The 61,851-nt window shown below is 48.6% G+C and overlaps 1 long non-coding RNA gene and 1 pseudogene across 1 annotated transcript; both read right to left on the bottom strand.

Annotated features, from left to right (window-relative positions):
• Positions 1-11,916: 11,916 nt before the first annotated feature.
• On the bottom strand, positions 11,917-13,662 carry LOC142574419 (uncharacterized). The gene is made up of 2 exons (XR_012826528.1): positions 12,888-13,662; positions 11,917-12,507 (listed from the first exon to the last, which is right to left on the bottom strand). It is a non-coding gene; the product is annotated as an uncharacterized LOC142574419 (long non-coding RNA).
• A 47,649-nt stretch (positions 13,663-61,311) lies between these two features.
• The window catches only part of LOC142575016 (uncharacterized), a 798-nt pseudogene continuing 258 nt past the window's right edge, over positions 61,312-61,851 (bottom strand).

Here is a 61,851-nt window from a genome sequence, read left to right as displayed (position 1 = left end):
TCTTAATGCACCACAAAAGTTCTATAGGAAATCCACGAAACATAACGCTGATTATACGGAAGCCCGCGGCCGCAGTGGTGCACAAATAATAAGAAAAAAAACAATGAAGAAAACCCACCGGAAGCCTTACGGGAGCCGTTATCTCGGCCAGACATTTCATCCGGAATGCCGGCAAGCTGTCTGGTAAGGTGCCTAGCAAAATCGTCTATTCATAGCCAGTCGAGCAGGTAGCAAGTCGTCTTCGAGATAAGGCTGATACAAAGCGCGCTCGTTTCCAAGTACCGAGGTGAAGCAACAGTCTCAGAGGGTGCTTCTTTTTATTAATTTTTTTCTTAGTTGTGCGTCATGGCATACGTCATGGCGCGAGTTTCCAATCTTTATGGTCGATACGCCACGTGGTGGCAAAAGAGGAAACTGAACATATGTTCACAATTCCTGGGTTCGGCAAGTTTGACAGCGCATATCTTGAAACCAGTGCCATCCTCAGAATTCGTTCCAAGGCGATATGCCTTGCATACTCACTATCTACAATTCGTAGATCGAAATATGTGCAGTAAAGTAGTTGATAAAAAGTTAAGTAGCGTAATTGTTAATGATTCAATTAAGCATTTTCAGTTTTCGTGAGATTAATGGGTCGCCTCATGGAGTATTTTAGTACGAGGGTTAGGATTGTGCTACTTGTCGTAGACAATATTTAAAAAGTTCGTTCAGTTATTAAAATGCCATGTAGAATGACACCGCACACGCATTGCTGCTACGATTGCTGAAATCTGCCATGTTCTGTCAAAGCTGCTCCAGGATGAACAGCGCCGCGCAATCTCTGAGGCCACGGCGAAGACGAGTTGTGGTCGGCGCTAGGTGGCGGTCGCTACTACGTGTTTTTGAAGCGTGCGTCTAATTGTCGTACAAAAATCCCTCACGTGACCTGATCCTAGATGCCTAGGGACAGCATTGTTTAGGGATTTTTGAGAAGGCGCGATGCTGGCGCCGAGCGACGCCGTGGCGTGTTCGCCCTCGGCCTGATCGTTCTCTGTGTAGTGGTTATGAGTTGAAGGGGAAGAGAGAAGTGCAGTGCCGTAACTGCCTCTCAAAGGAGGGCACCTCAACAGCGCTGCACAGGGTAGGGGAAGTGGGGAGAAAAAGATTAGAGAGAATGAAAGAGAGCGGCAAAAAAAAAAAAAAAAGAGAGAAGAGGGTTGAAAAAGAAGAAGCAATGCGGGGCTTACAGCCGCGCTCTCAGTTGAGTTTCGACAAAAAAGTCGAGAAGGGCAGCAAACGCTCTCTTGGCGATGGAGGCGTGGGCTGCAGGGAATAAGAGTTCTGTCTCCGTGTTGCAGGGTAGACCTACTCGACGATAGGATGCACAAAGCGCGGTGCGCTCAACGTCGTACGATGGGCATCGGAGCAGGAGATGTGCGAGAGTCCCCTCCTCGCCGCATTCCGCACATGCGGGGCTGCCGGTTCCGCGCAGTCTGTGCGAGCGGGCGGCGGTGTTGTAGCAGCCGACGCGGAGACGGAGAAGAAAGGCGCGGTCCCAGCGGGAGAGGCCGGCGCGGGGGAGGAGGCGAGGGGGTGTCCCCGCCGCAACACGTGCGTCAGGGTGATGCGCGCGGAGGGTGCGCATGATAGTAGTCCGGGCCACGTCGCGCGTTGTTCAACCTTGCTCATGTAATTGTAGTGCGTTGCTTGTGTGTTGGTTGTAGGTTCTGTGTTACTTGGCGGAAAGACGTGAGTAGTGGTGGTGCGGCAGTGCGGCTTTGGCCTCGGTGAACTCTGGCAGTACAGAATCTGCGTTGTGTGACCCGTGCTTTCTAGAGAACCCGGCGGTGGTGACGATTGAAATATCGAAGTGGCCTAGCGCCTCGGCAGCGAAGTTCAGCGAACCACGATGTTAGCCACCCTAACGATGTGGCGTCGCCGTGTCCGACTTTGCTTAACGGACATCGAGGAATGTGCTGCTCGCTGCAAGTCATGTAAATGCAACTGCGTCGACAGCCCACTGTTCAGCGCTGAATGTGTGTTTGGTGTGCTGTGCTTGAAACGAGTGGTGCAGCCGTGCAGTGGGGGTGGCTGAGGAGCAGAGTGGCTTAAGGGCTCCGTTTGCGCGTTCACAGACATGTGCTTCCGTCTTGGTCTCATTAGCGGCTGTCGCGGGACTGTGGTGTGCTAGCTCCTTGCCTAGTATAAGGTTTACGACGCTAACACACATCATGTTCACGTTTTTCCGCACTATATGTCATTTGCATGACGGCCGAGTTGAAAACGAGACATATGTCTGTGTTATTTGCATTTGTGTGTTGTAAATTACTTTCTATTGTGGAAGTTCTGGGAGTCTTATTACACAAGGAGTGCGAACGTAAACATAAACACATGTGTGTCTGAAATTTTGAATTACCCATAACACCCTTTACGACTGATAAGTGGGCTACACGGCCTGTGTGAATCAGCTACCGTATGTTGCGACGCTCTTTCGTGTGGTAGAATGATGCATAGTGCGCTTTTATTTCTGTACTGTTGTAAAAACCATTTATTTATTCACTCAATACAAATGTACGGCTTCTTCGCCGCAGTACATTTTAGTTACGCGGTGAAGCATACTAAAAGTGGGAGGGGGCCGCTATCAGCCAGCATAGTATGTCCACTTAGGCGACCTGAGAGGCGGAGGGTTCGCGAGTGTAGGATTAAAGAACTCTTGCCCCTTTTCACTTTTAGTATGCTTCACCGCAGTACATTGCTTAGGCCTCACCGCGATATATTAGTGTATTGCGAGAAAGAATCCTAAAAAGCCTAATTATGCAAAGTTTCTTTTGTAGCTTGCTACACCGCAATACAGGGGTGTAAATAAGCATCGTGCAGTAAAGCATACTAAGAGTGGAAAGGGCACATAGGTTTGCTCATTATCTTCAATTGTGATATAATTTGCAAGTGCATCTGTGCTCGTGGTAAGCTTCATTGACAATTCTTTGTACATTACAAATTCATATTGCAGGGAAGCTTACTAAAGCACATTCGCCATTATGGTACGTGTTATTCACCTTCAATGCAGGAGCACAATGCGGATTCTTGCCCCTGCTTTTGGCTGGACTGCACATGCTCTTTGAGAATTGATTCATTGTACATAAGTGCACTGGTACTTTACTCTAAACTGGAGTGCTCAAGTTAATATGGAAGCACAATTTTTATTAAAGGGACAAGATGTTGCCGAGATGGTTGCAGCACAGCTTTCTTTTTTTCTTCCTGGCACCTTTTCTACTTGAAGCTTCCATTGCAGTGTTTCAAACCTCTTTGAACCAGCACATAGTGTATATAAAAATTGGACACTGATTGGGAACATCATCTAAGTTCATGCCTATCTATAGTAAAAAGATGTAGCACGACCAGACAAAATAAAAGAAGTGGGTGGGCTGTAGCAATACTAAGTGTTAAATGGTGCTTTATCCTTTCCCTTGAGTTTTCTGTTTTTGTGCTTTTTATGGATCCTCCGCAGTAACCATGCGAGTGGAGAACTTGAGCTTGTTGGTTTCAAGTCTCGTGGTTGTTACTAACAGAACAGTGTGATAAACGAACAAGGGCTTGGAGGCCCCCGCAGGGGCGTCTGCGTCAGCAGGCGTTTGATGTGTTGCGACACCACGTTCTCGAGCACACGAGGGTTGGACCCTCCCGCGTGTAGCCGTGCGCAGCTTAGCCGTGTCTGGGGAAAGGGGGATCCTGGGGGTTGAGCTGACGCTGGGTGTTTGGACCTTTAAGGCCCCCGGCGGAGGCAACACACCCCTTTGGCCTCTGCTTCACATAGACGGCACCTCCAGACTGACCCACCTGGAGGAAATCGGCAATCGCCTTTTCCTGTCCTTTTCTCCGATCTTCGTCTTTCTCTGTCGCCTTTTTATCTTTCCTGTTTTCTCTTCACTTCTTATTATTTCCTTATTTCCTGGCGGCAAGGGTTAACCTTGTGTAATATATCCAGTCTTGGGTATATATATTAGGTTATAGTGGGATTGTACCGCTGGCGTACGCAGAATAGAATGTTTCTAATCCTGTGACGTCCCCAGGTTGGGCTCCGAGGTGGGCGGCGGGCATTCCTGCCGAATACAGTAATTCTATATATGGCTTCAAATTTCCCCCCACTCCTTGATCGCTCCCTGAAGAGGGGGCGCACCGACGAAACTTTCAGCTTTCTCTTGAAACCGAAAGAAATTTTCCCCAAATACCATGTAATACATAGCCAGCATGAAACCAAGACAGTTCGCACAATATCCCCATTTGTGGTCGCAAAATGTCTGACTGAAGTAATCGGCTCTGGTTACAAAGTAACTAAGATGGGAAGCGGCGACCTTCTTCTCGAAGTGCGTGACAAGCTCCAATACAGCAAACTGACCAAACTTGTTGCGTTCGGTGACATTCCAGTCTCTGTGGGCCCCCACCGGTCAATGAACACTGTACGTGGCGTCATTTCTGATGACGACCTCCTTGAACTTAGTGAGAGCGAACTGTTGGAAGGATGGCAAGAACAAAACGTGGTAAAGGTGCAACGAATTAAGCTAAGGCGTGACGACAAGGAAATTCCAACAAAGCATCTAATAATAACATTTGGAACAAGTGAACTACCTGATTCATTAGAGACGGGATATTGCAAACTACGCGTACGACCGTACATTCTCAATCCGCGCCGATGCTTCAAGTGTCAGCGTTTTGGGCATGGGTCTCAGAGCTGCCGAGGGCGTGCTACTTGTGCAAAATGTGCATCTAAAGACCACACATCGGACACCTGTTCTTCCACAACCCACTGCGCTAACTGTGACGGAGACCACCCCGCCTATTCACGATCGTGCCCGTCATGGAAGAAAGAAAAACAAATAATCGAACTGAAGGTCAAACTAAACATTTCTTTTCCAGAAGCGCGCAAGCGTTTTTCTGTACACAACCAATCGAATCCGTCCTACAGTGATGTGACGCGCCGGGGGGCAGTGCCACATCCTCTGGCGGCCGCGCAAGTCACACGGAGTGTGACGCCGGTTACGCCATCAGCCCCCCTGGCGGGAGCAGCCACTGCTGTTCCGCCCCCTACCACGAAGGGCCAGCAGACCTCCGAGCCTGTCGGTCCCAGGGCCACTGCTCGTGCAGATAGGCCCGAAAAACTCCCGAGAGTGCCCGCTGAGCGGGCTTCATCCAGCGCCTCTGACGAGGCGATGGATGTAACAAAAACTTCTCCGGCGTCTCAGACGCCGAAGGAACGGCGTTGCTCCCTGGAGCGCGCCCACAAAAAAGAAATACCCCGCATCAAGGGGCCTGGAAAGGTCCCTTGAGCCAACCTAATATCTCTTGACACACACCATAAAACACTTCCAATATGGACACACAGATAATGCATTGGAATGTGAGAGGTTTAATACACAATCTTGATGATATTAAGGAACTCCTTCGCAAGTTTAACCCAAGGGTGCTGTGTGTGCAAGAGACACACCTCAAACCTTCACATACCAACTTTCTGATACAATATGCCATTTACCGCAAAGATCGCAGTGACGCTCTCGCCTCGTCAGGCGGTGTTGCTGTTATAGTTGATAAGGGTATCGCCTGCCAGCATTTACATCTGCAAACACCCCTTGAGGCAGTGGCGATCAGAGTCGTGCTATTTGATAAGGTAGTAACCGTTAGCTCTTTGTATATCCCTCCATGCCACCAACTTTCTACAACAGAATTCCAGAGTTTTATCGAAGAACTCCCCGAACCTTACATTGTAGTAGGTGATTTAAACGCACACAACACCCTCTGGGGAGATTCTCGTTGTGATGCAAGAGGGCGTTTATTAGAAAAGTTCCAATGCATGCATATTGAACAAGAAAGAACCTACATTCTACAGCGTGGCAAATAAAACATTCTCATCTATTGACTTAAGCATAACATCAAGTACACTAGTGCCATATCTGGAGTGGAACGTGATCAAAAATCCATATGGTAGTGACCATTTCCCAATTCTCTTAAAATTAACACAAGGCGATAAGTGTTCCCCACATCTGCCACGTTGGAAGGTCGAATGTGCTGACTGGAAACGATACAGAGAGCTGACGCATTTGACCTGGGATGACATCTGTACCCTCTCAATCGATAATAGAGTATCATATTTGACGGCATTTATAACTGATGCTGCATCAGTATGTATCCCTCAAACGAATGGATCACCCTCTAAACGGCGTATTCCTTGGTGGAATGAGCAGTGTAAGGAAGCCCGCAAAAATCAAAATAAGGCTTGGGGTCGCCTTCGCGACTGCCCAACTACCGAGAACTTGATCAGCTTTAAGAAAATAAAATCAGAAGGTAGAAGAACGCGCCGCCTTGCCAAAAGGGAAAGCTGGCAAAAATACATCTCTAGTATTAATTCTTATACAGACGAGAGAAAAGCCTGGAACAGGGTAAACAAAATAAAAGGCCGCGAAACTCATCCTCTACCATTGGTAAATACACAAGGAGACACACTCATTGACCAAGCCGACTCTCTAGGGGTACATTTTGAAAGGATTTCTAGCTCATCCCACTATTCAGACACATTTTAACGCGATAGCGTTAAGGAGCTCGTGTCACAGAAAAGCCGGTGTCGTCGGCGTCGGTGTCGGTGTCGGCGTCGGCGTCCGCGGCGTTGGCCGTGAGCGATAAATCACGGCAGGCACTTCATAAATAAAAAGCAACTTCCAAGATGGGCTGGGTGGGAATCGAACCAGGGTCTCCGGAGTGTGAGACGGAGACGTTACCACTGAGCCACGAGTTCCATGCTTCAAAGCTGTACAAAAGCGCCTCTAGTGAACGCGGTGTTGCCTTAGAAACGAGCTGTTTCCAAGGCTCAGGCGTGCGTCGCTTGCTCAGGCGCACATTTCGTTGTCGCGCCGAACGCTGCGTTGCTCGACGCTCACCGCGTCCGATACGGGGCGCGTAGTCGCTGCGCCGTAGCCCATTGTCTTACACCCCTTGGCGGGTCGACGGGAACGCTGTCGCGTTCCACTCTTGAAGGCGAAGCTTAAGCGTCCTCCAATTTTTTGAGATACCGGCAACAAGCGGAACGACTGCCTCTGGGTCGGAAAGGAAATAGCAACCAACCTTACAACCGCCCATTTAGCATGGCGGAATTTCAGGCTGCGCTGAATGGCTGTAACAAGTCTGCTCCAGGAAGTGACAGAATATTGTATATAATGATCAAACACCTACACCCTGAAACCCACAAAACACTACTGTCACTCTTCAACTCTGTGTTCTCCGCTGGTTACATTCCATCCGCCTTGAAGGAAGCAATAATTGTTCCAATACTAAAAGACGGCAAGGACCCAACTTCAGTCAACAGCTATAGGCCTATAGCGTTGACAAGTTGCCTATGTAAACTCCTTGAAAAAATGGTTAACCGGCGTCTCCTTCACTTTCTTGAAAGTAACAAACTATTAGATCCCCTACAGTGTGGTTTCAGGGAAGGTAGATCCACAACTGATCACCTTGTCCGCATCGAGACGAATATTCGCGATGCTTTTGTGCACAAGCAGTTCTTTTTGTCAGTATTTATTGACATGGAGAAGGCTTACGACACGACGTGGCGGTTCGGAATTCTCCGTGATCTGGCCGAAATGGGAGTCCGAGGTAATTTGCTGAATGTCATTCAAAGTTACCTGTCTAACCGCACGTTCCGCGTCAGAGTTGGTAATGTGCTATCTCGTCTATTTACACAGGAAACAGGTGTACCACAAGGTGGCGTGCTTAGCTGCACTCTATTCGCTATAAAAATGAACTCACTCTACACTATCATACCACGTACAATGTTTTATTCTGTGTATGTAGATGACGTACAAATAGGTTTTAAATCATGCAGTCTTTCCATCTGTGAGCGACATGTACAGCTTGGGCTAAACAAATTGTCAATGTGGGCTGACGAGAATGGGTTTAAATTAAACCCGCAAAAAACTACGTGTGTTCTCTTCTCGAACAAGAGAGGTATATTTCCTGAACCCGCTATTTACCTTAATGGACAACAGCTCCCAGTGAGCCATGAACATAAATTTTTGGGCCTCATATTAGACACTAAATTAACATTTATCCCCCACCTGAAATATCTGAAGGCGAAGTGCATGAAGACAATGAATCTTCTGAAGCTCTTGTCCCGTACATCCTGGGGAAGTGACAGAAGATGCCTTTTGAGCATATATAAAAGTTTGATACGGTCACGCCTTGACTATGGCGCTATAGTGTATAACTCTGCTACGCCTAGTGCCTTGAAGATGTTAGATTCGATTCACCACTTGGGTATCCGTATTGCTACAGGTGCCTTCAGGACTAGTCCTGTAGAGAGCCTGTACGTTGAATCCAACGAATGGTCTCTTCATCTACAAAGGGTATATTTATCTTTTTCGTACGCCTTGAAAGTTAAATCAGATATTCAGCATCCATGTCAATTTGCAATTAGCGACTTGTCCACTGCCAGGCTATTCCGTAACCGCCCAGCCATCAGGCCTCCTCTATCCCTCCGAGTGGAAGCACTGTCAGAAGAAACAGGCGTCCCTTTTCTAGAAAATATCCCAATGGCTCCTACTCGGTTCCCACCGCCTTGGGAGTGGCAAACTATCCAATGTGACATATCTTTCTTAGAAATATCGAAACGAGCGCCTGAGGCTCACATACAATCACATTTCCTTGAACTACAAGAGAAGTATTCCTGTGCTGAATTTTACACGGATGCTTCGAAATCTGCTGATGGTGTTGCTTACGCAGCTCTTGGACCATCATTTTCAATATCTGGTACACTAAACCCATACACAAGCATCTTTACAGCGGAAGCATACGCTATACTCTCGGCTATTAAACACATCAGGCTCACAAACATCGCTAAGGCTGTTCTCTTCACAGACTCATTAAGTGTCGTGAAAGCACTAATTAGTTTACAAAAACATAAGAATTCCGTTTTGAATGAGCTGTATAACTTATTGTGCACCCTATATATGTGCAATCAAGTGATTGTCATATGCTGGATACCCGGTCACAAAGGTATAAAAGGGAACGAAGTAGCTGACGAAAGCGCTACATCAGTAACCTTTAGCGACAGAGATAGAAATATTCCCATCCCTACCACAGACCTAAAGCCTTTTCTACGCCGTAAATTAAGGAATTATTGGCAAGACAAGTGGGATACACAAGTAATGAATAAGCTTTACATAATAAAACCAAAACTGGGGAACTGGATAAGTGGGAAAACAGCACGTTACAAGGAAGTACTTCTTTGCCGTTTAAGGATAGGCCACACATACGGTACCCACTCTCATCTCTTGACTGGGGGCGATCCTCCAACTTGTGTTAAGTGCGGCAATAGTCTCACAGTCCTCCATGTTCTTATTCAGTGCTCTGCAATAGAAACAGACAGGAAAAGTTTTTCCCTGCTGCATATCGCGAGAATTTACCCCTTCACCCTGCATTTTTTCTCAGCGATGAACCGCTTTTTAATCTGCAAACAGTCTTAGAGTTTTTAGCCGAAACGGACACCCTGAAAATCATCTGGCCAGGCAACTTTTAGCACACGAGTAACAGCCCTGCATTCAAGGGCTCTCTTGAAACTCTCTCGTCAGTGTTAAGTTTTATTGCATCATGTTTTAACGAAAGTCCATTGCCATAGCCCATATCACACCCTAGTCATCGTCATTATTTTAGCATCTATGTATTCTACTCCACCTACAGCGGAAGTGTTTAGGCCCTTTTACCGCCATATCTCATCTACCATGATGAGTTCATTGTGCACGTCACCCACAACACATCGTCAACATTACCACCTGTCATGGCGCTCTTTGGCCAAACCTGGCCCTTGCGCCACTAAACACCACACATCATCACTCTAGTGCGTATATTTTAAGGCCCCTTTACAGCCACGTCGCACCAACTTTATAGTAATCATAAGTACATTGCAAACCCATTAGCACAGACATGGCGCTCTTTGGCCATATCTGGCCTTGCGCCAAAAAAAACCCATACATAATCATCATCGTCAACATTACCACATGTCATGGCGCTCTTTGGTCAAACCTGGCCCTTGCGCCATAAAACACCACACATCATCAAGGGCTTGGAGGCATCAGTTCACCTTGCTTGCCTCATGGTGCTGCTTCATAAGCACGGTGAGCATCCAGGCCAACTAGGACGGGAGGTTTGTTGCAATTGCTTCTGAACTTTATTGCCACCAAACCAACAGTGCTCTCAATGACAGCTTTTGGACAGTAGAATGCTTGCACCCAGCAAAGTCTTAAGAAGGAAGCATTCAAGATGTGCAAAATGGGCTTTTGAAGCTGGCAGCATTACTGAAGGGGCTTTGCCCATCTGCCCTCTTTATGGATACACAAAGATGATTTCCTCATTAAGAGGGATTGTTTCAGAGGTCGTTACATGGCAACAGTGTTGGGTGTTTAGTAGCTTGTCTTTGCCCACTGTTAATTTAATAACCTGTTCCTTCTCCAGTGCCCCTGTGAAGTGCCTGCTTTTTGGACACAGTGTGCTTTCCATGCATGCATGCATTTTTGGCTTGTAAAGACGTCTATTACCCCTTGCCTCAAGCTGGTCCTTGCTGATGCCACCCAAGAAGGCATTGGGGAGTATGGCAATGTACACTTACAAAACACTGTTGATACCAGTGAAACCAAATTAATGGAGCTGCTGTTCTTTTTTTGTCCACTCCATCCTTGTTAGTTACAATGAGCAATGTCCGAACAGAAGACATATGTAGTTGGTTGTGCATAGCCTGCGCACTAAGACTTGTTGGCATGTTATGACCTTAGCACAGTGTTTATATGTAAAAACCTTCTGATGTGTTGATGACTTCCTTCTCTTTATCATACTTTGCCTGATGGAGCCAGCAAGTGGGTCAACCAGATGTTCAACAGGCTTCCCACTAGTTTTCCCAGAGTCTCCTTTACCAGGGTGCTGCTCATAGATATGTTTTCTTGACCTTGCACTGCACTTCAACCATGGCCACACCTGCTAAACCTATAGCATGCAATCAAAAAAGTGCTATACATCATGTTGCTCCAAACTCGTGACGTGCTACAAGGCCTTGAGGAACACCCTCATTTATTTACGCCCTCATCATACTGTACGAAGCTTCGCATGATAAGTGCGAGAATTAACATCTGCTGGTTTTTCAGTGTTATTCCTGTCCAGCTTGCTGAAAGCTATCCTGAGTGTTTCAAAAGCAAACGACCGCTGCTGGACAAGAAGTGCTTAAAACAAGGGTCGCTATAACGACGTGTCACACGAGATGAAGGCCACTGAGTGTACAGGTGGTTTACTTTATATCCAACAAGCTTGGTTCTTCCTTTGCTAGTGAGTAAACTCAACTTGCCCCGAATACATGGCCTGTGACAAACTATGTGCCAGATGCTGTGTCCCCTGCAAAGCTTAAGATGTGTATGAGATCCTGACACCCTGCAGCGGCTTCTACACTGGGCAAACAGGCTACTATAAAAACGACTGCCTTTACTAATATGCTAATAACATGAAAATGGGCAGAAATTTGGCTATTCATTGGACCCAACTGCAGGTGCAAGCCACTCTTCCACCAGATGTGTGTTGTTCACAGAAACTGGAGCTATGCAAATGCAGGTAAAAACAATGAAGTTTGAAAGTAGTAGAGTTGAACTATATTCTGCACAAGCACTGCTACCTACAGCGCTGGTACCTTATAGCCACAATTCATGGCTGCACCACCATACAACGGCACTATTCTTGAATTATTAACTTCTATTATATTTATGGTGGCCATATATTGCTATTACATATCATCCGCATTGTGTGCAATATGGTTAAATGTCAATTATGATAGCCATTCCTAATCTGAAATGCAACAAAAGAGCAAATATGGGCAACAAATTGCAATTCAAAGAGACAAAAGACAACCAGTGCACAGAATAAGTGAGACTTCCTTTTATTAAAAAAGAAATGTCACATGTATCATGCCACTAGCAGTGGGTAGCAATCTTTCAAGCTTGGGTGACACAGGCAAAACTTAGCAAAATGCTACAATCGCGCTGTAAAATGGCCTTGGACATAAAAAACCGACATCATATTGTACAGAATGAAAGGGCAAGACTCCATCCAAGCACCACATACTTGACATGGTGTAAAAAATGTTGACATGCCCTACCCATAAAGAAAAAGCAACAAACACAGAAAACACGCCTTAAAATGCAATGTGCAGAGTCTGAAACCAAGAAGGGTTTTGCTGTCTCAATTATTAAAATTGTCAAACTGTCTCGTCACTTAATGAACCTGCACAGCTGAAAAGGAAGGAAGGAAAGCCCAATAGCAGGGCTGCAGAAAATGTCACCGAGCAAGTATACTTTGCTTACCAACGATACCTGTGGTTTAGTTGCGGTCTGTGTATAAACTAATTGTGTATAAACTTTTCTTGTTTAGAATGGTTTAGCGGATAGGAAAAAAATGACCATAAGAGCACCAGGTGTATGCATAGTCTACGCACAAAAAGCCACTGCTTTCTTACTTTTTTTTGACGTAGTAGTTCTGCGGAAACCCGCAAGGTGGAGAGAAGTAATGAATAAAGGGAAAATCAGACATCCACCAGTTCGTAGCGATTGCTACAAAGGAAACCCAAACGGGTTCCTCGAAAGAAAAGCCTCATAAGAAAAATTCGTCCTGGTCCGAGACTCGAACCCGGGACCACCGCCTTTCCGGGGCAGCCGCTCTACCATCTGAGCTAAGCAGGCGGCTAGCAGATGGCAGGGCGAAGTCGAATTTGTCGACAACACGAAGCAAAGGCAAGGGAGGCTTTTTGAGGCTTTTCTTTCGAGGAACCCGTATGGGTTTCCTTTGTAGCAATCGCTACGAACTGGTGGATGTCTGATTTTCCATTTATTCATTACTTTTTTTCTCTCTACTACAATTCATGAGTTTTAAGTGCCTTAATAGCACTGCTAACATTTTACTGCAAAACACAAAATTGGGCAACTTGTAGCATAAAGAACATTGCAGTTTCACTCATAATGGGAAACAATGATGCAGTAGCTGGTGAAATATGCGCAGGAGGCTTACTTCATGCAGTGTTTGTTGAAGTGAACACTTGCCAATGCAAGTCGGTAATCTCCTTAAAAAGTAAAATAAGTAAGAGTCGTATTTATTTGTGGGAGTTGTGCCTCGCAGTGTTAACGTGGAAAGACTCTGCTTTTCTTCCTCCTCTTTCATATCCGGACTTAGCCACTGATCTACACCAAAACAACCCTTTAGCTTCTTACTGCTGAATTCGTTTTGGTTTTCTCAAATCTATATTTGGGCTAGCCATTGCTAGGTCTTGTGCTTTGCTTGAGGAAAACAAGACACCCACAGCTCCATCCAGTAAATCTGAGAAGCCAAGTACTAGAAGACGATTAATGAAGCAGGTGCACCGAATCATTGTCATCACATGTAAGAAGAAAATTTAACATAGGACTGCCTTCACAAGTGGGAAGGTGATGTGTAAGAACTTGAAGGTGTGGATGCCAGCTCTATATACAGTACGCAGACATTGAGCAGGTGTTAGCCAATCATGGCACCTGTTGGCTAGATCCCGCTCTCCGGGATCAGTATTCACCGCGACTGAACCTTCAGCAGAGTGGCTGAAATGTAGAATTGTGGACTGCTACTCTTTTGATCATATGTTTGAATCCTCGATCGCAGCACAATGAGAACTTTATTTGCAATATTCTAGCAAGAAAGTCGGGAATTCCAGTGACAACACCAGTAACATCAGAACAACCAGGGGAGTTCGGCCATAGCAGCTATTGCTGTAAAAAAGAAGACTGGCATAAGCACAAGAATTGAGATGGGCATACTACATGCCTTTGTTCTGGTAGTGGTCCACTACTTTGGTGCTACAGTTAATGATCTCCACTGCCACTGGACATAAGAAGAGTTCTTTAATTATACACTCGCGCACCCGCCGCCTCTCAGATCGCCTAAGTGGACATACTATGCTGGCTGATAGCGGCCCCCTGCCACTTTTAGTATGCTTCACCGCGTAACTAAAATGTACTGCGGCGAACAAGCTGTACATTTGTATTGAGTGAATAAACAAATGGTTTTTACAACAGTACAGAAATAAACGCGCACCATGCATCATTCTACCACACGAAAGAGCGTCGCAACATACGGTAGCTGATTCACACAGGCCGTGTAGGCCAGTTATCAGTCGTAAAAGGTATTATGGGTGACTCAAAATTTCAGACACACATGTGTTTATGTTTACGTTCGCACTCCTTGCGTAATAAGACTCCCAGAACTTCCACAATAGAAAGTAATTTACAACACACAAACGCAAAGAACACTACATGTCTCGTTTTCAACTCGGCCGTCATGCAAATGACATATAGCGCGGAAAAACGTGATCATGCTGTGTGTTAGCGTCGTAAACTTGATACTAGGCAAGGAGCTAGCACACCGCAGTCCCGCGACAGCCGCTAATGAGACCAAGACGGAAGCACATGTCTGTGAACGCGCAAACGGAGCCCTTAAGCCACTCTGCTCCTCAGCCACCCCCACTGCACGGCTGCACCACTCGTTTCAAGCACAGCACACCAAACACACATTCAGCGCTGAACAGTGGGATACCAGCAAACTATCGCAGGAGACGAAAGATCTGATCAAGAAACGCCAATATATGAAAGCATCTAACCCTACAGCTAGAATAGAACTGGCAGAACTTTCGAAGTTAATCAACAAGCGTAAGACAGCTGACATAAGGAAGTATAATATGGATAGAATTGAACATGCTCTCAGGAGCGGAGGAAGCCTAAAAACAGTGAAGAAGAAACTAGGAATTGGCAAGAATCAGATGTATGCGTTAAGAGACAAAGCCGGCAATATCATTACTAATATGGATGAGATAGTTCAAGTGGCTGAGGAGTTCTATAGAGATTTATACAGTACCGGTGGCACCCACGACGATAATGGAAGAGAAAATAGTCTAGAGGAATTCGAAATCCCGAAGCTAACGCCGGAAGAAGTAAAGAAAGCCTTAGGATATATGCAAAGGGGGAAGGCAGCTGGGGAGGATCAGGTAACAGCAGATTTGTTGAAGGATGGTGGACAGATTGTTCTAGAGAAACTGGCCACCCTGTATACGCAATGCCTCATGACCTCGAGCGTACCGGAATCTTGGAAGAACGCTAACATAATCCTAATCCATAAGAAAGGGGACGCCAAAGACTTGAAAAATTATAGACCGATCAGCTTACTGTCCGTTGCCTACAAAGTATTTACTAAGGTAATTGCAAATAAAATCAGGAACACCTTAGACTTCTGTCAACTAAAGGACCAGGCAGGATTCCGTAAAGGCTACTCAACAATAGACCATATTCACACTATCAATCAAGTGATAGAGAAATGTGCAGAATATAACCAACCCTTATATATAGCTTTCATTGATTACGAGAAAGCGTTTGATTCAGTCGAAACCTCAGCAGTCATGGAGGCATTACGGAATCAGGGTGTAGATGAGCCATATGTAACAATACTGGAAGATATCTATAGCGGCTCCACAGCCACCGTAGTCCTCCATAAAGCAAGCAACAAAATCCCAATAAAGAAAGGCGTCAGGCAGGGAGATACGATATCTCCAATGCTATTCACAGCGTGTTTACAGGAGGTATTCAGAGACCTGGATTGGGAAGAATTGGGGATAAAAGTTAATGGAGAATACCTTAGTAACTTGCGATTCGCTGATGATATTGCCTTGCTTAGTAACTCAGGGGACCAATTGCAATGCATGCTCACTGACCTGGAGAGGCAAAGCAGAAGAGTGGGTCTAAAAATTAATATGCAGAAAACTAAAGTAATGCTTAACAGTCTCGGGAGAGAACAGCAATTTACAATAGGCAGCGAGGCACTGGAAGTCGTAAGGGAATACATCTACTTAGGGCAGGTAGTAGTGACGGCGGATCCGGATCATGAGACGGAAATAATCAGAAGAATAAGAATGGGCTGGAGTGCGTTTGGCAGGCAGTCCCAAATCATGAACAGCAGGTTGCCGTTATCCCTCAAGAGAAAAGTATATAATAGCTGTGTCTTACCAGTACTCACCTACGGGGCAGAAACCTGGAGGCTTACGATAAGGGTTCTACTCAAATTGAGGACGACACAACGAGCTATGGAAAGAAGAATGATAGGTGTAACATTAAGGGATAAGAAAAGAGCAGATTGGGTGAGGGAACAAACGCGAGTTAATGACATCTTAGTTCAAATCAAGAAAAAGAAATGGGCATGGGCAGGACATGTAATGAGGAGGGGAGATAACCGATGGTCATTGAGAGTTACGGAAAGGATTCCAAGGGAAGGGAAGCGTAGCAGAGGGCGGCAGAAAGTTAGGTGGGTGGATGAGATTAAGAAGTTTGCAGGGACAACATGGCCACAATTAGCACATGACCGGGGTTGTTGGAGAAGTATGGGAGAGGCCTTTGCCCTGCAGTGGGCGTAACCAGGCTGATGATGATGATGATGATGATGATGAGTGGGCTGTCGACGCAGTTGCATTTACATGACTTGCAGCGAGCAGCACATTCCTCGATGTCCGTTAAGCAAAGTCGGACACGGCGACGCCACATCGTGGTTCGCTGAACTTCGCTGCCGAGGCGCTAGGCCACTTCGATATTTCAATCGTCACCACCGCCGGGTTCTCTAGAAAGCACGGGTCACACAACGCAGATTCTGTAGTTCCAGAGTTCACCGAGGCCAAAGCCGCACTGCCGCACCGCCACTACTCACGGCTTTCCGCCAAGTAACACAGAACCTACAACCACCACACAAGCAACGCACGCACGATCACATGAGCAACGTTGAACAATGCGCGGTCCAGAGAACGATCGCGCCGAGGACGAACACGACACGGCGTCGCTCGGCGCCAGCATCGCGCCTTCTCAAAAATCCCTAAACGATGCTGTCCCTAGGCACCTAGGATCAGATCACGTGAGGGATTTTTGTACGAGAAATAGACGCACGCGTTTTTGAATGGACGTGTTGAAATGGACGTATTTTTCGAGGGATCCGTAGCGGCGACGAAAAGTTTTTGTGCATGCTTTGAGCTTGCTTCTGTTTTTTATTTGCTGATTTTTTTAGCCTTTAGATAATAATTTGGTAGTTTTCTATTTTCTCTCTCCCACTTTCTTTTCGTGTGCGCGGGTGTGTTTCGTGTATATTTGGTTTCGCAGCATAGTCAGAGCGTCTTTTCGCGCCACGTGCTTCAACACGTGCAACCGGGTGGGATGTTAAGTCTTTATAGCCTTTAAATAGTAGCTTGGAAGTGGCAAGACTAATAGCTATTAGTAGTTTTACTGTGTGTGCTTTGGTATCGGGAATATTGCTTTGGTAGGAAAGTGAGAGCGTGGCCGCGTGGTTGAACACGTGCGAAAACGTGTCATACCTTCAGTCTGTGCGGCATTGATTGCTTTTAAAACATTGGTGAGAATTAGTTTGTGGTATATTAAGGATTTAGATTCTGTGCGTATCGGTTTCTGCTAAAAAGCACGTGCTCTGCATTATTATAGTATTTGCATTAGAAAAAGCCGTGCAATACACGGCAAGAATGCCGGGAAAGCGTGCGATGTGCGGGGCGTCTCTCCCTCAAGGCAGACGAGCGGACGGGTGAGAGCGGAGAGGGAGCCGAGTCAATCGTCACGCACTGTGTTTTCGATGCCAGGCTGAAGAAAATGGAGGCCTTTCCAGGATGAGCTTTTCAAACGAGTCGAAGAGCTCGAAAATAAGCTAAATATTGATGCCTGTATTCTATGCAGACGACAACGACGATAGAGGCACTAACGGACTCCATCTAGTGGGTCAGTGAGATTGGGCGAGGACGAAGACGGGTCTCTGTTCTGTTTGTTTTTGAACAGGTTGTCCTGTTGTTCTAAAAGAACGTCTTCCTGTCTTCTGTCCGCGTTGTGCCTCGACACTGGTGGAGGTGCTGGGTACTGACCGTGCCTGATGCTCCGGAGTCCTCCTGGAAGTCGTTCATTCAATGCTGACGCATTGTCAGCAATTACGACACCCGTGCATCGCTTTAGTCGTGGACTGCTGGGCCTTGCCCCGGAGTTCTCCCCTCTTCAACTACCTGTCTCCAGTAGCTGCACACATCTCGCAATTGCCGAAACCAGCCCACTGCAAGCACCCCAAAGCAGCCGGTTTCTGTCCACAACAGGTGACCGTTCTGCATCCGCTGGTTCCCGATCGCTATCGTGGTGCAGTCTTCGAAGACATTCAACACTGGCTTGACAAGCATAAACTCGTCGCACAGATTAACCAGTGGACTGAGCAGCAAAAGTCCTCCCACGTCTATTTCGCCCTTGACGACAGTGGCCGTACTTGGTTCGAGAACCGACATGGCATGACTTTCGGCAGAAGATCACGGATACTCTTGGGGGTGCCGACCGACGCGACCGCGCCCAGCAGATGATGGAGCTATGGGTGCAACAACCTAATGAGTCGGTCACAATGTTCGCCAAGGACATGACCCGCCTCTTTCGTTGAGCCGACCCGAATATGACCGAAGACAGGAAGTTGCGCTACGTCATGCAGGGTGTAAAAGAGCAGTCGTTCGGGGGGCTTGTGCGGAATCCTAGAGTCACCGTCGCTGACTTTATCAAAACGGCTACGGCTATTGGGCGGGCCCTTCATCAACCATGAAGGCAGTACGATCGACTGTCCACCAGCACCACAATTAATGCCGCCGCAGTGACTGCCGAGTATCAGAACCCTTGTGTGGATTGATCAGAGAGCTCATCAAAGAGGAAATTCAAAAGATTCTGACACCGACACTGGATAGACCGGTAGCGTCAATCGCCGAAGTGGTGCACGACGAAATCAGGCAAGCGTTTCCGGCAGCCGATCTTCAAGATCGTCAGTGTGCTGTGAGTTACGCCGCCGTTGTCGGATGTCCACCACCGGTTACAACCACACCGCCGTACCACCAGCCTCCAATAGCCGCTCCTTGGTCGCGGCCGCAAGACGAGGCTTCGAGGCACGCAACCGTTATGTCGCTGCCGTCATACCGCCAGCCGTCGTTCGCCGCGCCTTGGTCAACGCCGCAAAACGACGCTACGGGACTGCCGCAGTTTCGAAGAACCGACGTATGCCACACCGTCTATAGGCGGCCACTCTTCACTGCGGAGGCGCCAGCCATATTTCGCGTCATTGCTGGCATCGTGGCACATCATTTCGACCTCTTCGTCCGTGCGCCTAAACAAAACAATAGAAGGCACGCTCTCAATGTACGGGGACGTTGAACATAAAAATTGGGATGACATCCTACCTTGTATCACCTTTGCGTATAACACGGCGAAACAAGAGACGACGCGCATGACTCCGTTCACCCTTGTTCACGGACGGGATGTACGAACGATGCTGGAAGCGATGCTTGCACACGACTTTGACGACACTGGTACGGACACCGATGTGTTTACGCAACGCGCAAAAGAGGCTCGGCAGCTCGCGCGCTTGCGCATCTGCCAGCAGCAAGACTACGACGCGGGCCGCTAGGCTCCTTACCGTAGAAACATGACCTATGAAGTCGGCGACAGAGTGTGGGTTTGGACATCCATACGGAAACGAGGCCTCTCCGAGAAACTGTTGAGGCGATACTTCGGACCATATCGAGTATTTCGGTGACTCGGTGATGTCACGTACGAGGCCGTTCCCGACAGTCCCACTTGTACGCGGCGCCGCACGCATCGTCCTGAGCTCGTGCACGTTGTCCGCATGACGCCGTATGTGAGCGAATAACTCTGTCAGAGAACCTAACTTTCGCAAGTGACATTTCTGGTCTAACATCAGGGCTATGCTATCTTAGGGAGGCACAAATGAACCGCGTATATATACACAGACGAAAACGACGATTAACGGACTCCGTCTAATGGGTCAGTGAGATTGGGCGAGGACGAAGAAGACGTGTCTCTGTTCTGTTTGTTCTTGAACAGGTTTTCCTGTTGTTCTTGAACGTCTCCCTGTATTCTGTCCGCGTTGTGCCGCGACAATATGGAGCGTGATGCACGGAAGGTAGTGGAAGAAAGACTTCAGGCAGCCGAGGAAAAGCTGAACACGGCCTACATTGTGAAGGAGAATGGTTGTGACAATGGAACGCAGTCCCCCGACGTGACAGGAGAGGGAGTGTCAGCAAAGTACGTGGAATGCGTGCAACGTGGTGAGGTTTAGCTAAGGAGCGGCACCTACCTTAATGCAGGAGCACAGGGGTCAATGCCCCTTGTCAAGATCGAATCACGCGGAAAAGGGAAGCAGGAAGAGGTAGGAGAAAATGAAATGGTGAGTATCGCCGGGGACTCAGACGTGGCTAGGTGCTCGGAAGCAATTGTGGAGAGGGTGAAAGGCGATAAAAGAGTGGCGGTAGGGACATTTCCACGGCGGACACTGGGTTCTGTCATGGAGCGAGCAAAAGCAAAGCTCGCGCAAAATGCCCACGTGCGCAACCTTGTCATAGTAGCAGGTGGGCTAAATGACGTCCTAAAGAGGAAATGCATACTGAAAAGATTTTGCGCCAAAAAACAACACACACAAGGAAGACGACGACACCACGGGCGCTACTTCAACTGTTTAATTAGGGTGAAAACACTCGTCATATATAGCCTCCCACAGTGAAGTCGTGTGTCCATGCGATGCAAGCAAGTTTTGAGTACCGATTGGGCAGGCTCGTTGCAGCTGGCTTCCCTGAGTCGGTCTTGGTCCCTGTGGCAGAAACGCTTTTGAAGAAGGTGAAGGCTGGGGTAAGCAGGGTAAAGCCGAAGAAAAAAGAGTGGCCTATAGTGGTTCCGTACGTCCATAGTCACGCACAGCCTGAAAAAAGTGGCTAACCGGTATGATGTACCGGTGGTGTTCTCCGCTCCCCAAAAGCTTGCCCAGCTAAGCCGTCGCATAGCTTGCGAAAGCCAAATGCCTGGCTGTCAGAAGAAGCATGGCCAGCGTTTCGTAAAGTGTGCCACAAACGTGGTATATGAAATTCCTCTGTCCTGCGAGAAATCCTACATTGGACAGACGGGGCGTTGTGTCAACGACCGACTTAGGGAACATGCAAAAGGTATAAAGAATAATGAAGGTGAGCGACTTGTGGATCACTGCAGGGCTTGCACCGATTGTTTTCCGCGGTTCCGCGATGCGAGGATTTTGGGTAGAGGCAGGCATCAGACATCGCGTGAAACATTGGAAGCCTTCTACATCAAGAAAGCGGGTCCGAACTGTGTTAGTGATAGGTCGGTTTTTCTTTACGATGCTGAGCTGAAGTTTCTATCGCGCCTACTCTTATAAAACCTTGTACTCCATGTTGCCTTGCACGCATGCGCCGTGTTGTGGAGGGCTATATATGTCGAGTGCTTTCACCCTCATTAAACAGTTGAAGTAGCGCCCGTGGTGTCGTCGTCTTCCTTGTGTGTGTTGTTTTTTGGCGCAAAATCTTTTCAGTATGCAAGATCACCAACTAGCCCAGCAGTTAACTCTTCTAAAGAGGAAATGGACAGGAATAGCCCAGCGCTTGGCGAAGGGAGTAGGCGTCTTGCGCGATCTGTCCTCTCGGGTGCAGGTCTGGTGTGGACGGTCCCGGAGGTGCCTGCACGTGACGGTCACGTACAAAGAGGCAAGGTTTGGGTACGGGCTTGTTGGTATTTAGCGCTTGTCTTTGTCGTCCTTTTTGCCCCTCGCCTATGTATTCGCTGTAAGTGACGATTGATACGTACAAAGAGCCGTAGTGGTTGCTAATGACGCGATATGGAAAATGAGCCCAGAGAAAGGTTGTCCAAGTAAACAGGGAAGTGATATGGTGGTGGTAGTTTTGAACGAGACAGTATCAACTTCAATTACAAATTACAGGCTTGCACGAGAAGTGGGCTGGCGACTTGCTGGTCGCGCTGTTGCTTTTTTAGGGGGTCCACGAGTGCTCAGGAGGTTAGAGTAGGTAGTAATGAAGAAGGTCCCCTAAGGGAAGCATCGCCGTCAATAACAGAAAATGGAGGAAAGCAAGAAAGAGAGCTCACCATGCAATAGGCTACATGAACATGCAGGGCGGCAGAAGAAAGGAAAAGTGGGCAGAGATTGAGGAGCAATTAAATAGCGAACAAATAGGGCTGTATGCGGCTACAGAAACGCACCTTAGAGACTCAGAAGAGCCGCCAGTTATTGAGAATTATGCTTGGGAAGGGGTGCAACAGAACTAAGTCGGAAAGAAAGGGAGGGGCCGCCAGAAATGCTCATCCATCAGGGAGCCAAATAGAAAAGAGTAAATTCAAAAGGTCAAGAGCACCTTTGGTTATCAGGTACAATGAGTGGGAAAAAAAAACTTGGCTGGCCGTTACACATTTGTGGACGGGAAATAATTGCACAGAGAAGAATAAAGAGTTAGTGGAACGCTTAAGTGCTGACATTAAGGGTTTCGGGTGTGGCGACGAGCGACCACGTAGACCGGTCAAGTCTCGGGCTCTCGCAGGACAGGAAGAACCGACACTCGATCTCTTAGCGTAGCATTCTTTTAATTAATCTCCTTCGGAACGCTAGCCCGTGCCGGAGCGTGCCAGCCGCTCGTGTCTCGTGTAGACGCGAGCGTCTACGTCATCTCTCGTGCGACACCGATGCTGCTGCCGCTACAGAGGGCTTCCCCCCCCCCCCTAGAGAGGAGGAAAGGTCGACGAACGATAGAAAGTCCACGTGACGCGACTTGTCTTGGCATTGGTCTTGGGTGTCACGTGCGCAGGAGGCAGCGAAGGATGCAGCAAGGTGGCGTCGCATATTGGTGGAGCTGATGGCGCGGGTGCTTCGACGTAAGCTGGTTTGAGACGTTCCAGGGCAATTGTGTCTGATCGGCCGTTGACGTTCACAACAAACGTCGTCGGACGACGCTCTAGAACACAATATGGCCCGGAGTAGTGTGGTTGCAAGGGCTTCCGCACGGCACAGTTACGCACGAAAACGTGGGTAGCAGAGGTGAGTGCGGGAGAAATGTACGGGGACCTTGCTTCTTGTGAACGTGTAGGCACGGGGCGTATCTGGCTGAAGAAGGCTTGCAGTTCGGCAACGTATTCGGCAGGTGATGGCATAGGCGTTTTGGGGGTGGCGACAAAGAACTCGCACGGAAGGCGTAGGTGAGTACCGTAGACTAGCTCAGCACAGGAGCAACCTAGGTCGCTGTTGGGGGCTGCTCTGATGCCAAGTAAGACGAGGGGTAAATGCAGGACCCACTTGTCCGGCGATCCATGTGCCATAAGGGAGGCCTTGAGATGCCGGTGAAAACGTTCAACTAGTCCATTGGACTGCGGGTGGTAAGCAGTTGTGCGAAAACGTGTCGTTCCGAGTAGTTTGAGTAGCTCGTTGAAGAGTGCTGAGTCAAACTGCCGACCGTGATCTGTGATTATTGTGGATGGTCATCCGAACCTTGCGATCCACGTAGACACGAAAGCTGCTGCAACAGTGGGCACTGAGATGTCAGATATAGGTGTAGCTTCTGGCCACCGTGTATAACGGTCCATGCATGTCAGTATGTAGCAGTAACCTTTCGAAAGTGGGAGAGGGCCGACGAGGTCCAGGTGTACGGTGTCAAAACGAGCATCCGGTGGAATAAAAGACTTGGCAGGCGGAATGGGGTGACACTGGATCTTCGAACGTTGACACGGCAAACAGCAGCGAACCCAATCGCGAACTTGCGCGTTTAGCCGAGGCCAAACGAAACGACTGGAAAGAAGCTTCTGTGTCGCGTGTATGCCAGGGTGCGACAGGTTGTGCACGGTTTCGAATAGACGTCTGCGAAGGGATGTCGGAATGTATGGTCTAGGTCTGTCGTTAGAAGTGTCGCAGACGACGGACGTACCATCTGGGGTCACAATGACGTCTTCCAGATTCAGGGACGTTGACGAATTCCAGAGTGTACGAAGTTCAATGTCGTCACGCTGTTGACTGGCGAGTAAGTCGGCCTCGATGATGAAAGGCTCCGATATCAACGTGGAAACAACATTGACACGACTCAGAACGTCGGCTGGAACGTTGTCGGTGCCCTTGATGTGGCGGAACGTAGTAAACGCGGAGATGTAGGAAAGGTGTCGAATCTCGCGGGGCGAGTAACAGGACGCCGAACGATTCGTTGCGTGCACAAGGGGCTTGTGGTCAGTCAAGACAGTGAATGCACGGCCTTCGAGGAAATGGCGAAAATGCTTGATAGCCAGGTAAACAGCGAGTAATTCACGGCCGAACACGCTGTAGCGGGACTGCGAGTCTCTTGGAGAAAAAAGCGAGTGGATGCCACGCATTGTCGATGAATTGCTGCAGAACGGCACCAACGGCAGTGTTTGAAGCATCGGTCATGATGGCAGTGGGTGCGTCTGGCTTTGGGTGTCTAAGCAGTGTGGCGTCGGCGAGGGCAGACTTGACTCTTGTGAAAGCGTCGGTGGCCTCTTCAGTCCACTGAAGCACTTGTTGTTTGCGTTTGTTTACCAGGAGAGCGTCTAGCGGGGCCATAAGTCGTGCGCACTCGGGAATGAATCGGCGGTAGAAATTGACGAATCCGAGAAATTGGCGAAGCTTGGTGAGTGTGGTCGGTCGGGGAACGTTTTCGATGACGCAAATCTTGCACGGCAGTGGTCGAATGCCGTTAGCGTCGACGATATGACCGAGGAACTCGTGTTCGGGTTGACCGAATTCACTCTTGGCGGCGTTGATGACAATTCCTTTACTGGCAAGGCGTGAAAACAACAAACGCAAGTGGTGAAGATGTTCTTCTGCCGAAGAGCTTGCGACGAGAAGGTCGTCAATGTATGCAAGAACGAAAGGCAAACCTCGGGTGACGGAATCGATGAAACGCTGAAAGGATTGGCCCGCGTTCCGTAAACCGGAAGGCATACGGAGAAATTCGAGAAGACCGAAGGGTGTGGTGATGGCGGTCTTGGGAATGTCTTCTTCAGCGACCGGTAGTTGATGGTAGGCGCGAACGAGATCGATCTTAGAAAAGATCGTCGCACCGTGTAACGCTACCGTGAAGTCCTGAATGTTCGGTAGAGGGTAGCGATCAGGAACTGTGACGTTGTTTAGTGCCCGGTAATCGCCGAATGGGCGCCAGTCTCCCGTCTTCTTAGGCACCATGTGAAGTGGTGATGCCCAGTTACTGGAGGAAGGGCGGATGATGCCAAGTTGCAGCACGTGTTCGAATTCCGCGCGAGCGATCTTGAGTTTCTCCGGGGACAATCGCCGGGGTCGGAAATAGACCGGTGGGCCGGAGGTGACGATGTGATGGCACACGTCATGCTGCACCGGTTGCGTCCAGTCCGGCAGGCGCGTCAAAGTGGGAAATTCGCGTAGGAGCGCTGCGAAAGGTTCGTCCAACATGGCAGAAATGGGCGCTATGGGCGATGTGCCTGATGATGGGACGCCGGGAATGGATAGCTGGGTCACGGAGTCGATGAGACGGCGTCGTTCGATGTCCACAAGGAGTCCGTAGTTATGCAAAAAGTGTGCTCCAATGACTGTATGACGGACGTCTGCAACCAGGAAAATCCAGCGGAACGCTCGTCGAAGGCCAAGGTTTAGCATGACGGAGCGTGACGAGAAAACTGGAATCCTGGTGCCGTTAACGGCTTGCAAAAACGACACAGGTGTCGCTTTTCGGTCGGAGTGCTTTGCGGGAAGAATGCTGACATCAGCACCTGTGTCGACTAAGAATCGTTGACCCGTAACTCTGTCCGTCACGTAGAAAAGGCGACTTGTGTGCTGGGCCGGACCACTCGTCGCCGTTAGAGGTCGGCCGACTTGTTTCCCTGCCAAGCGCAGGGACGCCGCAGTGATGAGCGTCGTTTCCAAAACGGCGGTGGTAGTAGCAAACGCCAGGCGTTGTAGTTGAGGTTTCATTTTGGGTGCCCGTGCGTCTTGATCTGCTGGAACTACGGCTGCGCGGGCGACGAGACGCGCGGCGATGTTCCGCTCCACAGATGATGCGTTCCAGGCGCTCACACAAGGAGTCGAGCGGAGATTGCACTGCGGAAGAGCAGGGAAGAGTTTGCTGAGCGGTTGTATTGTCACCCGGAGACGGTGACGTGGCTGCGATGGTTGGGATGGCTACTTCCATGACTTTGTCGGCCAAAGCGGCAAGTCCTGTAAGCTCCATGGTGGAGGCTGTCGCCAGGACGAGCTGCACGTTAGCCGGAAGTCGTTGCCAAAACAATTCGCGCAACAGCGTGTCGTCGATGGATCTCGCGTTGTTTCCGAGCAGCTGGCTCATTCGGCGAAGAAGTTGACTAGGGCGTCGGTCGCCGAGTTCTTCAGCGGACATAAGCTGCTGGATGCGAGAATGCTGTGAAGCTGCTGTGCGCTGTAGCAGTGCTGCCTTGAGATCGTCATAGGCGGCGGCAGACAATGGGGAGTTCAACAAATCTGCTACCTCGTCAATGGCGGCGGGCGAGGCGCTGCGACGGCGTAATGGAACTTCGAGGCTTGAGACCGGATACCAGCGACTTGAAATTGCGCTTCGGCCTGAAGAAACCACGCCGAAGGATGCTGGTCCCAGTACTGTGGGAGGCGGACAGCGATGGCGGAACATGAGGGCTCACCGCGTTCCTCGGAAGGGTTCTGGCCTTGAGCTCTCGTAGCGTTGGTCTGGTCCATGGTCGTCTCTACCACAGGAGCGTATGGCAGTATCACGTCCTGAGTCACCAAACTGTGGCGACGAGCGACCACGTAGACCGGTCAAGTCTCGGGCTCTCGCAGGAGAGGAAGAACCGACACTCGATCTCTTAGCGTAGCATTCTTTTAATTAATCTCCTTCGGAACGCTAGCCCGTGCCGGAGCGGGCTAGCCGCTCGTGTCTCGTGTAGACGCGAGCGTCTACGTCATCTCTCGTGCGACGCAGATGCTGCTGCCGCTACATGGGAATGATGCCGAAATTATCCTATTAGGCGACATGAATGCCCAGACACAGGATTTAGATGGCTATACCGACAACAACGGGAAGTCAATACTAGATCTTTGTGAGCAACATAACCTCGTTATCGTGAATTCAGGGCCTAAGTGTGAAGCGCAGATCACGTGGGAAGTGGGAAACCGGCAGTCGACCATTGATTACTGTCTGATGGCAGAAGGAACTCATGAGAAGTTGAGAGAAATGGTCGTTGACGAGGAAGGGTATAGCAGCATAGGGAGTGATGCATAAACGCATCATTTTGAAAATGGGATATGTAGTTGGGAAAGAGAGCAAGGACTGCAAAATGGCCAGTCCAAATTTGAACGCTGAAGAAATAAGAAATATAGTCACAAGAGTCGAGGAAGAACTTGGCAAATGGCGAAGAGTGGGAATATAGTGAGTTTTTAAGTGCAATAACGACAGAAATACGGAAAGAGAAACAACATGTTCGTTGGAAAGGAAAAGAGAAACCGAAAAGTTGGTGAAACACGGAGACACATGAAGCGATCGCCGAACGACAGAAAGCATCTCGAGAGCACAGGCAGTCAAAGAAGGCGCAGCTGCCGCAGGATGAAGTCGCCAGTAAATGGGAAATATACCGGGAGAAAAGGTCAAATACTGGTGCAAGCAAAGATAAAAGGTGAAAGTGAACGTTGGTTGGCAGAAATACGTGAGAAAAAGAAGGCCGCACTTAGAATATTTTGGAAACACATAAAATTATTAGGCAGGAAGTCAACAACAATACAGCAACATATCCTAGACGAAGATGGAAACTAAATGGAAGGGTAAGCGGCATTAAATTACATCCGCAGAATAACAGCCAAATCTTTCCAAGGCAATGACGAGGTTGTATTTGCAGAAAAAAAGAGCATGAAAGAGAACCAAATGGAAAATGAGCTAGTGCTGACAAATTTCAACTGGAAGAAAGTCGGAGAGAAAATTCCTAAGCACACAGCCACTGGGCTAGACGAGGTTCCCGTTAAGCTGATGAATGAACTAGGACCAACAAATAAGGAAGCTCTGATGAAAGCAGTGGAAAAAGCATTAAAAGATAGACGAATGCCAGACAGTTGGCGACAAAGTCGAATAAATTAAATTTATAAAGGTAAGGGGGAGAAAGGTGGAATTCACTAGTATAGACTGTTGACCATTACATTGGTAATACACAGGTTAGCAACGCAGGCAATCAAATTACAGCTGCGAGCATCGGCAGAAAATAATGGCATTTTGGGAGAACTTCAAGATAGGCAGGCATTTGGGTCATAACTTATATTTTCTTACTCAGTATATGTAGATATCATGAGTAGAAAGCAGACCGTTGTATGTGGCCTTTTGAGACATTACAGGAGCGTATGACAACGTAGACCGCAACATTTTGTGGGATATTCTGGAAGGAGAAGGCTTAGGGCGACGATCGCCTACAGCTTTTGAGATAGATTTACCTTGAAAATACCGTTTGTGCTGAATGGGAAGGGATGAGGAGCGACGAGAAAGTTGATATCAACAAGGGACTGAGGCAGGGGTGCCCTTTATCCCCACCACTGTTTATGATGTATATGGGGAGGATGGAGAGAGCGCTAGAAGAAAGTAATATCGAGTTTAATCTCTCATAAAAACAGGCGGGTACAGTAGTGGAGCAGCAGCTTTATTTTATGCAGACAACATTGTGCAGCTAGCTAACAAGCGAAGTGATTTGCAACGTCTATGCAACGTCTGTGCAACGTCAATTGCTGCTTAATTGGTGAAGACTTCTCTAAAAGAATAAGAGACATACGGAAGAAACTTTGGGATAGTGCAAAATCGAACCGGGAAAGAAAGGAAAAAGTATCACTTTATTTTGACAAGCTTTACATTAACAAACGCGCATATATTTGGGACGAAGAGAAGAAGGACAAATTACCGATGCAAAAAAAAAAACGACGCAGAAACAAACCGCCGAATAACCCGCCGAGCCGCACAATCAAAAGATTAAAATTGATAAATGTAAACGCCCGCAGGGTCCTAAATAAAACAGAAGCCTTGGAAAGCCTTCTAGTCGACTACGAGCCCGATATTGTAGCCATCACGGAAACATGGCTATCACCCGCTATATTCGACCACGAGATTGCTCCGCCAAACTACACAATCATCCGTAAAGACCGACCTTCACGGGGTGCAGGTGTGGCCTTACTGATAAAAAACTGTCTCCGCTTTGTCTTTCTTCCCGAGGTGGACAACGCTGAAGCCGTTTTCTGCAAACTTTTGTGCGACGAGACGTCAATTGTAACCGGTTGCGTTTATCGGAGCCCTTCCTCTGACAATGCATGCCTTTCAGCAATTCAAGAATATATGCAGCGTCATGTCCATCAATCCAGGATTATTCTTGCGGGCGACTAACCTTGCTGACATAGACTGGCCTACAATGCATCACACATCAGAAGCCTCAGAAGTGCTAATAGACTTAATGGTAAATTTTAACCTGCATCAACTTGTCAATCGTCCTACTCGCGTTCAAGGCTCAGCGAAAGATATCCTCGACCTCATACTTCTTAGCAACCATTTTTCTACAAGTCAAGCACAAATGGACATTATTGAAGGGATATCTGATCACAGTATACCTATGTGCACATTCCAGCTTGATCATTGTATTACTACTCTGTCTACAGTAAAAAGTTATTTTTAACTTTCATAAAGCAGATGACGCCAGCATACTAACTTATCTGTCGCATGAATTCGATCCCTTTTTGGAAAAAGCATCTCAGGAATCTAGTGATGTAGAAGCATTGCGGCTACATTTTAAAAGCATTGTCCTATACTGTATAACTAATTATATTTCACTGCAAAAGAAAAAACAGCACCTTAAGAATCCATGGATCACACGCGAAGTCATCCATGCTAAACGGCGCGCAAATCGGCTTCATGAGGCAAACAAAAATAACCCAAAACCACCTAGAACCTTGAAATTAAAATCGGCAGTTATGCATTTCAAACAGAAACTGAAAGATTCGAAACAATACTACTACAGTGTCACTCTTGCTAGCTTCCTAAAAATAGCCTACGAAGATTCTGGAAACATCGGCGCAGTACCGAGCAAACAGGAACCAAATTAACTGAAGAAGAAAAAGGTGCAACGGCAAATAAATGTAACGATTTCTTCAAGTCAGTCTTCACGGAAGACAATGGTACACTTCCCCCTCTTCCAACATCCTGTACCTCAGTGCTTGATCCCTTAATAATAACGGACGCCGGAATCCGCAATTTTCTTCTCAACATTGACCCTAAGAAAGCAAACGGCCCTGATGAAATTCCAAACGAATTCCTAAAAAAATATGCTGGGTGGTGCAGTAGATATCTGGGACAGATTTTTCGGAAGTCACTAGCAACTACTAATCTACGACACGACTGGAAAAAGGCTAAAATAATACTGATCCACAAGAAATGAGACAAAAATAATGTTGCTAATTTCAGACCCATATCTCTCACAAGCACTTCATGCAAAATACTAAAACACATCATTCTAAAACACATGACAGTGTTTCTAGAACAAGAAAATATCCTATCGCCTCACCAGCACGGTTTTCGATCTGGCTTATCAACCATCACTAACTAACAGAGGTAGTTCATGACCTTGCTCTTAGTATTAATAATCACCCGCCGTGGTTGCTCAGTGGCTATGGTGTTGGGCTGCTGAGCACGAGGTCGCGGGATCGAATCCCGGCCACGGCGGCCGCATTTCGATGGGGGCGAAATGCGAAAACACCCGTGTGCTTAGATTTAGGTGCACGTTAAAGAACCCCAGGTGGTCAAAATTTCCGGAGTCCTCCACTACGGCGTGCCTCATAATCAGAAAGTGGTTTTGGCACGTAGAACCCCAAATATTAAATTAAATTAAATTAGTATTAATAATCGTTCTCAAATTGATATGATTCTACTTATCTAAAGCTTTTGATTGCGTGAGTCACACTAAGCTAATTGCAAAATTTGAGCAAGCCATCGGGAAGGGAGAAGTTTCTGCTTGGATAACAGCTTTTCTAACACACCGCTCACAATTTGTTATGTTTGACCATATGCCATCTGATGTTCCTGTCACATCTGGAGTACCACAAGGCTCGGTACTCGGGCCGCTGTTATTTCTGATCTTTATTAGCAATATAACCAATAATATAACATGCAAAGTCAAACTTTTCGCGGATGATTGCGTGATATATAAAGAAATTAACAGCCATAGCGACCATCTCGATCTTTCTGATTCCCTAACACGCTAGCCGAGTGGTGCTCCCAGTGGCAAATGTCTATTAACGTCAGTAAATCAGTGGCAATGACAATAACAAGAAAAAAGCAACCCTCTCATTTCACCTATATTGTTAATGGCACGCCTCTTTCGAAGGTTGAGCAACAGAAATATTTAGGGATAACGCTGTCATCAAACCTCAATTGGGAAACACACATAACTAATATTACAACAACTGCACTACGAAAGCTATTTTATCTAAAAAGACGCCTAAAGATCGCTCCAACGAACATTAAGCTTGTGGCCTACAAAACATTTGTGAAACCTATTTTAGAATACGCTAACACCAATTTGGTTTCCTTACACAGCAACTAACATAGCTAAACTTGAAGCCGTACAAAGAAAAGCCGCAAGGTTTATTCATAGCAAATATCGTTCTACTTACTCACCTTCACGTCTCTTAGCTTCCTCAGGCCTCAACACATTATCGACGAGAGCAAAACAATGTCGACTAAAATTCCTGTTTCAAATTCTGCATCGTCAGTATAAAGTTGATATCACCCAGTACATTTCATATTCGCAATCTAGAATAGCACGGCATCAACACGAGCATACGCTAACGGAGTATTCCTTTTCTAATGACGCATTCAGGTACTCATTATTTCCTCGGGTAATCAGAGAATGGAATGAACTTACTCGTCATTAACAGCAACAAACTCTTTATCCCTGTTCGTTTCACAGCTGGAGCTCATCACAAGAGATTATTAAGGACTTCTAATGTTTGTTCCCTATTATCCTTATGTTAAACTGACACTACTTAGAAAAAAATTGTATACACTTGTTTGTTCCCAAATATTTCACGATTTTGCTTGTCTATGATGTGCCGTGGTTGTTGTTCATTTTATTCTGCGTTGTTTAGTGTTCTATTTGTATACCTTATCTACCTTATCTTTTGTATTTTGTTAAATATCGTTGCTTTTTCATTCTTTGTATAGCTCGCACGTGTATTTATGTACGGAAAAGAAAGTGTTCATGCCCGTCTGCTAGGCTCTCAGCGGAGAGTGGCAGTATTGTAAAATAAATAATAAATAAATAAATAATATTTGTGGACAGGAAGGCAAGAATTTAGGTTTGAAATTTAGCGTTAGAAAATCGGGTGTTATGGTATTCAATGAAAACAGTGGACAGACAGTGAGAATACAAGGCCAGGAAATACCTAGGGTAGGAGAATATAAATACTTTGGTATATGGATAAACGAAGGCAATAGATATATGGAAACACTGAAAAAAACAATAACAGTAAAGGGGAAGCGAAATGCAACCATAAGGAAGCACCGGGTGCCATGGGGATACAATAGGTACGAGGTGCTCCGGGGGGGGGGGTGGAAAGCTGTAATGGTTCCAGGACCTACTTTTGGAAATGTGGTCGTTTGCTTCTAATTAGCGGTACAATCAGGACTCGATGGCAACCAAAGGTCAGTGGGACGCCTCGCATTGGGCGCTCACGGGAAAGACTTCAAATGAAGCTGTGCAGGGTGATATGGGCTGGATTAGTTTTGAAGTGAGGGAAGCTCACAGTAAAATTGATTATGAAGAACGACTGAGGAATACGGAAGAAAGTAGATTGGCTGGGAGAGTATTGAGGTATCTGTACAGGAAACACATTGATTCATAGTGGAGGAAAAGAACTAGGAAGCTTACCAGCAATTATGTGGCCTGTAGGGTGGGCAACACAGCAACAAAGAACGTCAAGCGGAAAGTCAGAGAGGCTGAAATAATCTCATGGGTGGCGGCAATGGAAAAGAAACCTGCCATGAGTAACTACTGTAGAGGAAAAAACGAAATCAGGAAAGAAACCATTTATGAGAACTCAAAGGGAAGCTCATTACTTTTCGAAGCGAGATCGGGATGCCTTAGAACACGCACCTATAAAGCGAGATATAAGAAGGAAGAAGAAGCATGTGCTTGCTGCGGTAAAGCTAGGGAAACTATGGAGCATGTTTTATTAGAATGTGAAGACGTCTGCCGAGCGGTCGATTTAGGCACCACTTGCCTTCTTGAAGCCCTTCGGTTCAGCGGGAGCAGGGGGAGCCGAGCAGGAGCAGAGGCCGCAATGACGTATTTACCATATCCTGGCATCCTCGCCTCAATGGTAAGCTCAACCTACTTAGCAGTAGATTTAGCTTGCCGGTAACAGCACACTCAATTAAATTGATACTAAACGTGGACATGCGCAATGGGCCAGTCACATCACTGCTTCAGACCATTACGTTACTAAGCTGCTTTCTGTGTGCACTGGTGGGAATGGCCAGGAGCTTTGTAGCTGATTTTGTTGCAGTCAACAATAATTTCGAGTGGTTATCGGCAGGGCACAATTCGTGCGCATCAAAAATGGTTCCAGAGCACCGGCGCGCACCATTGCTATTGTTCTCGATGAAGATAACCGACGCACGCGATCACTCACGAACAAATTACAAGCATTAGCGGCCACCCTGAGTCAACTAGACCACCTGGAAAAAAATACTGAGTGTCCGGAGCGGTAAAGCCAGCCACCTAAAGGCACAAAGAAACTCACGGCAATACACTCACGTGAAACGCTAATAGCCAATCGAGCAATTTCACTTTCGTCCTGAAGTGATTCGGCTAGTAAAACGGCCGAGCTGCAAGTCCGCTGCTTTATGAGCACGCACGGATAAATGCAACACGGCAAAGCAGCTGATAACAAGCCTGGAAGATTCAGTTTGCCGAGTGCACCATGATACAGCTGCCGTGCCGAACGAGCGATGTGCGCGTCGTCGGTTGACGAACACACCATTGGACCACGAACATCCTCTGGACATCCCGATTAGATCCGAACGGCCGGTCAGGACGTCCAGTGGATAGCATGTGGACATTCATTTCGGTATGTCCTATTTAAGACATCCTTCAGACATCCACACGATTGATCTTTTGGGATCTAGACAAAATCCCAAAACTTTAATCCTATGGATGTCTGAAGGATGTTTTCAACGGGATGTCCCATACCGGCCATATGTGGGACCAACACACACACAGTCCAACACGTACTACGAGATGATATTGTCACGTGGCGGTGACGTTGAAGAACACAGTAGCAATACTGTGAACGACAAAACTAAATTTTATTGGGCGAACCTGTGCCCACAAGACAGGCTACACTTATAGCACAACAATTAATAGCGGCGAACACGGTCCGCGATCGTCGAAAATCTGATCAACGGGTCAAGCGCGTCGGCTTTTATACATCAATCGTCGAATGTTCCAGACTAATCGTTGGGACCCGCGTGCCTTCCACAACGTTCTACACCAGTCTCGTCAGGCGATGAAATCATATAACATAAGGTTCGGCGACAACAGAAAGCGGATAGAAACATCGATAACTTTCCAGAAACTTCGGATACATGCAGGCGCGTCCCGCGCTGTGCGATAACATTTGTTAGGCGGCGAAACGTGGTCGCCCGATAAAGATAAGTACACGTGTCATTACCTCCCTCTTAAAAAGCATCGACCTGATGCTGCAAACAAACGAAAGTAATAAAGAAAAGCACTCGTAGCAAAGAAAACAACAAAATAAGGAAGTTCGTCAGCGTCCGTAAAATGGTTTAAGGCGCACTACGTGGACCACTTCAGATCGTGCGCGGCGCCGCTGTGAATGCGAAATGCCGTCTGGCACTACCTCATAGTCCAGTGCGACAATACGTCGGATGACCTTGTAGGGTCCGAAAGTCGCAGTAGCTTCTCACTAGTCCTCGTCGGCGTATCGGGGTCCATACCCAAACACGGTCGCCGGGCTGGTACTCGATGAAGCGTCGGTGGAGGTTGTAGTGTCGGCTGTCGGCCCTCTGCTGGTTCTTGATCCGCAGGCGGGTGAGCTGTCGGGCTTCTTCGCGTTGGAGATAGGTAGCGACGTCAAGATTTGCCTCGTCACTGACGTGCGGTAGCATGGCGTCGAGCGTCGTCGTCGGGTTCCTGCCGTAAACCAGCTTAAATGGCGGGATCTGTGTTGTTTCTTGCACCGCCGTGTTGTAAGCGAATGTTAAGTACGGCAGGACCGCGTGCCACGTCTTGTGCTCGACATCGACGTACATTGCTAGTATGTCGGCGAGGGTCTTGTACAGGCGCTCCGTGAGACCATTCGTCTGCGGATGGTAGGCAGTTGTCCTCCTGTGACTTGTCTGGTTGTATTGCAAAATGGCTTGCGTGAGCTCTGCTGTAAAAGCCGTTCCTCTGTCGGTGATGAGGACTTCTGGAGCACTATGTCGCAGCAGGATGTTCTCGACAAAAAATTTCGCCACTTCGGCTGCGCTGCCTTTCGGTAGAGCTTTAGTTTCAGCGAAGCGGGTGAGATAGTCCGTCGCCACGACGATCCACTTATTTCTGGAAGTTGATGTCGGAAAGGGGAAGGAAGAAGAAGGCACATAACCGGTGGGACGCGCTTCACATCGGCTTCGCAGTTTTCCGATGACTGTGCCGGATTATCACCTTGTGCTCCAAAAATTCTTGCACCAAGTGTTCCGTGTAGTCATCAGGACCACGAGGATACCTGCCCTTGAGGTAGGGGACCATCTTTAGGGACCTTAAGGACAATTGTGTGCCCACCCAAGGTGAGTCGTCGCTAAGCCTAGGCTTGCTCCGCCGTCCGCTTGGCCTAGCCGCCGTGGCCGCCACCTCGGCCGACGGGCGGACGCTTCTGGAACGCACGTTCCGAATTCTACCTGCATCACGGCCACTCCCATGAGTGTTGAAATAGAGGGGGAGGATATTCACCGAAGAAGTCACCAGGACCCTGGGCTGGCGCATCGCCGGTGAACGCAAGTCCCGACCACGTCAGCGAGACGTAGGTCTACCCAATGCACTTCAATCAAAACCCTCCGGTGCCGGTCGTGGGCCCGGGAACAACAAAGATAAGTTAATCAAGAGAGCGCGCATGGCTGCATTGCCCCGAGACGATACCAAGATCGTGGTGACGCCACGCGGGGGTCTGACTATCAGCAAGGTCGGCTATATGGAAGTTGGCCGGGTCATTTATGCTGCGGCGGGAGTCACCAAAGAAGAATGGATCCAGGACGTGATATGCCCAAATTACCAGCAAAACATTGTTGTCATCAGTACTTCAAAGAGAGAAAATGCTAACCGGTACGTGGGAGTTTGTGGTGATCGCCTTCAATGGACCCAAAGTGCCGAACTACGTTCGTTACGGGGGCCTGCTCGCCAAATGCTCGTTATACAGAAAACAGATAGATATCTGCTATCAGTGCGGTCACCTGCGTCACCGCATGGATGTTTGCCCTAATCCAGCAGACCGGATCTGCCGGGGATGGGGTGCTCGTAATCCCGATGAACAGCACAAGTGTACCCCCAAGTGTGACCTCTGTGGAGGCGAACATTTGACCGCAGACAAGGTGTGCAGAGCTCGCTTCAAGATCCCGTACGTGGTACGGAAACGCCGGTGGGAGCGGAAAGATACCAACGACACGTCTGCAGAAGCCTCGAAACCGCCACGTCGGGAGGGAGCAGCTACGCCAGGGTACCGGAATCACACTCTCTTTCCCGTGAAGGCGGACGAGGGCGGAGCAACAGCTGCGCCTCAAAGCCGGGCTCGAGAGCGTCGTCGCCGGGTGACGTGGCCGGCAGTAGCTGCAGCGGGCGCCGCCGGGAGTCGCGCTCAAGGTGGAAGACCCGGAGCCAGACGCCGTCGAGGAACGCGGCTAAACAGGTGGGCTGGGCAGTTAGATCTCCTATCGCTCTTAGCAACAAAGATTTCCCTCCCCTACCCAAGACTCCCAAGAAAGATTGTGAGGAATGCATGCAACTCAAAGCGCTTGTAGTTAAGCAAAATGAGCAAATCAGCGCGCTTCTTGCGCGCATGGAGGCAATAGAAAAATCGAAAAGCAGCGAGGATGTCACAAAACGCAAATTTACCAAGAGGAACGCTCAACCGGAGCCCCCGGTAACAGCAATGGAGGCAGAGAAAATTGAATCGAGTCCGTCTGAGGAACCGGCGTGGGCCAAGCCCATTCAAGCCCTCACCGAGATGGTCACACAGCTTGCCAGCCAGATCGGCTTGGTAACGTCCAAGATGGCCAAGTTCGACGCGCTAGAAGCTAATGTCAACCAGCTCTTACTAACCACTCAAAAAGCTAAAAAGGGAGCCCCGTATGGGAAACCGTGCATGGGGAGTAGTCTCACAACTACCAAACTGAGCCAAGATGGCGGCCAGGCGTAAAAATAGGAAGATAAACGACCTCAGCCCAATGGAACTGTCGAGGAATTAAGGACAAAATAGGCGAATTACAGCAATACATAGATAATGCGGAACACAAACCGGATATCCTTGCAATACAAGAAACGAACTCGCGACCCAAACTCGCTGGGTACGTCACATACACCGATCCCAGTGAGAAAAGCACAGCGATCCTAGTCCGAAGCAACATAGCTGCAACGCAGCACATTACCAGCCAGAGAGGGTGTGAACACGTTCTCTTGGAAATTCACAGCAGAGGCATAGGGAGCAAAGACAAAATATTTATACTCAACGCATACCGTCGGCCCTCCAAGAAGAACCTCGACATAGAGGGCACGTTACTCGACAGCAAGGGAGAGCCGGGCAGCCGACCCCTATTGATATTAGGAGATTTCAATGCGCCTCACAGAATATGGGGCTACAAATTTTGCTCCAAGAGAGGCAGGGTGCTGGCGAACCTCATGGATCAGCACAGCCTAGCCCTACTCAACGAACCAGACACTCCCACCCGCATGGGCACAAGTACGACCCGGGACACCACTACAGACCTTACCCTGCTGAGTGGAACCTTGGACGTGTCGTGGAAGAACACAGGCGTGAACCTGGGGTCGGACCACGATATCCTCAATATTACAATCAGGGGGCCCGCGTTCAAGGCCCGAATGGGAACAACGAAGATAACTGAATGGGACACACTTCGAAAAAGGCAACCAGCCGATGAAGACGAGGACACGAACAGCACCAAACCATATTGGTAATGGGCTAAGGAACAACTCGAGCTAGTAGAAAAATACACCCAGAAAATTGCGACCACACTGCAGACACCTTGTGTGGACGCAAAGCTTGCCCACCTTTGGGAAGCACGACACAGCCTCACCAGAAGCTGGAAGAAACAACGACACAAGAAACTTCGCAAACGCATCCATGATCTCAACAAGCAAGCCGCTGAATACGCGTCCAAGCTGTGCAGAGAGCACTGGCTGAGCGTGTGTGATGGACTGCAGGGCACCCTTTCTACCAGGAAGACGGCGTGCCTCCTTCGTCACCTGATCGATCCTCTCGGCAGCAAGAGCGCCACAAATCGAAGGCTCACGCGCACCATCAACAAATATACTGGGGGTGCCGACAAACTCATCAACGACCTGAAGGCCAAGTACCTGAAAACGGAGAAGGGTGTTATCGCACCTCCCGACTACGCAGGGCCTACCAATGAAGCGTTAGACAAGCAATTCACCGACACCGAGTTGATCTCGGCAATCTCGGAGAGCAACAGGGGCAGCGCGCCGGGACCCGATACCATTACCTACAAGTTACTTAACAACCTCGAGCACAAGGCCCGCAGACAGCTGCTCGAGTATATGAACCGGGTCTGGGAGTCTGGCAAACTTCCACACGAATGGAAAGAGGCAGAAGTCCGCTTCATACCCAATCCTGGGAAGACACCTCACATCGACAACATGCGACCGATACCCCTCACGCCCCGCGTGGGGAAGGTCATGGAACGTATGGTACTTGAGAGGTTGCAGCGACATCTTGACGCCACCGATCAGATGCCAGAGACAATGTATGGCTTTAGGCAACACCTGGGCACCCAGGATGTTCTCGTACAACTCAACGAAGTGGTAATTAAGCGGGCATCGAAGCAGGCGCCGCGAGCGATACTAGCGCTAGACCTCACAGGTGCCTTTGATAACGTCACACATGAAAGTGTCCTCCGCAACCTGCGCAACACGGGTTGTGGAGTAAAACTTACTACATTCGAGACTTCGTAACCGAACGGCAAGGATCAGAATTGGAAAGGAGACATCCCAACCGATCTCCCTGGGGGATAGAGGAACGCCTCAAGGTTCGGTCCTTTCCCCCCTCCTATTTAACATGGCTCTCCTGCCGTTGCCCAAGCTCCTCGAATCAATAGATAGTCTGGGCCACGCATTATATGCCAACATCACCCTGTGGACTGCGAGGGCAGGGTCGGATGGCTGGATGGAAAACACGCTCCAAAAAGTGGCTGACACGATCAACAGCTATGTGAAGACATGTGGCCTTGTGACGACGTGCATCAAGAAAACAAGCAGAAAACATAGAAATCACTTTGGAAGGGAACCGAATCCTCCCGGTACCTCAACTCAGGATCCTGTGCCTCCTGATCCAGGCAGACGGCAAAGCAACAGCCATGATTAGAAAAATCAAGCTCACGTCAGACCAAATCTTGAACAGGATCAGACGAGTGACCAACAGACGGAGGGGTCTGAAGGAATCGGACAGCTTGCGCTTCGTTCAGGCCTTTGTTATCTCACGAATCCTCTACGCAGCGCCGTACCTGCAGCTCCTCAAGAAGGACGTCTTACAACTTGACGCAATAATCAGGAAAGCCACGAAGCAGGCCCTGGGTATCCCAATAAATTCATCCACCACAAAATTACTTCAAATGGGAGTCCACAACACAGTAGCCGAACTCGTAGAAGCCCACCTATCCAATCAAAGGGTACGTCTTAGCCAGACCAAGGCGGGCAGAAGCGTCCTCCGCAAGCTAGGATGGCAAGAATCTCACTACACCCGCCACGACCAATTACCCTAAAAGTTGAGTGAGAAGCTGGAATGCAAACTACTACCACGAAACATGAACCCCACAAGGCATGCCGGACGACGCGACGCCCTGGCAAGAGCCATCTCCAGGACCCTGGAGGAAGACGCCACTGTTCTACATACAGACGCCTCTCTATCCAAACACTTCACGAGGGCACCAGTCGTGGTCACCGGGCTAGAAAAGCTGGTCACCTGCGCATCAATCTACACTCCGTCTTCGGAGGAAGCAGAAGCAGCGATAGCTCTCGCAATCCTGCAACCTAACGTCACCAAGATCGTCACGGATTCACAAGCTGCATACAAGAACTACAGATCTGGCTGGGTGTCGCTTGCGGCACTAAAAATCCTTGGTAAGGTTACGCCTCCTAAACAAGCAGTCGAATTAGTTTGGGTCCCGGCTCACTCCTCAGTTAAGGGCAATGAATATGCTCATCAACAGGCCCGAGCGCTAAACTCCCGGGCTAACGAGGAGGAGGCAAGGGGATGGCAACCCATCACAAATTATAGAGATATAGTCAAATATTACAGGGACATTCCCGCACCCCCACCACTCCTTGACCAGAGCCGAAAAAACAATATACAGGCAAATCCAGGCAGGATCCTTTCCCCACCCCTGCCTCCAGAACAAGATATACCCAGAGAGATACAAGAACACATGTCCTCACTGCAATGCATTAGGCACCCTTCGGCACGTCATAGGACAGTGCAATTTTTCCTCAGACTACCCGCCACCTATACCCATAACTAAACCCCCTGCTATCCCCACCCTTTACGAGCGATGGGAGATCATGCTGTCCAGCCCCGCCCTGGAAGACCAGCTCCGACTGATCCACAGGGGCCAGGCGGCCCTGGAAACATATGGAGCCCGCGAAGAGGGAGCCACCCCCCATCAGACGCTTAACGCGATTTATTTCATAATGGACCAGTAAAGTTATTTCTCTCTCTCTCTCTCGGAAAGGGTCCCAACAAGTCCATCCCGATCTGCTGAAAAGGTCGGTAAGGAGGAGGCTTGATCGGCTGCAGTAATCCTGCTGGCCTTGTCGGTGGTGCCTTGCGTCGCTGACAGTCTCGGCATGTCTTGACGTAACGCGCGACATCGGCGGTTAGGTGCGGCCATAATACCTTTCTTGTATCCTCGAAAGCGTCCGAGAGGAACCGAAGTGCCCAGCGGTCGGATCGTCATGTAGGGCGTGCAGTACTTCTGGACGCAGCGCCGACGGAACAACAAGAAGGTAGTTGGCGCGGACTGGTGAGAAGTTCTTCACAAGTAGGTTGTTTTGAAGCGTGAACGAAGACAATCCACGCTTAAATGCTCTAGGGACAACGTCGGTGTGCCCTTCCAAATACTCAACTAGGGAATGCTTTGTTTAGCGCAAAACGACAGACACAAGAAAGACGACCAGGACAAGGCGCTACTCTCAACTGACATCATTTTATTGCGTCGCTCCTTTATAGACCGCTCAACAGAGGAACATGCGCAGTGAACACCATGCGGTGGAGCCACCAACATCCGAAACCAAGAGCGCACTCATGCGATAGTATCCAAAAAAACCAAATTCAGCGCTGTACAAGGTTAAGGAAGGCACACTAATGCACTGTGACCCCAATGACTGAATGAAAAATGCTTCCGATAACTCTCGGGCGGTGGTGCCACGGCTCTTTTTCAAAATCGTGGTATCAAGAAACATGGGTTTGCACTTGCATGTTTTACAATGCTGAGCCAAATGAGAACCTGTGCCTGTTGGTATGGATCGCTCATCTTCTCTAAGGCGCTCGTTGACACAGCGGCCTGATTGCCCTACATAAAAGTTGCACTTAAATAAAATTCCGGTTCGAAAAATTTCTTTTATCCGGTTCGAAAATAACCTTTTTATCCAGAAAATTGGTGTGTGTATTGGTTCATGTGTGGCGCCTGCTCTTTGTAATATTTTTTTATCGTTTGTGGACCGCGCTCTTAAAAGTGCCTTAAACAATGACTTGGTTCAAATTTTCAGATATGTTGACGATTTTCTTGTTGTGATAAAACAGACTAACAACGAATGCTCCATAACGGTAGCTGATATTTTAACTCTATTCAATGACAATGGCAAAGGTTTAAGTTTCACACATGAGCTATCTAGGGACGGTAAACTCCAGTTTTTAGATTTGCAGCTATCCTTACAAACAGGCCACGCCTGTTGGATGTACTCGCCACGTGCACGTAAGGAACTTTTACCTTACGCGTCTGCGCACTCAAAGACTGTGAAACGCGCCATTGCTTTGATGTGTTTAGAATCTTCCTTAGTGAAATCTTGTCATCACTCTGCGAACATGAGTTTCATTGCACAGTTAAATAGGCTGCAGGCTGCTGGTTACCCAAGTGTGGTGGTGACGTCAGTCTCGGAGGTTTTGCTTCAGAAACTGAAAGGAAAGCGGCACAAAAGTAACTGCATCACACAAAAGAAGAGACCTGAAGTTGTGCTGTATTGCCACAGAGTGGCTCACAATCTAAAGAATGTCGCCACTAGATACAAAATTCCGGTAGTGTTTTCCGCTCCTCAGAAACTGTCAATGTTGTGCAGCCGTATTTCTAAAACAAGTGAAAAACCTGATTGTGAAAAGAACCACGTGAAGTTTGTAGATTGCAGCGTCGGTGCGGTTTATAAGATTCCCTTTTCATGTGGCAAAGTGTATGTAGGGCAGTCAGGCCGCTGTGTCAACGAGCGCCTTAGTTAACATGAGCGATCAATACCAACAGGCACAGGTTCCCATTTGGCTCAGCATTGTAAAACGTGCAAGTGCAAACCCATGTTTCTTGATACCACGATTTTGAAAAAGACTCGTGACACCACCGCCCGAGAGTTATCGGAAGCATTTTTCATTCAGTCATTGGGGTCACAGTGCATTAGTATACCTTCCTTAACCTTGTACAGCGCTGAATTTGGTTTTTTGGATTCTGTCGCATGAGTGCGCTCTTGTCATCGGATGCTGGTGGCTCCACCGCATGGTGTTCACTGTGCATGTTCCTCTGGCTTGAGCGGTCTATAAAGGAGCGACGCAATAAAATGATGTCAGTTGAGAGTAGCGCCTTGTCCTGGTCGTCTTTCTTGTGTCTGTCGTTTTGCGCTAAACAAAGTATTCATGGATTCGCACCAACTAGCCCACCAACGCATTGTCCTGAACTCGACTAGGGCTTCTAGCTCCGGGTCTCCTCGTTGCTGTTCAGCGAAGTCTTCCGCGCTTATTATTCCAAGGAAGGCGTCGTCATCCTCATCGTCTTGCGGCGGCGGGTCGATGGGGGCGCGTGATAGGCAATCGGCATCTGAGTGTTTTCGTCCGGACTTGTATGTTAAAGTGATGTCGTATTCTTGTAGTCTGAGGCTCCACCGTGCCAGTCGTCCTGAAGGGTCCTTTAAGTTAGCTAGCCAATACAACGCGTGATGATCGCTGACCACTTTGAATGGCCTGCCATATAGGTAACGGCGAAATTTCACTGTAGCCCAAACGATGGCGAGGCATTCCTTTTCGGTTGTAGAATAATTGCCTTCCGCTTTTGACAACGACCGGCTAGCGTAAGCTATCTCATGTTCAAGTCCATCTTTTCTCTGGACTAGGACGGCACCGAGGCCTAGGCTGCTGGCGTCAGTGTGGATTTCGGTATCGGCGTGCCCATCGAAGTGCGCAAGTACCGGCGGCGACTGCATGCGTCGTTTGAGTTCTTGAAACGTGTCGGCCTGCGGCGTTTCCCACTTGAACTCGACGTCACATTTGGTTAGCTGTGTCAGCGGCTCAGCGATGCTTGAAAAGACCTTGACAAATCGCCTGTAGTAGGCACACATGCCAAGAAATCTACGCACTGCCTTCTTGTCGATGGGCTTTGCGATGGCAGCTGTCTTCTGCGGGTCGGGGCGGACTTCAGACTTGCTGATGATATGGCCTAGGAACAGAAGCTCATCGTAAGCGAAGCGGCACTTTTCTGTCTTCAGAGTGAGCCCTGATGCCTTGATGGCCTCTACCACTGTTGCAAGACGCCTAAGGTGATCGTCGAAATTTCCGGCGAAGACAACGACGTCATCCAAGTAAACGAGACAGTTCTGCCACTTCAATCCTGCTAAAACCGTGTCCATCACGCGCTGGAACGTTGCAGGCGCCGAGCACAGTCCAAATGGCATAACCTTGAACTCGTAGAGGCCGTCTGGGGTGATGAAGACGGTATTTTCGCGATCTCTTTCGTCGACTTCTATTTGCCAATAGCCAGACTTGAGGTCCATCGACGAGAAGTATTTAGCGTTGCAGAGCCGATCCAATGCGTCGTCTATCCGCGGGAGGGGGTATACGTCCTTCTTCCTTCTTCAGACGACGATAATCGACGCAGAAACGTAGGGTTCCGTCCTTTTTCTTCACCAGGACAACAGAGGATGCCCACGGGCGTTTCGACGGCTGGAGGATGTCGTCGCGCAGCATTTCGTCGATTTGTTCTCTTATAGCTTCACGTTCTCGCGGTGAAACTCGGTAAGGGCTCTGGCGGAGTGGTCGAGCGCACTCCTCGGTGATTATGCGATGCTTGGCGACTGGTGTTTGTCGAATCCTCGATGACGTCGAAAAGCAGCCTTTGCATCGTCGGAGCAGACTTCTCAGCTGCTGTTGCTTAATCACGGGGAGACTTGGATTAATGTCGTAGTCTGTTTCGGGAACCATGGTCGTCGGGGTAGATGCGGCGGAATACCCAGCACCTCCACCAGATGTCACGTGGCGGTGACGCTGTAGAACACAGTAGCAGTACTGTGAACGACAAAACTAACTTTTATTGGGCGAACCTTTGCCCACAAGACAGGCTTCACTTATAGCACAACGATAGCGGCGAACACGGTCGGCGATCGTCGAAAATCTCATCAGCGGGTCAAGCGCGTCGGCTTTTATACAGCAGTCGTCGAATGTTCCAGACTAATCGTTGGGACCCGCGTGCCTTCCACAAAGTTTTACACCATTCGCGTCAGGCGATGAAATCAGATAACATAAGGTTCGGCGACAACAGAAAGCGGATAGAAACATCGACAACTTTCCAGAAACTTCGGATACATGCAGGCGCGTCCCGCGCTGTGCGATAACATTTGTTAGGCGGCGAAACGTGGTCGCCCGATAAAGATAAGTACACGTGTCAATATCGCGGAATATTAAGTCTACCACGGCTGCCTTCAGCGCACGCTCTTTCGAAAAGACATTCCAGCCAGCAGTGTGAAGTTGCTGCACTCAGAATCAAACTTTCAATGCAGACGATAAATGGAGAAGTTGAAATGAACCACCGTAACTGCACGAGCATATCGGGAGGAAACGTCACAAATGGACAGGCAGAACGCCGGAACCTCTGCGCATTACCAGCTACCGCAAGGCGTAACCGAATCAATCGTGTCCTACCAGGTGTTCTGTGGTCGTATGCTCCTACTACCAGTTGGTTCTTTATTCTATGCTACTACACTGTACTGCTACGCTCTCCGAACATGTCGAGAAAAAGAGTACATCAACCTCTGCAACGCCTGCAACTCCTGCCGTTGTGCAGAGCAGTGACTACCCAGTCGAATCACCACTGTCCGTTGCTCGCGCACGCACGCTTTGCGCTGATTTGCGCGTAGTCAGTCACATGACTTAACGCCGCCGTCTTATTGGATCTCTTCACCCTTCTGCGTAAGCTCGGAATGCCTGAAGGACTGACGGTTGCTGCTGGGGTGCGCTCCGCGCTCTCGCACGCTCAGTTCACGCGCTTTCTCAGAACGTGGTGGTTGCGTCGCTGTGTCATGTGCTCATGAGTTCCAGCGTGAGCGTTTGCCAGTTCCAGGTGAACGTTTTTGTCATGCGCTTTGGAGCTCCATTTCTGCGGCGCTTGTACGCCTTACGTCTATCAAGAGGTAAGTGACAGTTCATGAAGGCAACGTTTTTCTATTAGCAGCCCTGCAATCTTTTCGACTGAAGTGCCGTGTCTGCGCGTAATCGAATGACGGGCATTGTAGTACATCCCCATCATGTGCAGCGACGGTAACATCAAACGCCGATTGACCATTCGTTGTGCTGCGTTTGGTCGCATCTTACTACTTTTCTGCAAACTTCCGAGCTTACTCTGTCCTATATTTCTGCGCAGCGCTGAAATCCGCCAAAAAAAATTTCTGAATTCGAAACTTTGGAACCGCTAACTCCTTCCATGTAGCCCACAGGATGGGTCAGCGATAGTTATCGTTGTGCCTTTCCTGAGCAGTTGCGAATATTAAGAAAATGAATATTAATTATAATAACTTCCCCGCACACACTGTCCAGAATTGCCTTGCTTGAGCTTCGTTTGCGTTCTCTTTGCGTAACCGTAATTGCGAGAGCAATCAATCGTACAACTGCGTAAAGTTGGAAGAGCTGAAATTTTGTACGAATTTGTATCACGGTGGGGGCACTTGCTGCACGTTATGACCGGCAACGCTGCTGAATTTTAATACGCCTGTCTTTAGGGCTACTATATTGCTCTTACTAACAGTGCATGCACTTTTCTTGTAACAACGAAACTTTACGGCGACTTGTTAGACTTCTGCTTACTTAAACGTGATCGGATAGTGGTGACATCAGGACGAATTTACTCCTCAGCTGTCTGTGACGAACAAAACGTTTGCGCCTACTTACTTGCTCGTTCGCACGTGGTCGTACTTTTTAGTGCGTAACAGTGAAACTTTTTCTCACTTGACTGATTCTTTCGCGTGCTCGTAGTGATAACCGTGTCGCTTAAACTTCGATACGTGTGCTGTTGGCGTTTTGTTTGCCTAACAGTGATTGCCAAAGTGATCGTAAAACTGCGTACGTTCGGAATAATAGAACTTTGTTGGCGTTTGTATCGCGATCTGAAAAGTTGCTGCCCGTGACGGCCGGTTGCGCTGCTGAATTTAACAACGCGTGTATTTACGGCTGGTATTCTTTTTGGCTAGCAGTGTCGTGCACGTTGTGTCAGGATCGGGGGCTCAATCCCAAAGCTCGTGATGCGTTGTCAAGATTGGAGTGCGGCATGAATTAGAAGGTAGCCGGCCCATGCCGTCGTCCAACTTATCCACGCTGAGGACGTTGATGAAGAGAAGGACTGCTTTTCATCGAGAACGAGGAATGTGGGTTTATTTACAGTATTTACATGCAATTCATCAGCCTGGCATGACTGCTAGAGAAAGTACGTCAGTTTAACACGACTGCTTGAGAGAGTGTCTCAGTCTAACATGACTGCTTAAGAAAGTGTGTCGAGCATCCGCACAACAGTGGCTTATAAACACTCGGTCCCCCCTTGATTCCAAGGGGTCGGAAACGTTCATCCAGTCATTGTAAACACGCCGCCTCTCCCCAGGACGGCTTACACACACACACAGGTGCAGGTCCGGAGCCGACGTCAGAGGGGCTTCGTAGAACTCGGAGCTGACCCGGGTAGCGCGTCCGGGCAGCCATTGTCCTGCGTCTTGGTCGGCGCGTGGGAAGGGGTCCCCGACGACGTTCCCGCAGCAACTCCCCCGCTCGCGGCCGACCCGGTTGGCGGTGTCGTGTTGCGGCACAAAGCCTGCTTCGTCGAACTCATTCAGTCCCAATCACGACGAGGCCGTTTAGTTACAATGGCGACGAGGTGACGCCGTGGCTAGAGGTTTGCGGCGGCGCTCCAGGAAAAGATGACGCCCGTTGGCGCAACTGGCAGGCAAAACTTGCACGTCATCGGGCCGTTCTTAACAGTTGTCGTAATAACGAAACATATGGGCGACTGGTTAAGTTGCTGCTTATTCACGCATGAACGGATGCATGCTAGTATGGTGTTAAGGTCAACTTAACATCTCAGCTCTAGCGACGGAACGTGCGCGCTGATGAGCTCGTTAGCACGTGGTCACAATTTTTTTATTATAAGAGTTTGTGAGAGTTGACTCCATCACACGCTCGCAGTGAGTAACCGTGTCGCTTCAGCTTCTTCTGCCATTGTTCTTTTGTTTGCTTAACGATCGCGATAGCAATCATAAAAACTGTGTAAGGATGGATTAACTGAATTTTCTTTACTTATTTCAATACTTTCAATGCCACGCAGGGCGTTACAAAGAGGGGTGGGAGTCTTACAATAAGGGGAAATCGTGGTTTTGAAGGATCATGGGACAGCTTGTCGCTGACCTTAGAATGAAGGAATAACCGTGCAGGTTTGTACGTGAACTTGGGACGTGGAATACAGATGTAAGCCTCTGTATCACGATCGGAGCACTTTCTGCATGTACGTGATGGCTAATTGGCGGCCGCACTGTGAACTTCAGCACTCTTGTCTTTACGTCTGGTATACCAGTCGTAAAAATCGTAAAGACAAGGGTGGTTCAGCAGTGCGGCCGGCCAATGAACCATTACATACAGTGTGTATATATATATATATATATATTGTAAGCACTATTAACGTACTTCGTCGTCTTAATTTGTACATAGCCATCATCATCATCCCTGTTGTTCCCTTCCCTGCAGACAGAACCAACACCATCTGGTGAGCTGACCATCTTAACCTATTGGAGAAAAAGGAAACTATGCTTATGGAACTTGATAACCAAGTAGAAGAGCATGTTACCGTTGATAACCTTGAGGGTGAGCTTCAAAGCGTCGAACAGTATCAAGAATCTATCGTCCTCGTGAAATCCCGCACTGAACGTATTTTATCCACTCAGCAAACAACGACTACACAGGCATCTCACGATGACTTTCAGCCAGCACGCGCACACGTTAAGCTACCGAAGCTCGGTGTACCGAAGTTTCATGGTGACCCCATTAAATGGCCAGAATTTCGGGATCAATTTGAGTCTACTGTTCACCAGAACCGATACATCACAGGCGTAGACAAACTGAAATATCTTCGGAGCTACTTGATGGGTAAAGCGGAAGGTGTCATCAGCGGCCTGTCGACAACTAACGAAGGCTATAGCACAGCTATGGAACTTCTCAAAGAAATATTCGGTCAGAAGTCACTGATTGTTAACGACCACATGCGTCGTTTTCTACACCTACGTAAAGTTCGTTCTTGCGAAGATTTCGAAGGGCTTCAAAGGTTGCATGAAGAAGTGCTGACGCGCGGGAGATCCCTGCGTAACCTTGGCGTCGAAGAGAAAGAATATGGAGTGCTTCTGAAAACTGCTATAATAAAACATCTTCCGCATGAAATGGTACTCCCGTTATACTCAGCGCATCTTGCCTTCGACAAATACAGGCGTTACTAGTGACAGGCTAAATGAAATGCTTGTTCTTCTAGACTTCTTGAGCCTTGAAGTAAGAAGCCGGGAACAGACTATAATGATGACTTCTGACAAGAGAGAAGAAGTTTCAACCGCAAAACGACAATCCAATGAGCATTTCCAAGGTTCTGCATCTATGTTAACCGTGAAACTGACTCCAGAGAGTTGTATACTATGCGGAGACAAAGATCACTCGGTGGATGTCTGCCCAACGGAACTAACATTAGACGAGAAGAAAGAGAAACTACGCAAATTAGGATGTTTCCGCTGCGTTAGACAATTTCACAAAGCTAAGGAATGCCGAAACTGGAAGAGACTAAGCTGTGCGAAATGCAAGGGGCGACATATCACCACGATGTGTGACCCAAAATGGAAGCAGAAGAATACGGAAACGCAGACAACTGTTTCCAGCTCGTCAACAGACTCGCTAAAGTATACAGTTCTTCTGCAGAACGCCCAAGTTTGGGCTCTGGGCACTGGAAGCAAATGCTTTGTAAGAATGTTGATTTATGGTGGCAGTCAAGGCAGCTTCATCACGGAAGAATTGCCTAGGAAGCTGAAAGCCACTGTGTTAGCCGAAGAGCAGCTCACCATCTCGGGATTTGGAAACATTTCAGCACCGTGGAAATATTATCGGAGACTACGAGTCACGCTTCATAGCCAGTGCGACTCAAGCTCACTTGAAATAGACGCTATAGAAGCTCCCGAAATATGCAGTGACTTGTCAGCATTGGCAGAGGCAAATAAACTTGCAAATTTGAAAAGCAAGAACTTACGTTTGGCTGACGTCAACGCAGTTCAAGTCTCACCTGAGCCTGGAATAAGCGTCCTCATATGTGCAGACTATTACTGGCAGCTCATCAGCGGAAGAATTCATCGACTGGACGACTCCTTGACCGCCATCGAAACTATCATAGGATGAACACTTCATGGAGATACAGGAAGTCCACCTAAGTTCTATAAACCGTAAACCGTGAGGAACTTCAACATATGCCTAACGGAAGCCAATGTTTCCCAGCAACCGAGGTCTTTCTGGGAAGTAGAACATCTGGGACTGACTAACGAAGAGAGACTTTCGAAAGATGACGAACACGTCCTGAAGAACTTCGTGGAATCAACTATTAGAAACAATGGTCGCTATCAAGTGGAACTGCCGTGGCGCAACAATTGTTCCCAGCTTAAAAATAACCGGAATGTCGCGTTAAAGAGGCTGGAGTCCTTGCTGAGAACGCTACATCGAGAGCAAGTGTTTCAGAGGGAATATGACACTGCCATTAGGGGGTACTGTAACAAAGGCTGCGCTGAAAAGGTCACAACGGACAGTACGAGTGACTATATCACGTACTATATGCCACACCGTGCAGTAGTGCGACGCGACAGAACTACGACTGAAGTACGGGTGGTATTCGACGCCTCTTCTCGTGCTTCGGACTCACCTTCACTCGACGACGTCGTGTGGACAGGGCCGAATTTGAACAACATCCTCGACTTACTTCTGAAGTTTCGCAGCTTCAAGATTTGAATTTCCGCCGACATTGAAAAAGCGTTTCTTCAAGTGTCCCTGGCTGAACACGACCAAGACGCGCTTCGTTACTTCTGGTTTGAAGAAGGGTCTTCCAATATTGAAGAACTGCCCATGACAAGGCTTCCTTTTGGCGCCTGCAGCAGTCCCTTTCTCCTTGCTGCGATTCTGCGACATCACTTCCAAGTGATATTGGATAAATCGGAAGCTGGACTAGATAGCAAAGATCTACATTTGCTACGCGTCGTCGACCTCAGATCTGTACTTGAGAAACTAGGACTACCGAAAAGTGGGAGCAAGAAGCAACTCGTTGAGCGACTGAAGCTGCAACTTAGGATAGAGAAACTGCACGAGGAGTCTGTGAAAGCTGAAGATCTTGTGCCCAGCCTTGACCTCCAAAATGAACTGGCCGGACAGAATGACTTTGTCAGGCAGTACTTGGCAGCCCAATAACAAACATATGCAATGCAACTTAAAGAGCGCAGACTGGCCTAGAAGCAGGCCTGCAGCAGCGTTCCAGAACAACTGGGTTGTGAAGAGGCTGCTGCAGCACCAGTTGTGCTCAGCCCAGCTGTATATGAGAAGGGCAGCCACCAAGTGTCTTGCGAGCGTCCACGCAGAGGCCGCACCTGCCCATCTTTTATAGATACAGGAGGGGATGCTAGCCATAGTCCCAATCAAGGAAAATTGCCCGTGGAAGCAAATAATGCAGTGGACCCTTGCAGAAAGAGTAGTCTGCGCCAGCAGAGGCCATCTCCTCCTAATGCTACCAAGAAAGTCCAGCCAGAGTCCAAATTTAAAAGCAGCCAAAGTGAGTGCAGCATGCATGACATGCTGCAAAGGATTGTACAGCCGCCTAGAAAAGGAGCAGTAGCACCTGCTATTCCCCCCCCCCCCCACCAATTGAAAAGCGGCAAGAACAGCGGTACCCTTCGAGAAGGAAACGAGAGCAGTCTGCCAGTGATGAAATGGTCACTGCTTTACAGTCTAAATGCACAGTAGCCGTAATCAATGAAGAGAAAGAGTTGTGTGTTGCAGAAATATGCCAAACAACACCAGCTGGCCACCAGGACAGAACTGCTGAGAAATGTAAATTTGTGAGGGAGAAACATGCATGGATAGAAAATCAGTCCCCAAGATTTGAGACTGCAAATAGCAACACACGAAAAAAAACAAGCTATCATCATCAACCACTATGACATTAAGCAAAGACACCATTGATAAATCGAGCCCATCAGATCCAAGCCAGCAAACCTTACTGCAGAATTCATCAGGGCCTGCTCTGTCAAACTTCGAAAAAACAAGCAACCCCATACAATGCTCTGTAGTAGAAGGGAGTGAAAAGAGGAGAAAGCCATTACGAATGCTTATAACAAGGACTGGCACTACAAAGAGTGTCTTCTCTTGCAACCGTGTAAATCTGTGATGTGAACCATTACCTGAAAATGCTGCTGCATGCCATTTGAACACTTCATCTACACAAGTGCATTGTAATGTGCTGTGAAGTGAACTACCACTTCAATCATCTACCTTGAAGGATAGCCAGACAAAAGATACCCAAATCTCAAGCCATTTGTTAGAAGCACAAGTTGGCGATGACCTTTATGAAACATTAAACAAATTACATATAGCAGAGACGGATAGTAAGAAAAAGTAACGGAGACGGATAGTGAGAAGGAGTGCCTTAGCTCAGTGCACTGAGACACAATACCAGGATGTGCAACATCTGAAAGGAGTGCACCCACTTTTGAGGAACAAAGAGATTGGAATGATGAATGCTTGAATAAGGATTCTGATATGGGAAATTATAAAATAAGCACACGCAAATTGTTCGACCGGGAGCTGTTAAATATTATGCTCCGAAAAAGAAGTGAAGGCGAAGTTAGAAATGAGCGCGGAGCCGAGCGCGCGCCTGCATTTTTTTAGTGGGTTTTGCAAGGGTCGAATAAAGACGTCCTCTACTTCGGCTCCGCTTCCTGGTTTTCAACACCTGTTCTTCTACTTCTTCGCGCATGAGCTGGGGCCTTGCCTTTTTTTGAATAAATAGCGCTGGACAACTTGGTCGGTCTCGGTACTATAAAGTGGTGGAAGTACGTCAAGACCCCAACGTCCTCTCGCGTTCCCTTCCTCCCTGAAGCTACGTTCCGGTCACCGCCTGCGCGCGGCTACCCCTACAACGATGGACGCTTCCAACCCCGGCTCTTCCGGCGCCTCTAACCTTACCACACGGACGACCCCGCCTGCGGCACCCTCTTGGACTGTGACGAGCCCTCAGCGCGAGCCCCCTGTCTTTGCCGGACTCCGCGGTGATGACGTCGACGATTTGATCGACCACTACGACCGCGTGAGTTCTTGCAATAAATGGAACGACACCCAGAAATTGAGGCACGTCGTATTCTACGTGACCGGTGTTGCAAAGACGTGGTATTTCAACCACGAATTCGACATCGCGAATTGGTCCACGTTAACCTCCAAGCTGCGGCAAATCTTAGCTTCCTCGTTTGGCCGTGCAGAAGTCCCCAAACAGAAGCTGGGCACGCGCCTCCAACTTCCACAAGTCTTACACCTCATACATAGAGGATGTCATGGCTCTGTGCCCTAGCATGACGGAAGCCGAACGCGTTCGCCGCATATTAAATGGAATTGGGTCTGTCGCGTTCAACGCCTTAATCGTACAAAACCGGCTTCTATCCAAGACATCACTTCCACGTGACAACGCCTAGACGAGCTGCAGTCTATTCGTCTTCAACATGACAGCAGCGATCCTCAGGTTCCCCATTCTCCATATCTACGTGCTCTTATCCGCACCATCATCCGCGAAGAGCTTCAAATACAAGACGGAAGGCGTCCGCCTGCTGCCTGCGTCCCAACTCCCACTTTCGACTTGCGCGCGGTCGTAAAGCAAGAGTTGACAGCGATGACTACACCCACGACGCATCTTGCTGCGGTAGCGCGCCCCACACCTACCTACGCGGATGTTGCTTCGCTACCCACCCCTACCGTGACCTCCGTGCCTACTGACGTTTCCTATGACCATTTGGCTTCGATGGGAACCAAAGCACTTGATGCGCCATCCTACCCTCAGTGGCGTCCACCTCGTCCGGTTTGTTTTTACTGTGGTATACGCGGCCATAGATCTCGCTTCTGCCGCTGTCGCCAGCAGGATGAAAGACGAGGCTATGCTGAGCACGAGAGACCGCACTCGCCGACCAGACGCCTACTATCCCGGATCGTACTCGTTCCCTCAACAGCGTTCTCCGTCTTCTCCAGATGCTCCCAATCTGCCTCAAGTTCCCTTTCGGTGGGACGTCGTTCTCCATCGCCTTACCGGCGCTCTACATCACCGCTTAGCCCCACTTCCCAACTTGTCGACCAGCACTCGGAAAACTAACTGTTGCAGTTTTTGGAGAGGAAACTGCTTCCTATCGGTCTTCAAAAATGCCTCCTGTTCGCTCGGCCAACATGATTTCTGTAACTGTCGAAGGTGTTCCCCAGTCAGCTCTCATCAATACCGTTGCCGCCGTTTCTGTTCTTCGTAGTCATTTGTGTTCCCGGCTCCGGAAAGTAAAAACACCTTATCTTGGACCTATTTTGCGCGGTGATAATTATGCATTCATTCACCCCGACGGTCAGTGTACTGGTCGTGTTCTCATCGACGGCATACACCACCACTTTGAGTTTATCATCCTTCCAACGTGTATCCATGAACTTATACTGGGTTGGGACTTCCTACATTCTGCTTCAGCCGACATTTCATGTAGAGAGGAAGTTGTCCATATCACGGATACAGCGCTTGCACCTGTTATGGACTCTTCACTTTCATGCGTGAACTTGGTCATCACTGCAGTATACGTCCTGCGTCCTGGTCACGAACACGTTGTAGCCGCAACATCCAGTCAGATCGCCGACGGAGACGCCCTAGTCGCCCCTTCCCGCTGTACTTCTCGCGGAATTCTCATTGCCACCTGTCTTGTCCGGTTTTCACGTGGCCGCGCCATTCTGTCTGCTTGCAACACGAGCCCAGATCCTGTGATGCTGCCCAAAGGGATGACTGTGGTAACCCTCGCCGCCATGCACTCAACCTATCTCTATAGTCACACCTTGCCCTTCATCGCCAGCACCAACCTCAGGTTTGGATGATTCTTTTCCTTCTCCAGCCGTTCTTGGTTCTGACCTAACAGCCGCACAGTCCGAAGCCTTATTGGTAGTCTTGGCAAAAGCACAAAGCCTGTTTCGATAGCTGTTCCCCTGTGTTGAGCCAAACTTCTGCGGCTACACACCGCATCGAAACCGATGGTTCCGCTATAATACGACGACGCCCCTATCGTGTATCGCCGTCCGAACGAAAGGTCATTGAACAAAAGGTTGCTGACACGCTTGCGCGGAAGATAATACGACCTTCATCTAGCCCATGGGCTTCTCCCGTGGTTCTGGTAAAGAAAAAAGATGGCTCCCTTCGCTGTTGCGTCGATTATCGAGCGCTCAATAAGATCACACGCAAGGACGTATATCCAATACCTCGAATTGACGCCGCTTTGTACATACTACTAGGGACAGAGTATTTCTCCAGCCTTGATCTTCGATCATGATATTGGCAAATTCCGATGAACAAGACTGACAAAGACCGCATTCGCTACACCAGACGGACTTTATGAATTTAACGTGATGCCTTTTGGCCTTTGTAATGCTCCTGCCGCATTTGAGCGTATGATAGACAACGTACTTCGTGGTCTAAAATGGAAGACTTGCTTCTGTTATCTGGACGATATTGTCATCTTTTCGTCTGACTTCAGCCAACATCTTCATCGATTAGACGAAGTTATCAAGTGCCTTGCAAATTCTGGTCTCCAGATCAATACAAAAAAATCCAAATGTGCAAGCAAGACAATAAAATTATCGGGGCACGTCGTCTGAAAAGATGGCATCCAGCCAGACCCAGAAAAGATTAGTGCTGTTCTCCAGTTGCTTCGCCCCCAGCAACAGAAAGACCTACGTAGTTTCCTCGGCTTGGCGTCATATTGACACAATGATGAGGGGCTCCCGCACCGCGGGACGGCGCGCGCAAAGGTCGGCACCATGAAAGACGATGAAGCGCGTGAGCTGCATGTTCTTCTCCTGGCCCGCCATTAAACAGAAGCGTCTATTTTGTAAGACTCAGTCTTCAATCTACCATACATTTTTCTGGTGTAGGTGCGGGGTACATGCTACCACTCCCAAACACCGCCTCCAAGCCCAGTAGGAAGTCCGTTTGAGCTGACTCCAGTTCACGTACGGACAAGCCGTCGACTTCATGGACTTCCACCTGAGCACGAGCCTCTGCCCAATCGAGTCATAAGGATGAGTACCTCAGTTCCGTCGTCTTCCTCAACCGCACCGACCGAGGTCGTCCTTAACCAGCTGCGAATCCCCACATCCCTCCATGGGGACACCTTCGAGATGTTGAGGACTGGCTCGATCACTTTGAGCGTGTCGCAGAATTCAACGGCTGGACTCCAGAGCGCAAGCTATGCAACGCCTACTCTGCCCTCGAGGACTATGCGCGGACATGGTTTGAGAACCGTGAGGCGGCCCTATCGACATGGGACGAATTCCGACGGCAGCTAATCAGCGCATATGCCAGTCTCGATCCCAAGGAGCGAGCTGAATCTGCAATTCAGGCGAGAGTGCAGCGGCCGAACGAAAGCGTCGCAATGTTTGTGGAAGATATGCGCCGACTTTCCCGACGCGCGGATCCATCCATGCCGGAAGAAAAGAAGCTCAGGAACTTGATACGCGGTATTAAGCAAGAGTTATTCGGTGGACTAATACGCAACCAACCAAAGACCGTTGCAGAGGTTCTCGCGGAAGCCATATTCATGGAAAAGGCATTGCAGCAGCGAACAAGGCAGTACAACCGCGACGTGTCGACGCTATCGCGTGATCCTCTAGCTATACCCTTGGACAATACCGACGCCTTGCGGGAGCTCATTAGGCTTGTTGTCCGAGAAGAGCTTCAAAAGCTTCAGGTGGCTCCTGTATCGGTACCGGGACTCGCTCAGGCTGAGGTCGTCCGAGAGGAAATCAGGCCGGCAGTATAAGTCCCGGAGCGAAGCGAGACACCACAGCACGAGGTACGACAGCCACAGCCTCGCATGTCGTATGCGGAAGCTACGCGAAGTTCGTTGACCCCGACTTTTTACGATGTGCGCGACGTCCCGTACTTTCATAGTGTGCGCGCCGTTGAACAAGCGACTGGCGACTTCAGGACTCGACGCACGCCATTCATGTCTGAAACACAACCCCCCCCCCCCTCTGCAAGAGCGACGTATGGCACACTGCAGACCGGAGGTCCTTGCGTTTTCATTGCGGTGAAGCCGATCACCTCTACAGGGCGTGTCCTTACCACCGAGCTGACCTCTGTGGATTTTCACTTAATGCGCCGTACCCGCGCAATGGTGAATGCCCACTGGAGATTGAAGCATACCTCGCAGACACCAGGACCTCGTTTGCCGCACGATTCCGTGAAACCCGGTCACCGTCACCCGCCCGAAACAGGCCTTCCAGCCCCGTCTTCACGCCGAGCGCAACAAGGCGTCGCTCACCCAGCCCTGCCTCCCGGGAAAACTGAGTCCAGCGACCTGCGGAGGTGAGGTCGCTGACGTTGCGAACGCTGAAGATCCTCCACTAAGACGACCGCGAGATGACGTAATTGAGACGCAGAGAAAGCAGTGTAGTTCGGTGTCAGTATCTTGCGACGTACCAGTTACCATAGATGACCACGAAGTCACGGCGTTAATCGACACGAGTGCGGACACGTCTGTTATGAGCCAGAATCTCGCGCGTATCCTAAACAAAGTTTTGATGCAATGGACCGGGACTCAGATTCGTATGCAGGAGGGCACCTCATAACTCCAATGGGCCGGTGCACGGCACTCGTCAACATTCGGGGCTTCACGTAAATCGGCGACTTCGTCATTCTTCCTGAACTTTCGAAGGACCTTATACTCGGCATGAAATTCCTTCAGGCGAACGGTGCCATTATCGACTTGCAAGTCTAGAGTGAGTTTCGCTACTACGCAAGCCATAGCGAACTTTAGTGCTCGCATAGACTGGGATGCGGTCTGATTGATTTAGATTAGAGTGACACGGTGATACGCACCCCCCCCCCCCATTGCTCAAGCTCCCATACTTTATTCCAGGTTGCCAACCGAGTACTCACGTTTGGCTAAATGCTGTTAGTCGTCACTGTTAATAGACAATGAATGCGGACACCATGTGATTAGGGAAACCATAAATGGAAAACAGTTCACTGTTGAAAAGTCCTGAATGTCTCCTACGAACAAACAGTCACAATGTCAGTTTGCGAAATCAGAAAGATGGCGTGGAGGCTTTCTGTTTCTCTTTGGGTAGCGCTCTCTTGGAGAACTCTGGTGCAATGCAGGTGGTGCAGGATCTGGCACTGAGGTTGGTACAGGGTATATGATGTCATCATAGTAAAATGATGTTTTGGCTGGTGCTTGTTTAAGGCCAGAGGCATCTTTGAAAAAACTTGAGCTGCGCGTTATTACTCCTTTTCCTCTCGATGCCTTGATTTGTGATCCATGAACGCTGACAATGGTATAAGGGTCTGGATCATAGTACGAAGTGAACTTGTCGTGTCTGTCTTGCTTGCACAAGACTCGCTGACCGACACAGAAGCGATGTGGTTGAGCGTGCCTTCGTGCATCAGCATGTTGTTTGTTGTATGCCCTTTTCTCGAGGGCAGTTGTTTTCAACTTTGTTACGTCATCCTTTTCCGAAGCAGCTTCAACATAGCAAGGCAGAAGATTTCTCCTCGGTCTGCCAAACAGCAGTTCATAGTGATCTTCCTGTAGTCAAGTGTTTTGAAGACCTGTATGACATCAGGAAAGTGTCGAGCTCTACTTTCCAATCTGTGTTCTCAAGCTGACTAGTGTGAACATGCTTTTTCAATGTTCTCATGAACCGCTCAGCTTCGCCATTAGCTTGAGGCCACGAAGGTGTGATCCGATGATGCCGAAATCCTAATTATTTTGTGAATGCGGCAAACTCTTTGCATTGGAATGGTGGCCCATTGTCACTTGTTATCTGTGCAGGGATTCCAAACTGGCAAAACACTTGTCGCAGGGAGGGAAGCATATTGTTTGCACTTGTGGAGTGTATTACTTGTACCACTGGGTATCGTGAGAAGTCATCTAACACCACCATAGCGTACTTTCCATCTGGGAAGGGACCACAAAAGTCGACTGGTACTTCTTCCCAGGGACCACTGGATAGTTCCGTCATGGCAAGTGGTTCTTGCTTTGCTTGGGTAACAGCTTCTTGACATCAAAGTGTGCACGAGCTTATCCATGCCTGGGAACCGCACTTTTTCTCTTCACATGTTTTTTTTCACAATCCCTTGATGGCCCTTGTGGGCAAGCAGCACTGCTTGTTTCTGCAGGGTAGCGGGAAGAACTTGGCGTGTTCCTCGAAGGACGATGCCCTCAGGCGTTGTTGTTAGTTCTGTTTTTATAGATGCAAATGGCTTCAGTTCAACTGAGACCAAGCTGGTGAGTGGGGGGTGCTGGATAGCACTGATAAGTGACTCTAGCTGCTGGTCTGCTTTCGTTGCATCAGCGACTTCTTGAACCGAGAAGGCCTTCGGGATGTTGTGGCGCTGGATAAAGTTGACATTCTCATTAGGTGCTTTGTCGATGCAGGCACACATTTTCGTTTCAGGAACTAGATGCCTGGAAAGGTAATCGGAAGGGTTACTCCTTCCTGCAGTGTGTTGTACAACAAACTTGTACTGTTGAATGCGTAGAGCAAGGCGCTCAATGCGGGCAGATGGTGATGATCTTGGGTTTCCCAGTATACTCACTAAAGGCTTGTGATCAGTCAGCAAAAGGAAGTTGACTCCACAAAGGTAAAGACGGAAGTGCTCCGTGGCCCATACAGCTGCGAGCATCTCACGTTCAATTTGTGAGTAGCGACTTTCAACTAGTGTAAGCGCTCTACTTGCATAAGCTATCACTACAATGTCTTCACTGTCACGCTGTGTGAGGATAGCACCCAGTCCGTGTGGACTTGCATCTACCTCCAATTCTGTCGGTTTGGATGGGTCAAAGCAAGCAAGGGTGGAGGCGTCGGACATGGCTTGCTTTAGGCTCTCAAGAGCATTTTGCTGTCGTTCTGTCCACTCCCATACAACATACTTCAGTGTCAGTTCACGTAAAGGCTGTGTGAGGTCAGCAATATTTCTCAGAAATCTACCTGAATAGTTGATCATTCCTAGCAGGCTCTTCACTTCTTGTGGTGATTCCGGTGTTTTAATCTGTAGGAAGGCTGCTGTCTTCTTAGGATCAGGACGAACGCCATCAGCTGAAAAATTAAGTCCAAAGTAGTTCAGTTCACGTTGATGAAAGTGACACTTCTTCTCATTCAGTGTCAATCCAGCCTCTTGGAGTCGCTGCAGAACGGCTTCCAAGGACAAGTCGTGCTCCTGTTTTGTTTGCCCAAAAACAAGAATATAAGCACTAACATTCAGGACATTGGGGATGCCGTTGAGCACTTGGCGTATGGTGTTCTGAAAGATTTCAGCTCCACTGCTGATGCCGAAGTTCAGTCGTTTGTAGCGAAACAAGCCAACATGTGTTGAGAACGTGGTGAGTTGCCTTGAGGAAGGGTGAAGTTCCAACTGATGATATCCATTCTTTAAGTCAAGATTGGAGAACATTGTTGCTCCATTTAAGGCAACAATATCATCCACTGTTGGGCACAAATGTCGTTCACGTTGAATGGCAGTGTTCACAACACGCATGTCAATGCAGATTCGAATTTCATCAGGCTTATGCACTTTAGGCACAATAACCACAGGGGACACCCATGGTGTCGGTCATATGGCTGGCTCAATGATGTCTTCTGACAGGAGGCGTTCAAGTTCTTTCTCTGTGGCGTCACGTAAGGCAATCGGAATACGCCTGTGTGGTTGTGCAACAGGTGGGACAGTGTCGTCCACAAAAAGATGAATGTGCTGGTTTTTGAGTTATCCAACTCCACTAAACAACTTGGGAAATGCTTCCATGATTGACTTGTGACCTTGATGCTCATTAACTTGGTATGTGACCCGTACAAGCCCCAGGTTGGATGCTGCTGTGAAGCTTAAGAGTGGTGCAGTTTCCTCGAATGACAAAGATTTCTTCTTCAATGCAGTTATCTTTGTATCTCATTGTGGCAGAGACTTTGCCTAGAAGTTCAAGCGGAGATGTTGCTTTGGATGGGAACACTCTGACGGATGTTTCCTGGAGTTTCACCTTTAGGCGATAGCTCTCAAAGGCATTTTCGCCAACAATTGACACTGTTGCACCTGTGTCGATTATAAAAGTGACCGGCTTTTGGGGATGGGCCTGCCTGAGGTGAGGTCATGGCAATGAAAACATACTCGTCACTGCTTGAACTGGTGTCACGGGTGGCAGCGCAGTCTTTGGTACTAGAACTCTTCTTACTGCAGACTGTGAATTCCTGCTTGGACCATTGTCACAGTCCACTGATTGTACCATTCGTCTCGTTGAACGACAGAATCGTGCAAAGTGACCAACCTTGCTACATGCCTTGCATGTCTTGCCCCATGCAGCACAACTTGATCGTCCGCCTTCGTGAGGCCACTTGCCACCGCAGTTGCGACAATCTGCTGATGGGACACAAGGTCGTTGCGGTGCATAGGTCTGTCGTGGCATCTGTCGGCTGTTTCTTTGGTGTTGGCCATGGTGCTGTCCTTCCTTGTGCACTGCGAGAACCGCCGCATTACTATCGACGTTCTTTTCGATTTCGGATACATCCCGTTCGACATCCTCTAGCATTCTTCCTTGTTTAAGTAAGTCTGGTAAAGTGAGGGGATGAAGCGTTGCATATTTGCGAAGGCGATACGACGTTGTCGCGAGGATTATTTGGTTCTGGATTTCAGCGTCGACGTTCTCGAAGTTACAGTGGCGAGAGCTGCCGGAGGCGCGCCTAGAAGGCGTCCAGTGGCTCATCAACGTTTTGCTGGGCTTGACAAAATTTGTAGATCGCAAATGTCGAGTTCACTCGCGGGGCGAAGTATGCACTCAGTTTCGCTCGTGCGGCATCGTATTCTGGCGTCAA

Source organism: Dermacentor variabilis, chromosome 3 (assembly GCF_050947875.1).
Source record: "Dermacentor variabilis isolate Ectoservices chromosome 3, ASM5094787v1, whole genome shotgun sequence".
NCBI classification, from domain to species: Eukaryota; Metazoa; Arthropoda; class Arachnida; order Ixodida; family Ixodidae; genus Dermacentor; species Dermacentor variabilis.
The sequence above is the reverse complement of the archived record's forward strand: the minus strand, read 5'-3'. Positions and strand labels throughout refer to the sequence as shown.